A 70,724-nucleotide genomic window follows, 5' to 3' on the forward strand; every position below is an offset into this window, starting at 1 on the left:
TGTAGCATTGGACCGAGTGACCCTGGGCCTTGGGTCACCGTGCCGGACCTCCCGAACTGGGTCGCCAGGCTGTAACGGCAACACATCATCCCATTGTGGGATGCTCCGCCCAGGGGCAGGATCCAAGCAATCCTACCTGGATGTAAACTGAGGCTTGCAACACCAGGAGCACCTTGCCTACTGGATTCCCAGAGGACAAGAGCTCCAGAACCACCACTGGACCTCCAGAGGAAGACCAGACCCTTCTACAGGATCACTGCTAGGACAGAATTACGTTCAACACTCCAACAGGACTGCAGCCAATATTTAATGGGACTGCTGCCACTCCCCTGAGCAACAGGGTGTCAGGTTATATCCTGACTCTTGTCAGTTTAAGGCAGTGTTTCTGTATCATTGCCTTGATCTAAATTTTCTTATTAAATTGTAATTCTGACTTAGACTCTCCCCCAGGTTTGCCTTCAAACCAGAAAAGACAACAATGTGCGCACCCTTTGTTTTCTTCCCAGACCAGGATTTCCCAGTCCCAAGTCTTGATTGGATGGAGGAGGAGGCTGCGAGGGAGAGGAAGGAGCCCTGGGATACCCAGGCAGGTGAGGAGGAAGTCAGTGCCCCTTTCCCCCTCTCTCCTGCTCCATCTCCCACCCCAGCACGTCCCCTGGCTGCAGGACAACCCTGCTGCAACCCCATCCTGCCAGGGATGCACTGGGGGCATCTCCTTCCCCTTCCCTCTGGCACGGAGGCAAATTCCATCCTCTCCTTGTCCTTTCTCCCTCAGAGAAGGAGCTGAGGATGGAGACCAGGGAGGACAAATCCCCAGAGCAGAGCCACGTGGAAGAGGCCATTTTAAATGGCTCCACGGTGCAGAATTCCAACGTGGAGGAAAAGCCCCAGAGATCCCAAAGAAGGAGGGGCTCAAAACCCAGCCCAGGGTGCTCTGAGGAGGAAAGACCCACCCTGAGCCAGGAAGGTGGACAGAGCTTCAGCCAGAGCTCAGAGCTGGTGGTCCATGGGCAGCTTCACAATGGGGAGAAGCCCCACAAGTGCTTGGAGTGTGGGAAGAGCTTCAGGCAGAGCAGCACCCTGATCAGCCACCAGATGATCCACACTGGGGAATGGCCCTACGAGTGTGGGGAGTGTGGGAAGGGCTTCAGCTGCAGCTCTGCCCTCATCATCCACCAATGTATCCACACTGGGGAGAGGCCCTACGAGTGTCCCCAGTGTCAGAAGAGGTTTCCCACCAGCTTCCAGCTCCTCCAACACCAGTGGACTCACTCAGAGGAGAGGGCCTTCCTCTGCCCAGACTGTGGGAAGGGCTTCAAGCACAAACTCCACCCTCATCACCCACCTTCGCATCCACACTGGGGAGAGGCCCTACGAGTGTCCCCAGTGTGGGAAGAGCTTCACCAGCAGCTCTCACTTGAGAAAACACCAATGGAGCCACCAGTAAGGGAAGGCCTGTTATTAAATATTAGACCCCGAGGTTTCTGGGTGTGGGGGGGGCTGGCTTCTTCTGGCCCTCGCTGCTGGACCAAAGGCTGCACCTGTGGTGTTTTCACCCCAGAGATACCTTTGGCCAGCTGGGTGCTGCAGCTGGGCACTCAGAACAAATCCAGGCAAAGCAGGAACTCAGTTTACCTTTGGTGGAAAAGGTTCAAGCAGCAGTGAAGAGAAAAGGAGCAGGTTCTGTCATAGAGTCTTTAATCCAGAGTTTTGTTGCAGCATGGTAGGCCTCTGAATGTGGTAACAGCTCCAGACAGACACCCCGGCCGCATGGTCTCGTGTCCTTTTAAGCCCCGGGGACAGGGGGAGTGGACGGACAGGTGAGGGCCAAACAGGTGGGAGGAGGGGGAGGCTCCCGGGATACAGACACTTGGACAGGCCAATGAGCCCAGACCAGAGGAGCGTCTGCCAACCACACGATGCCCTGCTGGAATGTTAAGATTGATGGACAGCTCTTAGGCAGAAGGGCAAAAGGGGGAGGGGGAAAGGTTGGCGCACCTGAGGGGTTTGGGATAGGTGAGACAGGAAACCACTGCAACAGCCTGCAAATGCCTCGATTGCAGGAACAGCTTCATGCACCATTCCAGTTTCATCCCCCATGGGAGAACCTACACTGGGAAGAGCCCTGAGGATCCATGTTCCCCATGACCCATGCTGGGAAGACACCCGTACCTTTTCCTGCCCCTGCCAATGACCTGATGTTGGATGGAAGAACGTGAGGGTCTGGCCATGGCCCTGTCATCACATTCACTCCCACCTCAGAACATTGCCAGGGGCAGGGAAGGGACTCTCTCTCTCTCTCTCTCCCTGAGGAGAAGGGTGTCCTTTCCAGGCAGAGGAAATTGTGGCCAGGCAGACCCAGTGAGTTGTGTTGTAGTTTTCCCTGTAAACAGTTTTATTTATCCCTTCTGTTATCAATATAGTTTCTGCTCCTGTTTGTTTCCTTATCTCGTTGCTGTTCCCAATAAATTGTTCTTATCCCAGCCCGGGATCTTTGCCTTTTGTGATTTCCATGGGAGGAGGGAGGGCAGCGAGGGCAGCGCGGTTTTAGCGGGAGCAGGAAATTGGGGAATCCCATTGCTGAAGCCCGGCCTGTGGAAACCGAGCATCCCAGCTGGTGGCAGCCCTGGTGGCCATGGCAGCAGCCTTGGGAGCGGGTCCCTGGCTGGGGCTGTGGGAACCTCTTCCCTCTGGTGCCCAGGGACAGGAGTGGAGGGAGCGGCTGCAGCTGAGGCAGGGCAGGCTCAGGTTGGATGTCAGGAAAAGGTTTTTGCCCAGAGGCTGCTGGGGCCCTGGCCAGGCTCCCCAGGGAAGGCTCCCAGCTCCAGGGCTCTCTGAGCTGCAGCAGCGTTTGGCCAGCGCTGCCAGGCCCAGGCTGGCATTGTTGGGGTGTCCTGTGCAGGGCCAGCAGTTGGACTGGAGGATCCTGATGGGTCCCTCCCAGCTCAGCCAATTCTGTGCTTCTGGGATCCCATCAGCCTGGGGATGGGGCTGCCAGTGGTTGCCATGGCAACTGGCTCTGGCTGCAGGCCTGAGCTGGTGTCCATGGCAACCACCCTTGGCATGGGGTCTCCATGGAGCTGCCAAGGGACTGAGCATAGCAACAGGGGGCTGGGGATGGTTGCCATGGAAACTGACCATAGCAACAGGGGGCTGGTGATGGTTGCCATGGAAACTGACCATAGCAACAGTGGGCTGGTGATGGTTACCATGGAAATTGACCATAGCAACAGGGGGCTGGGGATGGTTGCCTGCTAAGGATCAGATTTGTCACAGGCCCTCAGAGGGGTTCCATGGGGACTTTCCAAGAGTCTCCAGGCTGTTCCAGAGCTGGAATGTCACAGGCAGGGACTGGGGCTCCATGGAGACCTCCCAGGCCTTTCTGGGATGGTAAAGAGCCCTGTGGTCAGAGGCAGTCACAGCCATTCCATGGTGACATCCCAGGGCACCTTGGGCTGCAAAGGCACCCATCTGTCACAGGCACTCACGGGGGCTCCACGGTGACATCCCAGGAGTCCCCAGGCTGCCAAAGAGCCGGGATGTCCCAGACACTCACAGGGGTTCCTGTCATGGGCACAATGGGAGCTTCAGGCAAAGTTTTTTACAAAAGTTCCTGTTGGATCACAAGGTACACAAAGAAGCCCCAATTGTCTCCACAGATCCCCAAATAACCCCAAGGACCTCCAGGCTTTCTAAACTCCTTCTAAGAGAGGAGCATTGGAGCAGCTGGTTCCAATCCCAGCCTCAGACTTTTCAAGTGTTTGTGTGTAAAAAATTATCAAGGTGGAATTAAACCTTTATAATATTTGTCCCACAGGATTAAGGATGGCAAACCAGAGATATTTATATAATTATCTACTATGGTAATGATTAGATAAAATTATCTTTATCAGAAATATTTACACCGAGGTATGGGGGTTGTAACATTTATATAACAATGTATTATATTAATTATATTATATTATATTATATTATATTATATTATATTATATTATATTATATTATATTATATTATATTATATGATGTTATATGATGTTATATGATGTTATATGATGTTATATTATATTATATTATATTATATTATATTATATTATACAATACGAAGTGATTTCAAAGCAATTTTCTTAAAGCAAAACCAGTAATTAAGGAGAGATTGATGTCACTCCCGCAGACCAATGACCATGGGCAAATCCCTTTGGCTCAGCCTGAAGCAGCGACCTTGAGGGGTGTCCCCACTACAGGGAGGAATCCCCACAGCCCCCAAGAAGGGAAATGTCAGGGGATGCTGCGGTTAAGATTGGGATGGGGCTTTTCTAGTCTGAGGTGCTGCGCTGTCAGTCAGATGTGCCCAGGCTGGGCCAGCTCAGCAGCTCTGCAGAAGCTCTCAGTGGTGTCACTTGGTTGTTTCTTTCTCTGGGGATTTTTCCAGCTCTGCCTCAGCTTCAGCTCCCTCTGAGGATGTTGAGCTTTGGGATGGAGGAGTCAGGCTGGATTCTGCATTATTCACCCCAAAAGCAGCATGACCCCCACCCCTCTTCATTTCCCACTAGGGGCTTTGCAAACAGGGCCTTGCTGGAGTTGTTGGAGCCCATTGCAGGCAGAGCCTCCTGCTCCAGCAGGAACTGCCTTTCCTGTGCCATCAGCAGGGCAGGTCCTGCTGCAGGAAAAGCCCCAGGCCAGCCCCAGCACAGGGAAGGCCTCGGGCACAAGGGCAGAGTGCCGTGATGGGAGCTGTGCCAGGGAGAGCCTGAGGCACTAAAGGCACCTTGGCAGCAGCAGCTGCTTGCAGGCCATGGCCAGAAGCCTCCCTTGGCAGCCCGGCCTGGTGGCCACCACTGCAGAGCTGCTGCCTCAGGGCTCATTCCTGGCTGGGCTCTGAAAAGCCACTTCTGCTCCAGGAGCCTGACTGGGAAGCCACTGGCCCCAGCACCTTGGGGACAAGATATCAATGACAAAACTCTTCATGCCAGCAGAGCCAAGGCAGGGGCAGAGGAAAGGGCAGAGCCAGGCCCAGGGGACAGGGCTGCCATGGTGATGGCTGTGAGGGCACTGCCCCTGCAGCAGCCTGGCTGCCCTCAGCAGACATTCTGGCCAGAAGCATTGTGAGGGCACCCAGCACATCAGAGAACCCACACTACAGGAATTCTGTCACTGGGGAGGGCAGGGGTTTTACTGTTCAGGCTTCACAAAGCTCCTGCTCTTGTACAGTTCGTGTGATGGGTCATTCATTTCTCTGGAATAAGTCTTGCAGTTTTTTGCCACTCTTATAATTCTAAAATTTTTCCTCTTTCTAACAAATGTAAATCTACCCTCATTCAGTTTGAAGATATTGAGGCTTGTTCTGTAACTGCAATATTTGGGAGAAAATAACTTTGATCGCTATTGTTCCATTTTCACAGACCTTGGAGAGGACCCAAAAATCTCCCAAGATGGGGTTTGGATGTCTCATCACAAAACCAGCAGGGAGGGGCTGAGGGCTCTGGGGTCAGTGGTGTGGAAACTGAGGACAGAATAGGAATAGCCTTGAAGGGATTGAAGGGTGGTTTCATAGAGGCTGTAGCTTTTCTTCCTATTTGGAATGAGCCTGAAGAAGACATAATAGCACCAAGGGCAGCTGGTGAGGCCCAGAGTGGACACCAGGAGAAAGGAATTTCCCTGCCAGGGCAGGGCTGTGGTGCAGCACGTCCCCCAGCAGGAGCCTGGAGCAGCCCAAGGCTTTGTGTGGGCAGGCAGAGGCAGGCAGGAGGCAGAGCTGTCAGCAAAGGAAGGGGCCAGCCAGGTGGGGCAGCCGGGGGATGCCCACAGCCTGCAGGGACAGAGGAGCAGGTTTGCTCAGCACCAGAAACACCTTTGCCTTGCTTGTCCCCACCTGTCATCACTGCCACCAGTGTTCTGCTCTACCTGGAACCTGGGGACATTTTCTCAGTCCTGTCCCTCAGAAGGATCTATTTAAAGTATGAGAAACTTCAGTGTTTCACTCTCTTTTTGAGTCCCTGAGAAGTTCTTTGAGCACTCTGTAAGAGACGGAGTCTGATGCAAAGAGCACCAAAGCCCCAGAGGGTCATTACAGTCCTTGTGCTGTGTCTGTGCTGCTGAGCTGGGCCGGGCTCCTGGCCCAGAGGCAGCTCCTGGCCAAGGCAGCAGAGCTGCAGAGAGACAGCTCTGGCCAGGAGCAGCTCCTGTGCACAGCCCAGCAGGGCTGGGGCACTGCCAGGGCCCCTCAGGGACACCAGCAGGGCACAGACAGAGCTCCCAGGGGCTCAGCACTGGCAGGGGCTGTGGCATGTCCCAGATGGGGCTGTGTCACAGCAGCTCCTCTGTGGCTGTGTCATGGAGGCACAGAGCAGCTGTGATGCCAGCAAGGGGCTGTGTGACAGCACAGAGTGGGCTGTGTGAGGGCACAGATTGGGCTATGACATCACAGTTCATTGTGTGAGGTCATTGAGCAGCTACAGCATCATAAGGGGAACTGTGTGACAAGACAGAGCAGGCTGTGACATCATGGCATGGCTGTATGACATCATAGAGCTGGCTGTGAGGTCAAAGTGTGTGCTGTGACATTACAGAGTGGCAGTATGACATCCCAGAGAGGGTTTTGTGACATCACTGAGGGGCTTGTGACATCACACAGCTGTGAGTGACATCATAGTGTGAAGCCATAGAGCAGATCTTGCCATCATAGAGGGTGGCTGTGTGACATGAGGAAGTGGGTTGTGACATCACCGGGTGGCTGTCTAACATCATAGAGCAGGCTGTGACATCACAGAACAAACTGTGACATTGCAGTGTGACTCGTTGACATCAGAGTCTTCTGTGACATCACAGAGCAGCTGTGTAACATCACAGGGGACTGTGAGACATCACAGGTGACTGTGTGACATCATAGGAGGCAATGTGACATCACAGGGGCTGTGTGACATCACAGGGGCTGTGTGAGGTCACTGGGGAGGTCACTCTGCCCCAGCCCCCCTCACAGTTCCCCCCAGAGCAGTCCAACCCTGCTCATGCACAGCGGGGTCCCCTGTCCCCCCGGGTCCCCCCGCCCCCGGCACCGCAGCCTCCCCCAGAGGATGTTCCACGAGATCGACCCCAGAGCCTGACACGGGGACGGGGGGCCGGGGCCCTGGGGGTGGCACAGGGGAGCAGAGACCCCCCGGCAGCGTCCCTGTGTCCCCCAGGGCCAGAGCCTGGGCCAGGGCTCCTTCACCCTGGTACCAACGAGGCCTTGAGAGTGCTGAAAACATCCCCAGCAAGGGATCAGCAAAAACCACATTTAATATTAAGGGACAGCACCACAAAATCCCTTGGCAAGAGTCACTCTGCTCCTGACAGGACAATTCAGGCACACCAAGGAAAAAAAGCAACAACAAAACCAAACCAAATCCAGGCAATCAAACAAGAAATGAGCTGAGAACTGTCCCTGTGTGTGTTTGTGTGACACAAGGACTGTGAGGGCAAGGATAAAAGGAATATGTCCTAAAGCTTCAAAGAGCTCAAAATTAACAGGACTTAAGTTCAACCTTAACTTTAACTGATACCACCTACTTCACAATTTAGCAAAAGAACAGCACTTAACAATATTTAACCTAACTTATAACCTATGACTTTGCAATTTAACAAATCTAATAATTAAACTGAGTTAATAATTTAAATTAAACTTAACAACTTAGAAAAAGAACAACTCTTAGGAGCATTTTACTTAGTTTAGACCTTGTGACTTAACCTTACTTACTAATGTTTGGATATCTGACTGACTCAGCTGTCCAAGGCTCTCAAACCCCTCAGAGAGCAGAATTTCTGCCACATTTCCCCAGCACGGGCACTCCTGTGTGCACACAGACACAAAGAGTCAGTGCAAGGCACCTGGGAGAAATTCCCCTGAGGGCAGGAAATGCTCCCTGTGGATCCTTTGGCATCTCCCCAGCGGGTGAAGGGTTGAGCCTGGAGGAGTGGGGGGATCGGCCCAGGCTCCGTCGTTGTTGGGGATCCCCGAGTGCAGCAAACGGGAGAGTTCCCGGCTGGGAGAGGCCCCACTCAGAGGGAGTCGCTGGCCCAGGAGAGCTCCAAGGGCTCCTTTTGGAGCGCTGTTTGCAGGGCCCCAAGAGAGGGGCTTCAGTCCCAGCAATGGTTCATCCTGGCCACACTTGGCACCAACAGCTTTCTTTGGCAGGGTGAGAACAGGGATGTTGTGCCACTGAGGGAACAAAACCAGTTCCCAGGGCTGCTGCTACAGAAAGCAGGAGCTGATTGGGCAGCAGCAGTGCCTGGAGCAGACAGTGTTTGTGATGAGCTGCAGAGGAGCTGAGCCCAGGGGCTGTTGGCCAAGGCCGAGGCCCAAGGAGCATTTCTCAGCTGGCATGGTGGCCTGAGAAGGGGAGGGGGGAATGCAGCAGCACAGGGCCCATGGAACCAAGGGAGCATTGTGACACTGTGGGGCCCTGTGAGACCAAGGGACCATTGTGACACTGTGGGGCCCTGTGAGACCAAGGGAGCATTGTGACACTGTGGCACCTCATGGAATCATGGAGAGCACTGTGACATTGCTGGGCCTCATAGAACCAAGGGGACCATTCTGACACTGTGTGGCTCCAAGGAATGGAGGGATCATTGTGACACTGAGAGGCCCCATCAAACCAAGGGTCCATTGAAACACCACGGGGCCTCATGGAACTGTGGAGACCATTGTGACACTTTGAGGTGTCATGGGACCAAGGAGCCATTGTGACACTGCGAGACCCCATGGAGCCAAAGGTCTATTGTGACATTGCAAGGCCTCATGGAATCATGGAGACACCATTAAGACACTTCATGGCCTCATGGAGCCACGGGGCCATTGTGACACTGTGGGGCACCATGGAACCAAGGAGACCATTGTGACACTATGAGGCCCCATGAAATAAGCCAAGCATTGTGACACTCTGAGGCCTCATGGAACCAAGAGGCCTTTTTGTACTATGGGGCACCATGGAATCATGGAGACCATTGTGACACTGAGGTGACCCATGGGATCATGGAGACCATTGTGATGCTATGAGGCCCATGGAATAGGCAAAGCATTGTGACACTGTGAGGCTTCATGGAACCACTGAGACCATGGTGACCCTGGGGGTCCCCACAGAACCAAGAGGACCATTGTGATTGTGTGGGGCCTTATGAAACCAAGAGGCCTTTGTGACACTGCAGGGCTCCATGGAACCAAAACTCCAGGGTGACACAGAGGGGCCTCCTGTCATCACTGGTCCATTGTGACACTGTGGAGCCAATGGAGACCATTACCCCAGGTTCCAAAGGTCCATTGTGACATTGCAGGGCTCATGGAACAGAGGAGTCCCGTGACACTGTGGGGCCTGTGGAACCATGGAGACCATTGTGACACTGCAAGGCCTCATGGAATCTTTGGGACCATTGTGACACTACAGGGCCTTCTGGAACCTAGGGGCCACTGTGACATTGTGGGACCCCATCAAACCAAGGGTCCATTGTCATACTGCAGGACTTTGCCATTGTGACACTGCTGGACCCCATAGAAACAAGTCACCATTATGGCACTGTGGGGCCTCACGGATCCAAGGCACCATTGTGACACTTTGGGGCCCCCAAAACCAAGGGAGCACAGAACAGGTGTGGCTGCTTTGGCCTCCCATGGGCTGCCTGGCTGGTCCAGCTGACCTTGGCATGTTGAGGGTCTCTTCTCATCTGCTGTTGAAGCACTGGGGCTCCATGCTTTCCTTCCTATGGAAAAGAACTGTCCTTCGTCTCCAGGCACCCTGGCCAGATTTGAGATTTCACTTCCAAATTTCCTTATATCCAGGGATTATTCCAATAGGAATATTGTCAGGACAGGTCTGGCTGGCAACGGTTTCACAATGGTCAGCTCTCATCTGTCCCCAAAACACTGGGGAAGGCTCTGTGCTTTCCTTCCTATGGGAAAGAATTGTCCTGCTTCTCCAGGAACCCATGGCTGAGACTGGGTTTCCACCTTCAAAATTCCCTTAATTGAAAGACTGATCCCAGACAAAATCTGCAATTCTTCAGAAGTCTGCCTGGCCATGGCCTACTTTGGCTCTCACCTGCCTTCCAAACACTGGGGCTCTGTGCTTTCCTTCCAATGGAAAAGAACTATCCTTCTTGTCCCAGTGCCCATGGCCAGAATGGAATTCCACCTCCAACACTGCCTTACTCTGAGAGACTGGAGGAGATTGTTGGCCCAAAACATTTCATGTGTGGGGAGGAAGGGGCAGGTCCAGCCTTGCCCTGCCCTGGAACCCCAGCCCTGCCCTGCCCTGGAACCCCAACCCCCCCAGAGCCTCTATCCCAGCCCAGCAGTGGCTGCCAGTCCCTGCCACAGCACAGGCAATGCTCCACAGCCACCTCTGCAGCCCCCAGCCCAGCTCCTGAGGGACCAAATGAGCCCAAGCCCCACCTGGGGGAAGGGCCCAGGGAGACCAAGGGGTATTGAAGCTGACCACAAGGCAAGCACACATCTTGACCCTACCTCCTCTTGGAATTTCCAACTGAACAGTGCTGGAATCCAGGAGTTGGTAGCTGTGTGTGTGCTTCTCTGTACCTTTTTTGTCTTTTATCTCTTTCTGTGTCTTCTGTTTCTGTGCTCCTGCAAATTTTGATTAACATTAAATTGAACAGGCTTAGAGTTTGTGAAGTTGAATGGGCCAAGTCAATGCTTTGAAAAGTGTTTTTTGTTGACTGAGTATCTGTTGTAGTTTGACATTAGAAGAATTTTAAAAAGTAATTCAAAACTTTTTGTGTTACTGACAATCTGTTAAACCACTGAGATACTGAACACGCCTCCGTGAAACACAAATGTTAAAGATGAAAAAACCCAGGAACCTCCTCTTTCTTTACAGTCAACAAAGAAGCAGCGGGCCCTGGCCTTGGCCCCCAGCTCAACCAAACCAAACCAAACCAAACCAAACCAAACCAAACCAAACCAAGCAATCCTGCCATGGGCTGAGCCCCTTCCTCCTTCCCCAGGACACTCCCTCCCCATCGGCCCCACTCTGACCAAACCAAACCCCAACAACTCCCAAACAGGAAAACAAAAGAGGCTACAAAACCCCAACCAGAACAAAGCCAGCCACAGCCATTAAAATCTTACCATCAAGTCCCCTCTCCCAACACAACTAAAACGAAAAACCCCTACAACCCATACAAAATAACCCTACAACTAAAAACCTAAACATAAAAAAAGCCAAAAACAAACCATAAAACCAATCCTAACACAACCCAGCCACAACTTCCACCACAAGTTACTAGCAGGTCAGTTGTTAATCCTTTCAATACTTCAATCCTCCCTCAGGTAAAAGAAAAAAACAAAATATGAACATATAAAAAACAAAATACAAGCATATAAAAAAATAACATAAAACCATCAAAGTCAGTAAAGAAGAAATTAAAGCCCAAAATAAAAAAGAAGAAAAAACCCTAAAATCCTCTTATAAACTACAAAGAGAAAACCCTTTTTTTATAACACATAAAGTATAAAATATTCAAATTAATTTCAAACAAAAACCTGCATGCTAAAAAAACCAAATGTTTAAATAACTAATTTCATAAAAAGTTTAAATGGGGGGGGAAAGTAATCCAGTATCCCCAAGAGAAGATCTCTAGTCCCAGAAATAAAAATAATTTTGAATGTAAATAATAAAAACTTATACCTTTAAATAACTCATCTTTGAAACAAAACCCCATAAGTTGACATGGCCCATCAACAAGCTGTAAAAAAGCTTGTAGCAATAAAAAGAACTTCACAAGAACAAAGTTCCCCAGACACCTGTTATCCATGACAAAATTAAGAACCACAAAAAAACTTTTTCCTCTTGTAAAAAAATCTCCATAACAAGAAAAACTTCTCTCCCTAAGTAAACTAAAAAAAGACTATTCTAGAAACAGCAAACTAACTAGAAATGTTAAATTTACTTTCGTTACAATCTCAGTAAAAAGAAAAAATTGTAAACAAAAAAAGTGTTCTAAAGAGTTTATTTTATTTTTTACTACCCTTTTTCTTTTTCAATTTCTAGTTATTAAAATTTTCTTTATACCCTTTTAAAATTTTAAGCCTACTTTACCATTCTCGTATTCCTATCTCAAAACAAAATAAACACATAAATAATTAACCGACACTAAAACCCGCCACACTTATCAATACATTAATTAAGAAATCTCAAGAGTAGAAAAATCTTAAATTAACAAACCAAAACCACTTCAATGTCCTAATAAATCTTTTGCCAAAGTTTCTCTGATTTTCTAAAGTTGCCAGTAAAGGCTTTTTGGTTGTTTTGAGCTCCTGAGAATCCCTTGCTGGTATTTCTCCAGTGAGTCCAACTCAGAGAACACAAACAATTGTAATTCATTTTAAATGCCTCACTGAGAGAGTTTTTTAGTGGATGGGGGTCAGGGCTTGTGTGTCCTGCTTGGCCCAGCCCAGGCAGGGCTTTCCCAGCCACATTCCACACTCCATTGCCCAGCTGGAGCCGCTGGTGCCTCTGAGTTGTGCTGCCCCAGCCCCAGGGACGCTCTCCTTGTCTGCCCATTCCCCCACGGTCTCTGGGCAGGGATGGCCTCACTGGGGGCTGCTGACATCCTCAGCAACTTGGAGGCTGCTGCTGAATTTCACTGCTCCAGAGGCTTGTTCAGCCTTCAGCTCTTCAGTGCAGGAATTCAGTGTCCCAGGGCTCATGAACATTCAGAACACCTGAACAAGCCAAGCCTCTGGGAATCATTTGATTTCAGTTTTCAAATCTTTTGTGGTTAATTCAACAGATTTTAGAAGTGTATTTAAACTGAATATGTTCTATTTAAAAAGACAGGGAGAAAACATTATTTTAGGTCGTGTTTAGGTTTTTCTTTTCCCTGTTAATAGCAATCTCCAATTGACACTGAATCCAAGCACCTCCTCATGCAGTTTGAATGGATATGCAAATCAAGACCCTTCATGGCTGACAATCAATCAGACTCTGTCCCTACGCCCTCCCCACCATTTCCCCCATCCAAGCCCTGGCACTCAGAGCAGCCTTGTGCAAATCTGAGCTCCCTCCAGCCCAGGCTGCACCTGCAGCTTTCAGCTCCTTGGCTCCAACTCCCACCTGCTTTCCTTGGAGAAGGAGCTGCCTGAGACACAGAGGGATGTTCATTTCTTGTCAGCCAACAAAGCCAAGGGAAGGCACAGCTCCATCAAATGCCAAAGTCATTCCTCTGCTGGATATTAAATCTACTTTGCACAGCAGACTGTCTCAGAGCAATGGAAAACACCTTCTGTGCCCAGCACAGATCCCAAGGTCCCCCCAAACCCTCCCTGCCCTTATTCTGCCCAGATTTGCTCTTTGCACACACGAGTCACAGGCTGAAGTCAGGAGCTCCCTTCATGCCCAGAGGGAGGAAAAGAGAGAAAGGGGATGAAGAGCTCTCCTGTGCAGAGCCAAGGTCCAAGTGCAGCCCCTGCAGAGGGAACCACAACTCATCAGGTTTGTGTCCTTTGGTCTCAGGGCCTGGTGACACTCAGAGGCACAGAAAGGTTTCTTGCCAACAAACACAAGTTGAACATTTGAACAGTTTAATAACCATCACAGTTCTTCCCTCGGCTCTCTGGGATGTCCCAGCCACATCTGACATGTCCACCATCCCCAAGGGATTTCTGTACAGGAACAGTTTTATACGAAGACATAAGAAAACACAATTCTGTGATAAATAAAAACACAATTGAGGTGATGATTAATTATATATTTATTTGAACTTGAGAAATATTGGGCAACTTCTTGCAGCTCAAAGCATGAAACCAGTCAGTTGAGAGGTGCTTGAATGACCAGAAAGGACCTAGAGGAGCAAATCTGGGAGCAGCAGGAAGTAAAAAGATCCACCAGCTTGAAAAGTAGAGATGTCCTTTGACATGGCCATGTAAACAGGAGAGCTGGAAACACCTGGTGGAAAAGGGAGATTAAATAATAAACAAAATAGTGGTGACAAAAGTAGAGGAGATGATCAGTATTTCATCTCCAGGCATCAGCACACGTGCAGAAAATTCCCATTCCTGACGGGAAAACGTTGTCATTTCTTAAAAGTATTCAAATGACCCAGATAATAAAGGTTTGCATGTATATTATGAAACCAAGAGTTATTAACGCCTCTACACCTTTCCAGGCAGACATCAGTTGTGTGCCCATGAACAGGCAGTGTCACTTGTGCCCTGAGGTGCCCAGCTGGGATTGGATCTCTCCGAGAGCACCTGAGGGAGAGCAGAGCACCTTGCAAGCTGCAGGGCCCTGACAGCCCCACAGGGCTCCTGTCCCATCAACATCTGCTCTGCTCCAGTCTGAAACAGGGCCCAGCATGGTGCTGGGATCATCAGAGAGCTGAGGTGTGTGCTGGAATCCAATGGCCTCCCCATCCCGCAGCAGCCCTGCATTTCCCTGCTGCAGCCTTGGTCTCCAGCCCAGCCATGGAGGCTCTTTGGGCTCTGGAGTGTTGCTGCAGCCCCCAAGGGCAGCTGAGCTCTGCCTTTGGCACAGTCAGGCCTGGCCAGGACAGGCCATGCTCAGCAATTGCTTGTGTGTGCCTGGCCTTGCTGTCAGCCCCAGCAGCGGCTGTGTGGCCCCTTTGTGGCCCTGTGCTGGCCCAGCCATGGTGGCCCAGCCCCTGTGCAGGCCCAGCCCAGGCCAGGAGCATTGCAGCTGGGAACGGCCCCTGTGCCGTGGTGCCCACAGCAGCCTTGGGGCTCTGTGCCCCATGGCCTCCCTCCTGGGCAGCCTCTGCCAGCTCCTGCAGAGCCCGTGGCACCTGTGGGGCTGCACAGACAGCCCTGCCCTGGGCTCTGCCGGCCTCTGGGCCAGCAGAGAGGCAGCCAGGGCTGGCCATGGCTGGGAACAGGCCCTGAGCCCTGCAGAAGGATGGAGCTGGGCCACAGCCAAACTCAGCCCAGGCCAAAGCTGGGCTCAGCAGCCAGGGCTGCCAACTCATGGGCACAGAGGCTGGCACTGACAAATGTCCTGGGCCCCCTCCCTGCTCTGTCCGTGCCACCAAGGGCACAGAGCAGCCTCTTCTCTGGGCCACTTGCCTGTTTGCAATGCCTTGCACAGGCGCTGGCCCTGCCCCACAAGGCCTGGCCTGAGTCCTGCCCTGCACGCTCAGCCAGGCTGAGATGGACACTGATGGTTTCTGGGCCAGGCTCTCGGAGCCCAGCCCAGCTCCCTGCAAGCTCTGCCAGCTGCCCTGAGCTCTGGGCAGCACCAAGGGCCTCTCTGAGCCCAGCCCAGCCCAGCCGGCTCTGGCCCCACAGCTCTGCTCAGGCCAGGCTGCTCTGGGCACTGGCGCCACGGCCTCAGCCCCTGCCAAGGCCACAGCAGCAGCTGCAGCTGCCTCAGGACTCAGCCCCAGCCATGGGGAAGGTGCTTGGCCAAGGCCAAAGGAGGCTCCCTGGCTGCCCTGCTCCCCTTGGGCTGAGGTGCTGAGAGCTCTGCAGCCCCTGCTGCCATCCCATCTGCCCAGGGCAGCACAAGAGCCCCGGCCTTGGGGCCCTCAAGAGCTGCTCCTGCTCCAGGCCCAGGGTCCATCCCAGAGCTGGGGCAGCCATAAAGCTGTGCCCATTTCTGTTCATTGCTGCTCTGATGGGCATTGATCCTCAGCCACTCGGAGGCTGCTGATGAATTTTACTCCTCCAGAGGCCTTGTCTTTTTTGAGCTCTTCATTTCAGGAATTCAGTGAGAAAAGCTCATAAATATTTGTTTGAAACACCTGAACAAGAAAAGCCCATGGGAATAATTTAAGTTTTCAATTGTTCTGTATTTAAATAGACATATTTCAGAAGTGTATTCAAAGTGAATATGCTATATTGAAAATAATGCGGAGAGAATTGTTTTGCCTGTTGAAGTTTTCTTTTCCTGTTTATAGATTGATATCAGCAATGTCCAATAGATTTTGGCCCCCAGCACCTCCTCATGCACTCTGAACAGATATGAAAATCAAGACCCTTCATGGCTGACAATCAATCACACTTTGTCCTTATCCCCTCCCCACCATTTCTTTCACCCAACCCCTGGAACTCAGAGCAGCTGAGGAATGGACTCACATCCAGGGGTGTCCCCAGGGCTCAGGACTGGGGACAGACCAATTCAATCTCTTTACTGCTGATCTGGACGAAGCCATCGAGGGCACCCTCAGTCAGTTCCCAGGTGAGCCCAAGCTGGGTGGGAGTGTGGCTGTGCTGGAGGGCAGGAAGCTCTGCAGAGGGATCTGGACAGGCTGGAGCCAAGGGCCCAGGACAATGGGATGAGGTTCACCAAGGCCAAGGGCCGGGTCCTGCCCTGGGCTGAAAACCAGCCCAAATCCCTGGTCATGCCCTGCCTCTGATCCCCACAGCCTGTCCTGCTTCCTTCATCCCTCCTTTGCCAGGGACTTTCTGGGACAAGGGAGCTCTGCTCTGGGGATGGAGGGAGGTCCAAGTGCAGCCACTGGCATGGGAGCCAAAACTCATCAGGTTTGTGTCCTTTGGGGCCAGGAACTGGTGAGACTCAGGGGCACAGAAAGTTTCTCTTCATGGCCAACAGACCACAGTTGAACAGGACACAATTTAATAACAATCACACTCTTCTCTGAGCCATGTGCAACGTCCCAACAGTGTCTGATGAGTCCACCACCCACAAGTGATTTCCATCCTAAAAGTAATTGTAAACACATGTGTCTCTGTGATAGATATAAACACAATTAAGTTCTTGTATCAGGATGCTCACCCTGGAGTGGGGACAAAACAGCTCTAACAATTCCTGATTTGCAAAGCTGTCAGTGGTGGATGGAGAAGGGAGGTCAGGCTGCTCTTGGTGCTGAGGAAATGCTGAAACCAGCCTGACTCATTTCATCTCCTCCTGTCCTGGCTGATCTGCCCTCTTTCCCCTTCCACCCATTGGCTTTTGTCTCCCACCAGGCCCCGGTGAAGAGCCTGGCTCTGTGTTCTCCATCCCCTCCTCGCTGGCACTGCCAGGCTGGGATGAGGAGCCCCTCAGCCTTCCCTGCTCAGGGCTGGACAAGCCCAGATCCCTCAGCCTCTGCTCACAGCCCAGGGGCTCCAGCCCCACCTTGGAGGCCCTTCCCAGACCCTGCTCCAGCTGCCAGACATCTTTCCTGCCCTGGGCAACCCAAACCAGGCCACAGTGACCTGGATAATCCCCGTCCTTGATGTCCTGGTCACACAGTCCTGGCCCCTAGTCCCCATGTCGGGCTCTGGGGTGGATCCTGTGGAACATCCTTTGGTGGAGGCTGTGGCTCCAGGTGGGCCAGGGGGATCCCGAGGGACAGGGACCCCGCTGGGCATGGACAGCATTGGACTTGTTGGGAGAAACTGTGAGGGGGAGCTGGGGCAGAGTGACCAACCCAGTGACCTGACACAGCCCTGCTGGGATGTCACACAGCCCTGCTGGGATGTCACACAGCCCCTCTGGGATGTCACAGCCTGCTCTGTGAGCTCACAGCCCCTTCTCTAATGTCACACAGCTGGTCTCTGATGTCACAGCCGACTCTGTGATGTCATAGACTGCCTCTGTGATGTCAGGCATCTGCCCTGTGATGTCACAGCTGGCTCTGTGATGTCACAGAGGCAGTCTGTGATGTCATAGCTTCTCAATGACCTCACATAACCCACTCTGTGATGTCATAGCCCACTCTCTGACCTCATGTTACCAGATGATCAATTGTCTACACCAGGTAAGCTCACACCTGGAGCTTGTTCTCTGCATCCCCAGGCCTATGGAAATCACACAAGGCCCATTGTGTGAGAAGGGGAACTGGAAGTTCAGCAGCCTCAGGGTCCTGCCAGCTCAGCCAGGCCCACTGGAACATTGGGGTCCACGACCACCAGGGACCACCAGAGAGACCCCCAGGACAGAAGAACACATGGGTAAAGGGGAGGGGAAATATGTTAATGATTTTGGGGAAATGATTATCATATGTATGTTTAGTCCAGGACAATCAATGAAAATGTGTGCAAAACACAGAAAATAAACAGAAACTTTCCTGTACTCAGCATGCACAGCTTTGGGAGGAGCTCTCCCCTGTGCAAGCAGCTGAATAAAGAATGCTGCTTCTTAATGCTACACTGGGGTTAAGGAGTTTTCTGGTTTACCGGATTGTTGGTAACACTCCCACTGCCAAGGAAAGCTCTGTCTGCTGCTGTTCACAGACAGAGAAGGGCTGGGGGCAGAAGTGGGGCTCAGAGGCTGCCTGGGGCACAGTGACCATGAAATAATCAAGTTTTCAATGTTCTGTGAAAGGAGGAGGGGAAGCAACAAAACTTCCGCACTGGAATTAGGAAGGGCAGACTTTGGCCTATTTAGGATGCTGATTTGGGGAGTACCAAATCAGGTCCTGATTTTTTAAGGGAAACAGCCCTTAGAAACAAAGACGGCTGGGAAGGATGGACACATTTAAAGAAAGTAATCTTAAGGTGGGAGGAGCAGCCTGTCCCAGTGTGGCAAAAGATGAGCCAGTGAGGAAAATGACTGGATGCCAATGGAGCTTTGGTGGGAAGTCAAGGGGAAAATGGACTGACAGCTCAGGAAGTGTTTAAGAGTGTCATTAGGTTATGCAGAAAGAAAAGCTGAGAGTTGAAAACTCAATCAGAACATAATGTATCAGCTTCTGTAAAAAAATAAAAATGTTTTTATAAAAAAACTTATAGCAAAAGGAGGGATAAGGAGAACCTCTACTCTTTATTGGATGCAGTGGAGAATACAGTAACTAAAGATAAGGAAAAGGCTGAGCTACTTAACACCTTTTTTTGTCTCAATTTTCAATATTAGGACAGGCTGTCCTAAGAACAAGTGTTCTCCTGAGCTGGTAGATGGGCACAGGGAGCAGAACAGCCCCCTGGAATCCAGGAGGAAGCAGCTGGCGACCTGCTGAGACACTCAGATGCTCACAGGTGTATGGGATCAGATGGAATCCATCCCAGGGGGATGAGGGAGCTGTGGATGAGCTCCCCAAGCTGCTCTCCATCATTTACCATCAGTCCTGGTTCAGCAGGGAGGGCCCAGAGCACTGGAGGTGCCAGTGTGAGCCCATCCCCAGGAAGGGCTGGCAGGAGGAGCTGGGGAACTCCAGGCCTGTCAGCCTGACCTGGGTGCCCGGCAAGGTTATGGAACAGATCACCTTGAGTGCCATCACAGGGCACCCACAGGATGGCCCAGGGATCAGAGCCAGCCAGCGTGGATTTAGGGGTGGCAGGTTCTGCCCAACCAACCTGGTCTCCTTTTATGCCCAGGTGACCCAGCTGTGGATGGGGGAAAGGCTGTGGATGTTGTGTGCCTGGACTCCAGCAGAGCCTTTGACTCTGTCTCTGACAGCATTCCCTGGAAAAGCTGCAGCCCACGGCTTGGGCAGGTTCCCTCCTGGCTGGGAGATTTAAGAGCTGGCTGGAGGCTGGGCCCAGAGAGTGGTGGGGATGGTGCTGCACCCAGCTGGTGTCCAGGCACTGCTGCTGTCCCCAGGGATCTGTGCTGGGCCCAGTCCTGTTTAATATCTTCACTGATGATCTGGGTGAGGGGATCGAGTCCAGCATTCACAAATTGCAGATGGCACCAAGCTGGGTGTGAGTGTGGATCTGCTGGAGGGCAGGACAAGAAGACACAGCCTTAAGCTGCACCAGGGGAGGTTCAGGCTGGACAATAGGAAGGAGTTCTTCACAGAAAGGGTGAGTGGGAACTGGAATGAGCTGGCCAGGGGGGAGGTGGCAGAGTCACTGTCCCTCTCCAGTGGCACTCAGTGGCATGGTCTGGGTGACAAGGCAGTATTAGGGCATTGGTTGGACTTGATGATCCCAAAGGTCTTTTCCAGCCTATTTGATTCTGTCATTCTCTGATGATTGGGAAACTCTGGGGCCATTGTGACACTGCGGAGCCTCATGTAACCAAGGGGTTTCACCATTTTGTCACTGCAAAACCAAGGGGACCATTGGGGGACTGCAGGGCCCAGTGGAACCAAGGAGCCGTTCTGACACTGCGGGACCTCATGGAACCAAGGGGACATTGTGACACTGCAGGATCCTGTGTAACCAAGGGGCCACTGTGACACGATGGGGCCTCAAGGAATCTGGAATAATGCTGTGACACTGTGTGGCCTCGTGGAAACAAGGAGTCCATTGTGACCCTGAGGGGACTTGTGGAACCCCAGAGACCATGGTGACAGTGTGGGACCTCGTGTGACCATGGGGCCATTGTGACACCCTGGGGCCCCATGGAACCAAGGGGACCATTGTCACATTTTGAGGCCCCATGGAACCAAGGAGACCAGTGTGGCAGTGCAGGGCCTGGTGTAACCAAGAGGCCATTGTGACACTGAGGGGCCCCTTGGAACCAAGGACATAGTCGCAAATGTCACCAAGCTGGATGTGAGTGTTGATCTGCTGGAGCATAGGAGGGCTCTGCACAGGGCCCTGGACAGGCTGGATCCAGGGGATGAATCCAACAAGGTGAGGTTTAACAAATCCAAGTGCCAGGCCCTAGTATTTGGCCCCAGTGCTACAGGCTGGGGACAGAGTTCCAGGACAGCAGCCAGGCAGAAAGGGACCTGCGGGGACTGATGGACAGCAGGCTGGACATGAGGCAGCAGTGTGCCCAGGTGGCCAAGAAGGCCAATGGCTCCTGGCCTGGATCAGGAATGGTGTGGCCAGCAGGAGCACAGCTGCTGGGCCAGCACTGATCTGCCCCAGCTCTGCACACAGACATTGCTGCTGCAGCTCCAGAGAAGACAACTAAAGGGCATCTCTGCAGAAAACTCTGCTGGGAGATCCTTTAGTTCCTTTAAAGCCACCGAGAGTGCAGCCCCTCAATGACACAGTCTGTGGCCACAGGGAAGGTGGAGAGAAACAAAATGAGAAATGGCACAAACAATGACATTAATTTGTGGACAAGATTAAAAACCTAAAAAAAAAAGAAAGAACCTTCAAAATGAAACCAAAATGTACTATCAAAGATGACTTTTATTACAAGTGATTTGCAGAAATTGGCCAGCAGCTTAATGTTTCTGAAACCATCCTGTCATCAGTGTCCACACTGCAGCCTTGAGCTCCTGGTTCCTCAGGCTGTAGATGAGGGGGTTCAGGGCTGGAGGCACCACCAAGTACAGAACTGACAGAGCCAGATCCAGGGATGGGGAGGAGATGGAGGGGGGCTTCAGGTAGGTAAATATGCCAGTACTGACAAAGAGAGAGACCACAGCCAGGTGAGGGAGGCAGGTGGAAAAGGCTTTGTGCCGTCCCTGCTCAGAGGGGATCCTCAGCACAGCCCTGAAGATCTGCACATAGGAGAAAACAATGAACACAAAACAGCCCAAACCTAAAGAGACACTGACAGCAATGAGCCCCAGTTCCCTGAGGTTTGAGTGTGAGCAGGAGAGCTTGAGGATCTGGGGGATTTCCCAGAAGAACTGGCCCAGGGCATTGCCATGGCACAGGGGCAGGGAAAATGTATTGGCCGTGTGCATGAGAGCATTGAGAAAGGCACTGGCCCAGGCAGCTGCTGCCATGTGGGCACAAGCTCTGCTGCCCAGGAGGGTCCCGTAGTGCAGGGGTTTGCAGATGGACACGTAGCGGTCGTAGCACATGATGGTCAGAAGGCAAATCTCTGCTGAGATGAAGAAGAAAATCAGGAAGAGCTGAGAAGCACATCCAGTGTAGGAGATGTTGCTGGTGTTCCAGAGGGAATTGTGCATGGCTTTGGGGACAGTGGTGCAGATGGAGCCCAGGTCAGCGAGGGCCAGGTTGAGCAGGAAGAAGAACATGGGCGTGTGCAGGTGGTGGCCGCAGGCTACGGCGCTGATGATGAGGCCGTTGCCCAGGAGGGCAGCCAGGGAGATGCCCAGCAAGAGGCAGAAGTGCAGGAGCTGCAGCTGCCGTGTGTCTGCCAATGCCAGCAGGAGGAAGTGCCTGATGGAGCTGCTGTTGGACATTTGCTGTGCCTTGGCATGGGGATCTGTAAAAAAAGTAATCATGGAATAGTTGGGTTTGGAGAGGACTTGAAATATCCCAGCACAGCCTGGGGGCACTTTCCCCCCACTGCCTGCCCAGGGCTCTGCTGCCTGGAGCTGTCCCTGCCAGCAGCTGCTTCCCTGTGCCCAGGGCTGGGCCCTGCCAGTGCTGCCAGAGCCCAGCCCAGCTCTGGGGGCTCAGCTCTGCCCTGCAGAGCCCTCCCAGCTCAGGCACTGCCCAGGGGCAGCTCTGGCTCTGCAGGCTCTGATGGCAATGTCAGAGCAACGCTGAGGAGGCTGGAAAAGCAACACTGATGCTGCCTGTTATGGGCCCTCTGCTGATTTCTGTCACTGCCAGGTTTAATCAGATCAAAGGGAAACTTTTTTTTATTTTTCACAGGCTGAACTTAGAGATGAATATCTATGTGCAATTTCCAATCGAGGCAACCCAGAACAGTCGTTTAAAAAAGCAGGATTTTCCCTTTTATGCGGCCCCTGCCTTGCTGTGCTCCCTGTATAATCTACTTGGAAATGTTCTGCAGTTAAATGCCATGCTGGGAGCAGTCCTGAACAATGCAGCATCCTCCCCACACAAGGAGAACACTTCCAAGCCTCACCAGCTGTCTCCTCCCAGCCAGATCTTGTCCCCCAATGCTGGGAGCAGCTGCCAGGGCTGGCTGAGAGCTGTCCCTGGCAGGCAGCAGAGTCCCTGCCCCAGCACAGCGCCCTGGGCTGCAGGACCCTGCTCTGCAGGACAGCCCTGGGCACCCCTGGCTGCTCTGCACAAGAGACAAGCAGAGAATGTACTCACAGGCTCTGCAGGCATTGGGATGTTCCAGCTTGAGGAGATGGCTCCAGGAGCTGCAGCTGCACTGTCCTGCAGCCAGAGGTTCCTGTGCCAAGGGCTGGCAGTGATTGTGCCCCAGGCACTTCTCAGCCCCTTCCCAGCCCTGACTGATTGAAGCTCTCTGTGCCTCTGTGCTGTGCCCGGGCTGGCTGCAGGCAGTGCCCCAGCCCTGCTGGGCTGGCAGAAGAGCTGCTCATCCAGAGAAATGTGCTTTTGAAGCTCTTCTTGGTGAGCAGGAGCTGCCTCTGTGCCAGGAGCCCAGCCCAGCTCAGCAGCACAGACACAGCACAAGGACTTTAATGGGCCTCTGGGGCTTTGTGCTCAGGCCCTGAACATCAGTCCCTGAGAGGGAGCTGAAGAAACCTCTCCTGAACTCCAAGGCAGAATCCAACTCCAAAGTTTCTTGGACTTTTAATGGGTCTCACTGAGAAACACGACTGAGAAAGAGTCCCCAGGCCCCAGGCAGAGCAGAGAACTGCAGGCAGTGATGCCAGGTGGGGACAAAGAGAAGCCAAGTCTTGGTGCCCTGGGGCACAGCAGGGTCTGTGCCAGCAAGGGCTGGGAGGAGACACCTTGTCCTGAGGCCCTGGGGCCTCCTGGCACAGCCCCAGCCAGGCTGGGCACTCTCAGCCCCTTGTGCTGCCCTCAGCATCCCCCCCTAGCCCACATCCCAGTGGCCTCAAGGATCTGCTGCAAGGAGTCCCTGGGGAGCCTTGCTCAGCAATGGCCCTGGGGGCTCCTTCATGCTCCCTGCAGGGACTGCAGCTTTTTCAAAGGACTTTGGCTTTGGCTTTTGCCTTGGAGTCTCTGAGAGGTTTGTGCAATCATGGCCTCCAATTATCTGCTGTAATTATTCACTGGAGAGGCTTTGTCAGTAACAACACTCAGTGGGGCTCATTAATACTTCAGGGTACTTCAGTTATTTGAAGGTACTTGGTGTTTCCCTTTTGATGCAGACTCTGTGAGAGGTTTGTGCAATCATGGCCCCAATTATCTGCTTTAATGAGTCCCTGGAGAGCTTTGCACTGACACTCAGTGTGGCTCATTAATGCTTTGAGATACTCAAGGTTTTTTAAGGTACTTTGGATTGTCCTTTCCACACTGAGTCTCTGAGAAATTTTGTGCCATCCTGGCCTCCAATTCTCTCCTCTAAGGAGTCCATGAGCAGCCTGTGTTGGGATGGACCTCAGTGGGACCCATTCATGCTTTGAGACACTTTGGGGTTTTCTTCTGTCTTTCACTCCTGGAAAGATTTCTGCAATCTCCTCTCAGGCCCTGAGGTTCAGGGGCTCAGCTCCAAATGCACCACAGGGCTCATGAGGATCAAGCAAGTCCTGACAAACCATGGCTCTGCCTTGATTTCCCTCTAGTCTTGTTGAGTTCAGCAGGAAGTTTTCCTTTTACAGTTTTGGATGGTATAAATAAGAAGCTTGACTAGGCCAATATTCAAGCAGCAATCAATTTATTAATTAATATGGTCAAGTATGAGCAATACAGCGCTGGGTACAGTGGGGAAAGTTTTCCCTCCAACTGCACACCGATAGTTGAGGCTTACAGGTATTTATAGGGGTACTCATCAGCTTTCTCAGCAGTTTCTATTCCAATTCTTACTCATCAGCAGTTTCTATTCCCAATTTTTACGTCACAATTCTATACACTATTGTGATTTAGTTTTTCTCAGAATGTATCCCAAAAGGAGTATCCCCAGATGGTGGTGGTCCGGTTTCCAAAAGAAGAAAGACGAATCCCATCTGGTGAGGTCCAGCTCTCCAGATGTAGGTCCTCCTTTTAATTGCAAAGACTATAAATCTAACAACAGTGATGTCTAGCTTCCCTTGGTTGAAACCATAAATCCTTGAGGTGGTGTTCATCTTCCTTTCTCAAGCTGTTTTTCTCTGCTTTATTAAGGCCTGAGATAAGCTTGTTTCCTTTATATATATTCCAAAGCTGTAGTTTCAAGGATACAAGCAATGTTCTCAAATTATACTTCAAAAGGTTATTATTGCAGAACTCTTCAAGGATTAACTACAAGCAAGAAGCAACATTCTTAATGCTTTAATGCCAATGCTCCTAAATCAACCAAGGTTAATTGTAAACAAAAGATGGGTTCAAAGGACTTCTTCCATGCTTTACTTTCCTCAGTTATTATTAGAATTCACAACTGTCCCATTGTCGGTCTCCACACATGTCGCAATCACAAATACACACATTGCCTGTGTGTACCTGACAGGACACACAGCTTTGTATTTCACATCCCCCCGTGTCCCCCTGTGTTCCCCCGGGCAGGGAGCTGCTCTGGCCCGGGATGGCCGGGTCCAGCCGCGGGGCCTCGCTGGCAGCGGGCAGGAGCCGGCCCGGGCTGCGGGACACGGCGGGGGGGCCCGGCTGCAAAGCAGCTCTGGCTCCCGCCAGGGAGCTGTGGGCAAGGGGCTGCAGCCGTGCGGGAGGAAAGCCGCTGGGCCAGCCCCTAACGCTGCCCCGCAGAAAGGAAGGGCAGGAGGAAGCTGACAGATGAGCTGTGAGACAAAGCTCTGCCTATAATTTTAACAGTTTTTATTAACCTAATATCTATATACAACAAACTTAATAACCATATACAAGTAAAAAGTCAAGTTTCTTATGACAATTGTCACAGGCATGTCTCGCTTTGGACAAGATGTCCCAGGTCGAGCATTGGGCACTGAGTCCTTTCCAGCTGGCCGGGGGCTGTTGATGTCTGGCGAGGCTGCAGAGGCTGCTCGAGCCCTGGGGCCCATGAGACCTGTCGAGGAGCTGTGCCTGGCCGTGCTCTCCTGAGGCGGCAGGGCCTGGGCGTGAAGGGCAAGGGTGAGCCGCCACAGGTGCTGGCCCCAGCGCACCAGGACTCAAGCTCTTGTCCCACACTGGGCATGGCCATTCTCCCACGTTACTCCAGCTCCAAGTTCAGTTGCCCCATGTGCCAGTCCTCCTGCTCCATTCTGCCCTTTCCTTCTTACTCCAGACGCAGAATACCCACGCCACATTACCCAGCTCTGTACACAGAGCCCTGCTCATCCCCCAGCTGGCACCCTGCAGATAATCAGCCCCTGTCGTCACTGACCCCCTTGCCCTGACAGGGCCATACCTGACGCATCCTGTGTCCTGATCGCCGTACGATGCTGGTCATTACGGCCCCTCGAGATGTGTCCATCACCGTGCAGCAGGGTCACACTGGGCTGAGGAGGAGAGGGCAGCTGGCTGCAATGCAGGGCCCAATCCAGCACACCCCAATAATCCAACTCAGGTCTCTCTGGAGACTGAAGGCACAGATTCCCCCTGGATAGTCAGCAATGCCATCAAGCCTCAGTCACCATTCTGTGTCCCCACCTTCATCACACCTACCTTGTGTACCAGGAGATGCTGCAGCTGTGCACTTGTATGTGGGGAAGCCTTGATGTTCTGCATGGTGGAGCTGCTGCTCTGATGGTCCCCAGAGCTCTGCGGCACACGGGGACACTGGCCCAGACCAGCAGCCTCCTGTAGGATGGGGAACAGGACCCTCAGTGCCCAGCCCTGTGGCATGCAGGGCATCACCCTGCTGTGCCAGGGAGGGCACTGGCAGTGCTGCCTGCAGGGGCATGTCCCTGCCAGCTCCTGTCCACCTGCTACAGGAGCCCCAAGCCCATCCCACCAGGCTGGGTCTGCTGGCTCTGTTCCCATGGCCAGGTGTGCTGGCCATGGCACCAGGCAGGTCCCTGTGCACAGGACACCAACTGGCAGGAGCTGGGCTGTCCCAGCTGCAGGGGTTGGTTTTGGGAACTCCTTTCACAGGAGGCACCCAATCCCCATCTGTAGGATTGACGGGGGTAGCACGGTTGGGACGAACGGAGACGAGAGATCTCTGAAGCCAGGTCGTGGACGGTTTATTGCAAAGGGCATGGGTGCAGGGCCCTGCTTGGAGCTGCCAGCTGCAGCTCAGAGCTGGCCTGAGAGAAGAGAGGGGTAGAGAGGATGAGAGGGTAAGAGAGTAAAAGCATAAGAGATTAAAAGGGGTATGAGGATAAAGGCAAGAGCTAAGAGACAAGAGGTAAGAGTAAGAGCTAAGAGCATAGAAAAGTAAGAGCTAAGTTCCCATTACAATACAATAAATCATCTTCTGTGTTGAATATTCTGATTCTCACTTAACTAATCTAGTTCAACATACAAATCCTATAGCATTTCCATACAGCCTATAAGAATCACTACATTACCATACTGTGCTACATTTTAAACCCTAAAAACTACTCTTTGGACCCCTTCTGCCAATCTGGCAGGGTCTGCTCTGACCCTTGGGCCTGCCTGCAAGCAGAGGGTTCTGTTTCATCAAAAGGGGATTACCTTCAGCCAGCCACACCGTTGTTTTCCCGTTGTTCAGTAACTAAGGGATCTCGAAGCTTGCTTTCATTTCAATCTCGCTTATAGTTTCCATATTCTCAAAATCTTTTGCCAAGCAATCATATTTATAAGGCTTTCCTGTTTCATCTTCCCCAACAGCCCTCCAAGCCTGAGCTCAGACTGCAAACAGACGCAGCTCATCAGATGTGCTTTCAGCAGCCTTGGGACAGAGAGATGGGCCAGACAGGGCAGTGCAAGGCAAGGAATGCAAAAGCCCCCAGCCCTGGGGCAAGCACTGGCCCTCCACAGCTGCCCTCTTCTCCCCTGCCCTGCCCCGTCCCCCCTGGCTGCTCTGCCCCAGCCCAGGTGCAGAGCCCTCCTTGCTGTGTCAGGGCTGCTCTGCACCCCAGGCACTGGGGATGTGTCCTCAGGGCCCTCACCTTTGGCTGGGCGGTGGCTCCTTGCTGGGGGGCATGGGCTGCAAATACGGGAGTGTCTCGGGGTACCTGGGGAGGGCAGGAGTCACAGGTGTGTGACAGGGGACATAGAACCTGTTCCTGTTGGAGGCAGCCCCCCCAAAGCCATGGGATTGTAGCCCATGGCATCCTGCTGCCTGTAGCCCTTGGGAGGAGCCCCACAGCCCCTGCTGATGGGCAGGGCTGCAGAGGGGGCTCCCCACATCAGCCCCTCCCAAGCAGACACTGGCCCCCTGTGCCAGCACAGCGGGTCACTGCTGGCACCCATCTCCCCCCATGCCAGCCCCGCTGCCCCCGAGGCACTGGTGCTGCTCACTGGCCAGGAACCTGCACGCTGAGCATGCGGTCACAGGACAGGCATGAGAAAGGGACTGGCAGCTGCCTAAGGAGGGGGAGGGAAGAGGGCTGGCTGAGCTCCTGGGGCCTCAGCCCTGCAGCACACAGGCAGCAGCTCCCTGCAGCAGCCAGCTGCTGGGCAGCTCACTGCACAGGGTCACGGCCATTGCAGGGTGAACCGTGGGCTCTTGAGCCTGTTTCTCCCCATCCCAAGGTGCTGGCTGATGCCAGGTGAAGGGCACAGGCACCCATGCCACCATCCCAAGCAGCCCCTGCAGCGCTTTCAGCCCCTCTGTGGCACCAAAGCTCCCCCGTGTGCACGGCCAGGAGGGCAGGGCATGACCCAGCTCAGGGGCATGGTGTGTGACAGCCCTGCCTGGCAGGAGCAGTTGCCATCGCTGTCCCCAAAGCCATCAGAATCTCCATTGCCCTCACTTCTTAATCCCAGCAGCGTTTTCACGCAACAGCCTATCCTCAAGTTCCTCCATGTTCCTGTTCCAGGAGTCCTCCAGGTGTTTACGGAAAGCCTTCAGCTCCAGGCGATCCAGCTGTGAACAGGTGCACAGCCTCAGCCAGCTGCTCCAGGATGTGACATGGAGCTCTCCAGGGAAAAGCCTGGAGGGGGATCCTCAAAGGGATGCTGCCTCAGGCTGTCAAGTCCCAAAGGTGCCAGTTCCTCGTGGTGGGGACGAGGTACCCCTCACCGTGTCTTCAATTGCATCGCTGAACTGCTGCTGGGTATTGTTCCAGTGCTGCTCCTGGCCTGAAATCTGGCTCTGCAACTCCTGCATCCTCTCATCCAGCTCCTCCATGTTCTCTTCACACTGGCTGTAATTGACTTTGCTGTCCAAGGCAGCTTTGTCCGCCTTCTAGCAGAGGGGAATGGCAGGAGAGCGGTGGGGAAAGGGATGAGGAACGCCAGGCAGGGCCAGCGTGTGAGGGACAGAGGGAGGAGTGCTTCTGAGACAGAGGAGAAATTCTCCAGAGTAGAAATCCATTTTGATTTAGGTGAAATGTACATCTTTGAGTCTGTGGTTAGAAAACATAGCTATGTAGCCTGACTGCAAAGCCTAGGCTCAGGGAAACTGATTCAGTGAAGGACAGAGATAAGGGGGGGACGGGACAGAGGGTGATAAAGAGAGACAGAGAGACTGCTGTGAAAGCAGGTCAACCTCACCTAAGAATTCTTTCTGATAAAGAAGAACTAGTGGCAAATGCCACGCGAAATTTGTAAAAATGAATATGTATGAACCTATTGTGAAATTGTATGGATATGTATTTGAGAGGAGGATAAAAAGGGACCTGAAGTTCCCAGAGGTACGCATGTCTTTTAAGGAGAGTAATCTCCGCATGCATCCGGCACTGTAATAATAAACATTAATAATACCGGCTTTACAACTTACACAAAGTTTTGGAGTTTTTGGCTATCTCTGCAAAACAGACCCCTTTTGGAAGTTTCCTCCCAAAATTTGCCCTAGGCCAGCACAAACAGTCATCATGAAAATTTCACCAGTGGCATAATTTCCTGCTGGCAAACCTTGTGACAGAAGCTTGACCTTGTTCTCCATGAGACATTCTTGGGAAGAGAGACAGGAGAAGATTCCTGGAAAACTGAAACAGCTTTCCAGAAGTGAAATGAAAATGAAAGAAACAATCCAAGATCTTTTCCTCTATTTATTTCTATGCTCCCCTTTTCCATGTTGCACTACTTCTCCATCCCAGGAATTCCAGATGCACCGCACCTCTAAGATTGGTGACTTAGTGATTTTTAGACACTGTAAAATACCATGAGCCACACAGAGTTTTCCTTCTCCTGTTTTTACTGGAAGGCAACACTGGAGATGTAAGTGCAGTGCTGGGGTCAGGTAGGAATCCTACAGCAAGGGAAGGTGCCCCGACAGTGTTTGACCCTCAGCCAGGACAATGCACAGCAGCAAGCGAGGGGATTGCTGTGCCAGTGTGCAGGAGTCAGGGCTCTGCATCTGGACTCACTGCTGCAAAGTTCCCGTGTTTGGACAGACTCGGGGGGGTGCCCGGGGTGCGCGGGGCTCGAACGTGGGGCTCGTGGGCCGAGCGGGGAACGGACACGGGGACGAACGGCCCCGGTGCTTCAGTTGCAGCGGCGGCAGCGGCGGCAGCAGCAGCGGCAGCAGCAGCAGCGGCAGCAGAAAAACAGATATTTTAGAGCAGTCTTTCCTTCTTTCTCTTTATCTTTTTGTTTCTCTTTATCTCCCCTTCCCGCGGTCGGGCACCCTTCTCTCGGGGTCCCTTGCCCGGCGTTCCTCTACTCTCCCCGCCTCCCTCTCCCCTGCCGGGCCGGGCCATGCCCCCGGCCCGCCCCCGGCCCTGGGCGGGGCTGCCCCGTGCCCGGCCCTGGCCGTCCCGCCACGCTCTCGCCTCCGCCTGGCTCTGGCCGTACTGGCGGTGGCGCTGCTGGGCGGGCATCAGTGCCTGGTGCGAGGGCGGCATCGCCGCCCTTCGGCTCCGCCTGGCCCGATCCCGGCCTCGGCCCCGGCCCCGGCCCCGGCCCCGACGTGAAGTCCCGTCCCGATCCCGGCCTCGGCCCCGGCCCCGTCCCCGTCCCCGTCCCCGGCTCCTCCCGGGGCCCGCGGAGGACACAGGCGGCGCGGCCGCTCCCGCCGCCTCCGCTGCGGCTTCCCCGGCCCGAGCTCCGCCGCTCGGCAGCGCGGCCGCCGGCCCCGAGCCGCCGGGGCCCGGGGCGGGTGGGGATGCCCGGCCCGGGCCGCTCGGGGGGCGCTCGGGGGCCGTTGCTGGCCCCGGGCCGAGCGCTGACAGCCGCCTCTCGCCCGCAGGGAAGGCACAGGAGGCCCTGCAGGAGCGGTACCGAGTGGGTTCGCTGCTGGGGCGCGGCGGCTTCGGCAGTGTCTGCTCGGGGACGCGGCTCTCGGACGGCGCCCCGGTGAGCGGCGGGGCCGGCGGCGGGCCGAGGGGGAGGAGGAGGAGGAGGAGGAGAAGGCGGACAAGGAGGAGAAGGTCGGGGCTGGGCAGGACGGGCGGCGAGCTGAGCCCGCTGCTCTCCCTCGCTCGCAGGTGGCCATCAAACGCGTGCCGCGGGATCGCATCCGGCACTGGGGCGAGCTGGTGAGTGAGCGGGGCCAGCGGCAGCAGCCGGGCCGGGCCGGGCGGCGAGGAGCCGGGGCCCGGCAGGGTGGGAGCCGCCGGGAGCCCTGCGGGGAGAGCGGGCGTGGGCTGAGGGGGCGTGCAGAGCATCCCGGGCTGGCTGAGGGCTCCCAGAGCCCCGGCATGGCCTCAGCCCCACTGACTGCACCACGCTCCTCCCGCAGCCCGACGGCAGCAGCGCGCCGCTGGAGATCGTGCTGCTGGCCAAGGTGTCCCGTGGCTGTGCCGCTGTCATTCAGCTCCTGGAGTGGCTCGAGCTCCCCGACAGCTTCCTGCTGGTGCTGGAGCGTCCGGAGCGGTGCCAGGAGCTCTCGGGTTTCCTGGCGGAGCGGGGGTTCCTGCCCGAGGAGGAGGCGCGGGCACTGTTCCGCCAGGTGCTGGAGGCCGTGCGGCACTGCACTGCCTGCGGGGTCCTGCACAGGGACATCAAGCCCGAGAACATCCTGCTCGACCTGGCCAGCGGGCAGCTGAAACTCATCGACTTTGGCTGTGGCGCCTTCCTCCAAGACACAGCCTACACCCAGTTTGCAGGTGAGCCCTCCAGGGGATGCTCCTGGGCATCTCATGGCCCAGCCTGGGTGCAGCACCAGGGCTTCCCCCTATTGCAGCTGGGATGGGATTGATGCTGCAGCCGAGTTGATTTGAGTGGGGTGTGAGGGGGGCCAGCTGCCGGCCCTGCCGACAGCCTTCAGCACCCACTGTGGCCTGGGCTGGGGCTGGAGCTGGGGCAGCCAGCCCGACACAAACCCCCATGGGGGTAGCAGAGAGGGGGCTCTGACCCCGTGCCCCAGATGGTTTGGTGTGCAGGCGAGGAAGGGCTTGGACTGCTCTGCTCCCCTTGTTTGCCTTGGCTTATTAACATTTTTGGGGGCCATGCAGATGGGGAGGAGAGTGGGTTTTCTCCACCACTGGGTGGGTTTTTCCTTTGTGTGTCATGGTTGGGCCTTCCCAGGGTTTCTGCTGCCCTCTTCCAGCACCTGTGGCTTCTTTTCCAGCCCCGAGTTTGTACACAAGTCCCAGGTGCTGGCGAGAGGGCAGCGCTCACCCCGTGCGGCTCTGGGGCAGCCCCCACAATGCCAGGGATGCTGGGGCCAGGCTCTGGGAGCAGCAGCATCCCCCTGCTGAGCTGTGTCTGTGTTCCACAGGAACCCTGTCCTACAGCCCACCAGAGTGGATCCAGCACCAACGCTACCACGGCGAGGCAGCGACAATCTGGTCCCTGGGCCTCCTGCTGTGCCACCTGGTCATGGGCAAGCACCCATTCAGGAGGGGCCAGGAGATCATTCGGGGGCGGATCTTGTTCCCACGATGGCTCTCTCAAGGTGGATCCTCATCTCTGGGCATGGGGGGAATCCCAGTGCTGGGAGACAGCAGTGGGCTCGTGGGCATCCCGCTCTGGCAGCTGCTGAGGAGGTGGCACAGGTCCTGCTCTCCTGCTCTCCTCCAAACAGAGCATCCATGGGGAAGTTTAGGCCCAGCTCTGGGCACACCCAGCATGGCCTGGGCACGGGAACAGGGGGGCAACTTCTCCAACTGACTGGTGATTTCTGGTTTCTCTCCCCAGAGTGCCAGGATATCATTAAGAGGTGTTTGTCCATGCAACCCTCAGACAGGCCATCCTTAGAAGAGCTTTTCTGCCATCCTTGGGTGCAGGGTGTTCCTCTGCCCTAGAAGATGGGAGAGATCCACGTGCACAGTTGGATCCAGGGGCCTGGCAGGTACCAGCTCCACACATCTCTTGGCACTCAGTGGCAAAGCAAACCAGGCTGGTTTTGTGCTGCCTGTAGCTCTGAGCAGGGGTCAGCAGAAGGGAACACGCAGCACTTGGGCTGGAGCTGAGCTGGAGACAGGGTGTGGCAAGCACTGGTGGCCACCATCCCCCCTTGTTTTGTTTGTCTGGTTCATGGATGGCTGGGGCCCTGGGCAGAGCCCTGACAGCTGATCTGGCCCCAGGGAAGGAGAAGGAGCCCCTGGAGAAGCTGTACCAGGTGGGGCTGCTGCTGGAGACACCAAGGACAAGCTCAAGGGTGACAATCTCTTCCTCGGCCTGGCCAGCTGAAGATGATGGACTTGGATTCTGGCACCTTCTTCAAAGCCAGGCTCCAGGCCCAACTTGCAGGTGAGTCGACAACAGGCAGGGGGATGCTCCCAGATCTGGGCCTGGCACGGTCTGGCCGGGCACCAAAGGTTCCCCCTTTGCTGGGGCAGATGCAATGAATTCTTCAGTCGCTGCCCAGCTGCTTTTTGGCTCTGGGCAGCTGCTGAGGGCTGGATGTGCCGTGGCTGGCTGCAGGCTGGGCACATGTCCTGCCCTCCTGCTCTGCTGCCAAAGGCAGCAGGGATGGGCAGCTCTGGGCACAGCTCTGGGCACAGCCAGCATGGCCTGGGCACCACAGGCCTTGGCACAAGGGCACAGGAGCCCTCAGCTGACGGGCGGTTTCTGCTTTCTCTCCTTGCAGCCAGGCTCTGCGGCTGCTGAGGCTGCTCTGGGCTCTGCCCGGGCTCTGCTGGGCTCAGCCCTGGGCCCAGCTGGGCTGGCTCTGCCCTCACATTGCTCTGACAGCTCTGCATCAGATGAGCCCATTGCGAGCACAGCGCCTGAGCTTTCTGCTTTGGCAGTGAGTGAGACTCTGCTGCAGGCCCAGAGATTGCAGCTGGGGACACACATCCAATTGGCAAGGACCCAAACTCTCCACAGTCCCAGCTGAACGCCTGGATCTCCTCAGGATGTTCTATCTGTCCCATTCTTCCTTCTTGATGGGCTGGAACTGTGCAGTTGCACTTTCTTCCTCCTCTAGCAGTGCCATGAGTAGGCCAAAGCTGGCAAGTGGGCCGTGCTCCTGAGGCAGTGCAGTCTGGAGCTGGTGGATGGAGAATTGCCCTTTTGCACTGTCAAACCAGAGCAAAAAGCTGCAAGTGGGATTTGAGTCTTTATGAACCCCCTGACAGTTTCAACGGGAATGTGCAGCTCATTCACAGGGTGAGAAGGAAGGGCATCTTCTAAAGGATTTGGGGTTTGAAAGTGTTTCCATTCCCAGTCCTGCTTGGAGCTGGCAGGGCACAAAGCACTCTCCCATTGCTTCGCCCACAATTTAACAATGTTAGAAACAACCTCAAAAACTTTTAAAAAAGGGTGCTGAGATCAGCAAGATGGATCCATGGCATCAGCACATGTACAATGTAAATAACTGAGTTCTCTTTTTAAAAAGATCATTTACCTCCTAATGCAAAGAATGTAACTTTGCATTTATGTTTTGATTTTTTCACTAACATTATGTTATGTTTTTTCACTAACACTTGGATTTTATTCTTATCTTTTACAATTTACCTATTTTTTTCCTTTTTCTTTTTTTTCTTTTAAATAGAAAACATGTCCTATCAAAGGAATGTCCTTTGCTCCTGGTTCCTGTGTGGAGCAGCTCCCTTCCTGCTGGCTGAGCTGCTCAGGCAGAGCCCGGCAGCTCCTGGCCCTGCAGGGCTGAGGCTTTTCCCCGTTGCTGGGCACAGACTGATGGAGCAGCACTGCTGAACACGGGCACACAGAGGGACCAGGAGCATCTGCCTTTGCCCTCCTGAGGCTCCAAGGCCCAAACTCTGAGCAGCCAGGGCTGGAAGAGACTGGCAGGATCTGATCCCTGACTCTGGGCCAGGGCTGCACAAATGACCCCGCAGCAGCAGCAGCAGCAGCAGCAGATGGAGCTGACTTTCAGCACAGCCCCTGCCCCTCTTCCCTCCCGTGTGCAGCGGTGTCACAGCAGCCTGAGGCACCTGGGAGCCCCCAGTGCCAGCAGGGACTTGAGATGGCAGCCCTGGGCTCCTGGAGGCTGTGCAAGGAACGGAGCTGGGCACTCCCTGTCCATGGGGAGCTTGCAGATGGAAAAGGCTGCTGTGCCCAGGCAGCTCCAAGGGCACAGAAAGGAGGCTCTGGAGCACTGGATCTGTGCCAGTGCCACAGTCCTGGGCAGCAGCCAGCCAGCCCTGGGGGAACAGAGGGCACAGCACGAGGAACAGAAGCAGGCAAGGGCAGAGACTGGAGAGAGCCAGAGCCAGGAGCAGGAACAGCTGCTCCATTGCACTCTTGGAGAAAGCTCTTGGCTGGTTCCAAGCGCTGAAAGGCGTGAAGGGCAGAGAGGAGCCACAGCAAACAATGCTCCTGTTTGCACAGCCTCCCCTCTCCGTGTCCCAGAAGGAATTGCATGGACTGTGCTCTTCTCTCCGAGTCGTCTCGTTCAGCATGAGCAGCTCAGCACCAGGAGCTGAAGGAGCTGAAGCCTCAGGCCACAGGAGCTGGGCAAGAGGAGACTTTCTGAGCAAATGAATGCTGCTAACATGGACCAAGCTGAATGCAGTGGATAGAATCATGGAATCACAGAATCCTTTCTGTTGGAAAAGCCCTCTGAGCTCACCCAGTGCAGCTGCTCACCCAGCAGTGCCAAGCCCAGAACTAAACCACATCCCTGAAGTGCCAAGGCCTGGACAGCAGCCCTGAGTGAGGCCTGAACAGCAGGCCCTGAGCCCAAGGTGGCCTCTGGATGAACCTTCCAACCAAAGGTTATCTTTGTATCTGCTCCCTGATGAAATATGCATGGTCATTAGCACTGTGATAGATGTAGCCACTCATTAGTGAAACATGTATTGACCTTTGTGTATTTAGAAGCCAGACCAGGCCATGAAATCTGACATCTGGCCTTGTTTGGGGCTGAATGGTCAAAGTCAGCTCCCTTGGTCCCTCCTGGGGCCCGGGCCAGGCTTTGGGAGGGACCCAAGAGGAGGATGAAAGCAGATGTTGGCACACTAGCAGTGCTGTCAGTTTGTTCATTCAGCACTGTCAGAGCTGGGCCCTCTCCCAGCGGGGTTGGAGCCTCACCTGTGGCTGGAGGCACCTGCAGAAATTGCCAGTGCCCAGGAGTGGCTCTGCAGCCCTTGGCTGTGACAGCTTCCCCAGCTGCTGTGTGGGTCTGGGGGATGGTAAAGCCTGAGGGTAACTGGGCCTGGATCTTTCTCAATCACTGCAGGCAATCTTTGGTGGGGATGATTGGGTGCATTGCTGAGCTGCTCCTTTTGTGATTCTTTGCTGCTTTGAGCTACAGGAAATGACACTGATTCCTTTAGTTGGTGTCTGTGTCTTTGGTGCTGACCCTGCCCACTGGTAAAACAAAACTGGCCCAGTCTGGCCAGATCCCAACAAAATGTCACTTGTTCAATGTCAATGTGAGGAATCAGTGCCATCAGAAATTCCCAGATGGGAAGCCCTTCCCTGGAGTTCCCTGGCTCTGGAGTGGGCTGAGGTCAGAGCCCCGTGGGAGCAGTGGGGCAGTTGGGTAAAAGAGGCTGCACCCCTGGATGGCTTCAAATGCATCCAAATTTACATAAGGGAAAAGGAAAAGAACTTGTGGGTTTGGGAAGACGGGGGTGAACTTTGTTAATGACACTTTGGAAACAGCACCAACAGAAGGAAAAATTGTTGTTGTCACTCCCGCACAGAGTGACAGAAGGTTTCAATCTTGAGCTCAGGTTCATTTGTGCTAGTGATATAATTATAATGATAGTAGTAATAATAATAATAATAATAATAATAAATTAATTGTAATAGTTATATATAATATAACACAATAATTTATATTTGTATCTATGTAATTAAAAATTGATACTATTAAATAAGGCTGACAGTACTAATATGTCAGCTTTAGCTGCTCACTGACACTAAATACTCTCCATAAAAGGACTGGCCAAGACCCAAATGTCAGTGGTAAACTTTGTGAACTCTATACAAGGCATAAAGCAGAAGGGGATTAAATTGGCTATTTCTATAGGATTTGCTGATGCTGTGATGCAGAGTGCTTTTTCTATTACTGTGAGAAATGCAGTGATTAAGACTGCCAGGTTTTTCATATCCCAGACAAACCACAAGCTGCAGGATTGGTTGAATGGGTGAAGGGGTTGTTAAAAGAGCAGCTGAAAAAATGAGAAGATGGGAACCTGTCCCCATGGAGAACTTATCTCCCAGATGTGCTCCATGCCCTTAACAATGGCCCACTGGGGAAATGGAAACCCCTGGCTGTGCATGGCTGCACCCAATTTACATTAATGAACTAAATCAATTATTAGAAGAAGTAAGAAGTGATGCTGTGAAAATATCCAACAGCACATCCCAGGAGCTCCAACAAACACAAATGGGGCTCTGCAGAACTGCACGGCCTTGGATTATCTGCTTGCTGGCCAGGGAGGATACTGGGCTATTCCAGGACAGGAATGTTGCAGGAATGTCTATCAGTGCTGGGTTTGAGGTCCAACAATCAGGAATCACCTCAATAGAAAGATCAGTAGAAGAGAGGCAGAAAGAAGAAAATTCCTCATGGTGGGATTGGCTCCCAAATTGGAGGCTGCTGTGAAATGCATTTGTGGCAGTCACTGCCATCATTGCAGTGTGAGCACTTGGTGTGTTATGATTCCATGTTGGAGTTGTTGTGACACCTTGTGCTGGAAATGGAGTATTGGGACTTGTCTAAAGAGACACAGTCTCAAGAAAAGAATGGGCATTTGATAAAGAACAGAGAATAGCAACTAATTAGGCAGGTTTTAAAAGGAATTAAAATTATAGCTCTGAGTAATGCACTTGAGCAGCACTTAATTGAAGAACAAGAGGTGATGCTTTTGTGCCTAATACCTAAATCTAAACTGTGTTTTTGAAATTGTTCTGAAGGTTGCAGTTCATCTGTAGGTCAAAGCACTGAGTGAAGCACTGAGGCCTCACCAGGCCCTGACTGAGGCCTGAACAACAGGCCCTGAGGCAAAGCTGAGCTCCAGATGAACCTTCCAACCAAAGGTTATATTTGTATCCACTCATCAATGAATCATTATTACCAATATGATCTCTGTATGTGTTCATTGGTGAAATATGGATTTACAATCCTGTATTTAGAAAGCAGGCCAGATCTGGCTTTGTTTGAGGCTGTGGGATCAAAGTCACCTCCCTTGGTTCCTCCTTGAGCCCTGGCCAGGCTTTGGGAGAAGCCAATCAGGAGAATGAAACCAGATGTTCCCACACCAGCAGTGGTGTCAGCTTGTTTGTTTAACAGTGTAAAAGCTGGGCCCTCTTACAGTGAGGTTGGAGCCTCATTGTCTGCAAAGGTGGGTGCACCTGCAGGAATTCCCAGTGTCCAGGAGAGGCTCTCCAGTCCTTGGCAGTGAAAGGGTTAAAAGCACTGTGCCCAGGCATAGTTGGGCAAGAATAAGAGACACTGCACCCAATATGGAAGCTTGCAAAAATTCAGCCACAAGCTCAAGACACAGGATGAAAGTTGGCAAGAAACAGGGAACAAAACTGGCAGAAATGAAGGGCAGAGCTTGCTAAAACCAGTGAGGAAATTGCTGAAACAGCCAACAAGAGACTGTGCACGCCTAGAGGAGAAAGGTGCAAAGGGCACGACGATGAAGACGTCCAGCTTTCATCAGGAGACCCCCGAGGAAGACGCGGAGCCTTCCTCAGTGCCAGCACCAGTGTGCGCTGCGCCTGCGCCTGGCGCATGCTAATGATGGTAATGAGTGCTGAGAGATCGTTTGCATAAGCACACCTTTTCTAAGGAAAACCATGAATGTGCATAGAGTATAACCATCCATTGTAATCTCTGTGTGCTGTGTGCTGTCAGGAGGAGATATCCCCGCACACCCGGTGCTGAATAAAGCAAATCCCCCTCCCTGGGCTTTGTCTGGGAAGTGTCTCTGGGCCCCGTTTGAGGCCATCCACGTCCATGGGGTTCTGTCAAGTCCCAGTGGAACCTTGGTGCCACGTTGTTCCCCAGCCTCACAGTGCTCTCCTGCTGCCATGAGGTCCCTCCCTGTGTGACACCCTGCAGCCCTGACTCCATCAGGGTCTCTGGGGTTCCTTGGTGCATGCCTTTCTCCCATCTGAGCCTTGCTCCCATGGGTTCCATGGACTGACAGTGGCCCTCTGCATTCCATAGGCCCAGCTAGATCACAGCAGAGCCTGGCTTTCATCAGGTTCTGATACCTGTTCTGCCAGCTGACAGGGCTGATTTAAAGAGCACAGAAACCAATGGGAAGAATGGTCTTATTTTACTGTGAGTGTTAAGGCAACAGAAGTAAAATTATACATTCAATAAAACTACATGCTTGGCTTTAGCAAGAAGCAAAAAAAAGCAAGGTAATGCACCTAATCATTATTACAGGAGAGAAAGGATAGGGACTGAGAAAGACACATCCCCAATTGCCTAAACACTTTACCATCATCCAGAGTCTGCAGGCACTGGGGAGCCCCATTTCACAGCGAGGACCTGGAGAACTCTTGGAAGCACTTGGGAAAATCCCACGTGCTGCATCCACCCGTAGGTGAGGTCTCCAAATTTGCTCCAAAAGTGGGTCCAGGTTTTTAGGCCTAAATCAGCAAGTCAAAGGAACTGGATTATATTTTTAGCCCATGAACTCCTGGGTCTCCTGGCACTTTTGCTGACCAGGAGGACCCATGGCTTGGCCAGAGCCCAGTCCCTGGCTTGGAGGGTTTCCCCTAAAATATCCTACAAGCCTCTATTCATGTCAGTTGGGAAACTTTCTTAGAATGACACATTTCTTGCAGGTAACTACACAAGATTATGTGAAAGTCTCCAAAGCAGCTGGTTTGGTGTTAAACAGCTGCAGAATCACCTTGGCCATCTATTTTTAGCTAACTAAAACTGATGGTGTTAGTCACATAATGCCCAGGGTTTGTCCTGTAAGCCAGCTCTGGCTGAGGGCTGCCACTCAGGCCTGAGCACATCAGCAGCTGAAGTGACCACGACTGGGAGTGGCAAAAACACCCCCTGGGACAGGCCCAGAGGCCCTGGGACTTCCTGGCATGGATCACCTCAGGAGACAGGATTTCAGGGAGCCCAAAGGACTTTTGGGAGAGCTGCTGTGGACACAGAGGGAACTGCACAGCTGGATCCCTTGCCTGGGCTCCCAGAGGACCCTTCTGCTGTGGGGCTGCTGAGGGTGGAGGAGCAGCAGGTACCCATGGCCACCCCAAAGCAGGGCCCCGTTGGCAACACGGCCCCGACCGGGGCTGCGGGACCCCATCCCTGGGATGAGTCAGGAGCTGCAGAGCTGGGAGTGCTCAGCCAGAGCCGCTGAGCCTTCAGCAGCCCCACACGGCCAGAGCCTGAGCCCAGTGGGGAGTGGGCACTGACAGGGACTGTGGGGCCTGAACCAAGGCCCAGCCCCGCTGAGAGCGGCTGTGCCGGACACGCTGCAGCTCCAGGAGCAGCTGGAGCCCCAGGCAGCCAAGGGGTGCCACCATGGATGTTCCTTTCTTCCCCTCAGAAAGGACACTGGGAAGCTGGGGAAGTGTCAGTGAAAGGAGCAGGGATGGTGGGAGCTGTGGAACAGCACTGACACAAGAAACCCAAACTCTCCTGAGAAAGGAGGGCAGAAATCCCTGGTGTCCAGCATCCTGCCAGAGAAACCCATTCCCAGAATTACCAACATAAAGCCATCCTCCAATTCTCTGGATTGTGCTGCTCCTGACCCACTAACCCCTTCCCCCCAGAGTGAAGCTCTGAAGTGGGATTGATGGAGGAAAGCTGAGCCCTGAGCCAGGCCAGGGTCAGTGCCAGGAGCATCCCCTGGCGCTGTTTGACAGCAGCTCTGCAGGAGCTGGGGATGCAAACAGGACAAACCTGAGCATCTCCCGCCATCAGATACCTCAGAGCTCACACAGCAACACAGCTGTGGCTCTCCCAAACTGGATTTAGGAATGGCACACCTACTGCAGCCATTGGATCCAGATCAGCCCAGAGCCCTTTGGGACTGTTATAAATGAGAAACTTGACAAGGCCAATGTTCAAGCACAAACCAGTGCCAGCAGTGAGCGGGGCCCGTTGTTTCAGGACTGGTTCCTATGGGAAACATCCCGCTTCCCATGGCAGACATCCCGCTCCAGTCAGGCCAGCACCCCTGGGTTAGAATTTGAAGGGTCTCAGTCTCAGTCCTTGGGGAGGGCTTCAAGCTCCATCCTTGACAGCGGTTGTGAGGCATGTTATGAATAAGAAGCTTGACTAGGCCAATATTCAAGCAGCAATCAATTTATTATTTAATATGGTAAAGTATGAGCAATACAGCGCTGGGTACAGTGGGGGAAGTTTTCCCTCCAACTGCACACCGATAATTGAAGGCTTCAGGTACTTATAGGGGTACTCATCAGTTTTTTTTTCAACAGTTTCTATTTCCAATTTTTACTCATCAGCAATTTTTATTCCAAATTATTACATCACAATTCTATACACTATTGTGATTTGAATTTCTCAGGATGTATTTTCAAAGGAGTATCCCCAGATGGTGATGGTCCGGTTTCCGAAAGAAGAAAGACGAATCCCATCTGGTGGAGTCCAGCTCCCAGATGTGTCCACCTTTTAATTGCAGAGACTATAAATCTAACAACAGTGATGTCCAGCTTCCCTTTAGTTGAAACCATAAATCCTTGAGGTGATGTTCATCTTCCTTTCTCAAACTGTTTTTCTCTGCTTTATTAAGGCGTGAGATAAGCATATTTCCTATATATATGTTCTAAAGCTATAGTTTCAAGGATACAAGTAATATTCTAAAATTATACTTCAAAAGGTTATTATTGCAGAGCTTTTTTATGGATTAAATGCAAGCAAAAAGCAACATCCTTAACACCTTAATTCCAATGCTCCTAAATCAACCAGGGTTAATTGCAAACAAAAGATAGGTTCAAAGGTCTTTTTCCATGCGTTATTTTCATCAGTTATTATTAGAATTTGCAACTATCCCATTGTCAATGTCCACACATTTCGCATTCGCAAGTACACACTTCACCTGTTTGCACCTGACATGAAATACAGCTTTGCATCTCACAGGCAGATGAGGGATCTTTGGACCATCTTTTACAGACTGACATCACAAAACATAAAAATATAATTATGCATTTCCTCTTAAAAATAAAATTTACTGAATTAATAAAATTAGAATCATTTGTCTTATTTATAAAAGTTATGCTATATTTGTATTACCAAATTTGAACGTTTTTATTAAAAATCCATACCATTTTAGCAAGCAAAAATTTATTGGTCTTTGGTTCTAAGGAACACAATTCCCTTCATTGATTCATTGACCAGTGTGGCTATTGATTTCTCCTTCTTTATGCTAATTAGTCCCATTTTAAATCCATTTGTCATCTTTTTTAGCATTTTTACAGACAGGGTAAAAGGGGCCACTTTTGGGTCCTTGGAGAACTTTCTGGGGCACATTTGGGGCAGGTCTGGGTCTGCAGAGGGAATTCAGAGAGAACTTGAGGATCTGAGGACACTTAGGGGAGCTGGGTGGGCACTTGGAGGGGCACTCAGGGATTCCGAGGGACAGTTCGGGGTCCGAGGCAGCACTTGGGGGTCCAGGGGGGCCCTTGGAAGTCAGGGAGGGGAATTTGGGGCACTTCGGGGTCCGGGGGCACACTTGGGGGGCTCTGATGGGGCTCTCTGGGGCGCGGGGGGTGATGGGAGCTGTAGGCACGGGTCTAATACAGTTTAACGGGGCCGGGGAGCATCACGGGAGTTCGAGGCGCAGCTGCAATGGCTCCCGGTGGGGCGCGGGGCATGACGGGAGATGAAGTCCCGGCTGGGAGAGCGCTGGACGTGCGCCGTGGAGCATGATGGGAGCTGTAGCCCCGGAAGTGGCTCGAATGCAGCGCTTGGGGGTCTGGAAAGGCACTTGGGGGACATTTCTGCGTCCGAGCCGTTACTTGAGATCCTCATGGTAACGTAAACGGTTCGGGAGAACTTGCGGGGATCTCAGGGAGCTCTACCCAGGGTCTTTAGGGCGTGGGGCACAGCAGGAGTTTTCGGCGCTGGACCGTGTTATGAGGGCTCTGGGGCCGCGGGCGAGGAGAGGAGATAAATTTCAAAGGTGGCTGTACCGGGCATCGTGGGGTTGGGAGCACTCAGGGGGTCCGGGGACGCTTCTGGGGGGTCCCGAATGGGCACTGAGGGATCCTGGAGGGTCTGGGGGACACTTAAGGGACAACAAGGGGGGGATACCGGGGGGGAAAGGGGGGGGGTGGTCTGTGGAGCGCGGGGCATGACGGGCGTTGTAGTCCCGGCTCTAATGCGGCTTAATCGGCCCGCGGGGCATGACGGGAGTTGTAAGCACAATGAAAATAATATGTTGCCCACCGTAGGCACCGTCCCCGAGGTCCCTTTCCAGGCGCTGATTGGCTGCGGGTGGTGATGGGCGGAAGCCTCGGCAAATGGGATGCGGTGAAGACCGGAACAGCCCATTCAACCTCTCCAGTCCCTCCCAGTATAGCCCAGTTCATCCTCAGTACAGACCAACTGATCCCAGGTACAACCCAGTACAATCCCAGTGTCCCTCCAATCCCTCCCAGTACAGCCAAGTCCCTCCCAAGACACCTGAGTTTATTCCCAGTCCCTTCCAGTTCCACCCAGTATCATCCACAGGATGCCCCAGTGTCCCCAATTTGTCTCAGTATCTCCCAGTATCACTCCCAGTATGTCCTGGCATGTCCCAGTCTGTCTCAGTGCACCCCCACAGTCCATCCCAGTCCATAGATTCCCCTTCAGCATTCCTCGTGTCCCCAGTATTTCCCAGTATCCCCCAAGTGTCGCTCCCAGTATGTCCCAGTGTCTCCCACAGCGCTCCCAGTGTTCCCCAGTATGTCCCAGTCCCCCCCAGTGTTTCCAAGGACAGTTTAATTTCTCTCGGTGCCCGTGGCAGCCAAACCCAGCAGTGGGGTCAGTGCAGTGCCCATGACCACAGCCCCTTGCAGTGGCCCAGTGCAGCTTGGGCTGATGATCCACCCTCACAGCCGGCCCAGGGCAGCTCTGCAGTGGCTTTGGTGGCACCTGGGGCTGGCACACACCTGAGCAGTGTGTCTGTTTGCACTGGGGAAACTCAGGAGTTTGAGACTGCTGCAAAAAGCACAAAAAGGGAAAACCCCTCTTAGGCTGGGTGCAGCCAGCTCTCCAAGCACAGCAGCTCCCAGGGCAGTGAGGACAGACAGGATGGGGCTGGGCAATGTGGAGCAAGGTTGTCCACACTGGGTCAGAGCTCCAGGCACAGCTTCTGTGAGCAGGCCAGGGCTACTGAGGAGAGACCCTGGGTCAGTATCAATCACAGAATGCTGCAACCACCTCTGATCTAAAGAGAAATTAAATTAAAGACACCCTTTAAAATAGGAATGTGTATTTCTTACAAGTTCTCTGAAATCTTTTTCCATAACTGGACTAGGAAAACTTTAATGACCCTCTCAGGGCTTTGGTGTTGTTTACATCAGACTCAGTGCCTGAGAGTGTCTTGAAAAAACTTCTCAAGTTTACTCAAATTTAAATTTAGACTCCAAATTTTCTTGAAGTTTTAATGGGTCCCACAGAGGGACACGACTGGGAAAATGTCCCCAGGTTCCACTCCGAGCAGAACACTGGAGGCAGTGATGGCAGCTGGGGACAAACAGGGCAAAGGAGTCTCTGTTGCTGAGCAAACCTGGATGTGGTTCAGGAATGCAAAGGGCCAAGGCCTGAGCCCCAGCCCCTGGCCAGGCAGATCCTGTCCCTCCCTCCTTGCTCAGGGCCGACAGCCTGCAGGGACAGAGGCACAGGGCAGGGACACCGTAGGACAGCCTGGGCTGCACAGGGCACAGGGATGGGCAGCAGCTGCAAGACAGCCCTGACAGAGCCAACTTGGGCAGCACTTTGGCCATGGCTGCTGGCCCTGGGCCTGAGGCCACGAGGGGACAAGTGACCCTTGCAGGCCTGGGGCCTCATTGCCTCCTTGTCCCTGCTCAGCAGCCTGGCAGGGGCCGCCCCATGCTCCTGCCCTTGGCATTGCACATCCCCACATGCCAGTGCCCTCCCGGGAAGAGCCCTGAGCAATGAGGGAGGGACAGGATCTGCCTGGCCAGGGGCTGGGGCTCAGGCCTTGGCCCTTTGCATTCCTGAAACACATCCAGGTTTGCTCAGCACCAGAGATGTTAGCGTTCACAAACACACAATCACATCAGCGATTATATCCGGTGCTTTTTATTCAAGAGCTCTGGGAATCGGGGTAGTTTCCACCCAAATCTGATTCCAACCATACATTCGAGGTGAACGTGTTTTATACTCTATCATTACATAACTTTCATGTTAATTATTAAACTTATATTGTTCTATTGTATACACAGATTTCAGCTAAACACAGCCCCCTTTAAATTTCCAACATAGCTTCTCACAATTCTTCTTATGGTTATATAATAATTACATTTAATTACTAAACAATCACCACATCTAACAATTATATCTTTTATCATACTGCCTACGCAGGTGCAGTGATCTCAGAAAGCACAAAGCCCAATATTTTCAAAGACTATTTTTAACATTTTCCAGGGCTCCACTATCAGAGACACCTTTGCCTTGCTTGTCCCCACCGGTCATCACTGCCTCCCGTGTTCTGCTCTACCTGGAACCTGGGGACATTTTCCCAGTCGAGTCCCTCAGTGGGATCCATTAAAACTTCAAGAAAATTTGGAGTCTAAATTTAAATTTGAGTTCTTGAGAAGTTTTTTCAAGACACTCTCAGGCACTGAGTCTGATGTAAACAACACCAAAGCCCTGAGAGGGTCATTAAAGTTTTCCTAGTCCAGTTATGGAAAGATTTCAAAGAACTTGTAAGAAATACACATTCCTATTTTAAAGGATGTCCTTTATTTCTCTTTAGATCAGAGGTGGTTGCAGCATTCTGTGATTGATACTGACCCAGGGTCTCTCCTCAGCAGCCCTGGCCTGCTCACAGAAGCTGTGCCTGGAGCTCTGACCCAGTGTGGACAACCTTGCTCCACATTGCCCAGCCCCATCCTGTCTGTCCTCACTGCCCTGGGAGCTGCTGTGCTTGGAGAGCTGGCTGCACCCAGCCTAAGAGGGGTTTTCCCTTTTTGTGCTTTTTGCAGCAATCTCAAACTCCTGAGTTTCCCCAGTGCAAACAGACACACTGCTCAGGTGTGTGCCAGCCCCAGGTGCCACCAAAGCCACTGCAGAGCTGCCCTGGGCCAGCTGTGAGGGTGAATCATCAGCCCAAGCTGCACTGGGCCACTGCAAGGGGCTGTGGTCATGGGCATTGCACTGACCCCACTGCTGGGTTTGGCTGCCACGGGCACCGAGAGAAATTAAACTGTCCTTGGAAACACTGGGGAGGACTGGGACATACTGGGGAACACTGGGAGCGCTGTGGGAGACACTGGGACATACTGGGAGCGACACTTGGGGGATACTGGGAAATACTGGGGACACGAGGAATGCTGAAGGGGAATCTATGGACTGGGATGGACTGTGGGGGTGCACTGAGACAGACTGAGACATGCCAGGACATACTGGGAGTGATACTGGGAGATACTGGGACAAACTGGGGACACTGGGGCCATTGCGGAGCAGACTGGGGACACTGGGGCGTCCTGTGGATGATACTGGGTGGAACTGGAAGGGACTGGGAATAAACTCAGGTGTCTTGGGAGGGACTTGGCTGTCCTGGGAGGGATTGGAGGGGCACTGGGATTGTACTGGGTTGTACCTGGGATCAGTTGGTCTGTACTGAGGATGAACTGGGCTATACTGGGAGAGACTGGAGAGGTTGAATGGGCTGTTCCGGTCTCCACCGCATCCCATTTGCCGAGGCTTCCGCCCATCACCACCCGCAGCCAATCAGCGCCTGGAAAGGGACCTCGGGGGCGGTGCCTACGGTGGGCAACATATTATTTTCCTTGTGCTTACAACTCCCGTCATGCCCCGCGGCCCCTTTGAGCCCCATTGGAGCCGGGACTACAACGCCCGTCATGCCCCGCGCTCCACAGACCACCCCCCCCCCCTTCCCCCCCGGTATCTGCCCCGTTTTTGTCCCTTAAGTGTCCCCCCGACCCTCCAAGTCCCTCAGTGCACCCTCAGCGCCCATTCGGGACCCCCCAGAAGCGTCCCCGGACCCCCTGAGTGCTCCCAACCCCACAGATGCCCGGTACAGCCACTTCTGGGAATTCATCTCCTCTCATCCCCCGCGGCCCCAAGACCAGTCATAACACGGTCCAGCGCCGAAAACTCCTGCTGTGCCCCACGCCCTAAAGAGCCTGGGTAGAGCTCCCTGAGATCCCCGCAAGTTCTCCCGAACCGTTTACGTTACCACGAGGATCTCAAGTCGCGGCTCGGACGCAAAAGTGTCCCCCAAGTGTCTTCCCAGACGCCTAAACAAAGCGTTCGAGCCACTTCCGGGACTACGGCTCCCATCATGCTCCGCGGCGCACGTCCAGAACTTTTCCAGCCGGGACTTCATCTCCCGTAATGCCCCGCGCCCCACCGAGAGCCATTGCAGCTGCGCTTTGAACTCCCGTGATGCTCCCCGGCCCCGTTAAACTGTATTAGACCCGCGCCTACAACTCCCATCAACCCCCGCGCCCCAGAGAGCCCCATCAGAGCGCCCCAAGGGCCCACCTGGACCCCGCAGAGCCCCAAATTCTCCTCCCTGACTTCCAAGGGCCCCCCTGGACCCCCAAGTGCTGCCTCGGACCCCGAACTGTCCCTCGGAATCCCTGAGTGCCCCTCCAAGTGCCCACCTCGCTCCCCTAAGTGTCCTCCAGACCCTCAAGTTCTCTCTGAATTCCCTCTGCAGACCAGAACTGCCCCAAATGTGCCCCAGAAAGTTCTCCACGGACCCAAAAGTGGCCCCTTTTATCCTGTCTGTTAAAAATGATAAAAAAAGATGATAGAAGGATTGAAAATAGGACTAATTAGCATAAAGAAGGAGAAATCAATAGCCACACTGGTCAATGAATCAATGAAGGGAATTGTGTTACCTAGGACCAATGACCAATAAATTTTTTGCTTGCTAAAAAGGTATGGATTTTTTAATATAAACATTCAAATTTGGTAATACAAATATAGAATAATTCTTTTATAAATAAGAAAAAAAATTATAATTTTATTAATTCAGTAAATTTTATTTTTAGGGGAAATGCATAATTATGTTTTGGGATGTCAGTCTGTAAGAGACGGTCCAAAGATCCCTCATCTGCCTCACAACCGCTGTCAAGGACAGAGATTGAAGCCCTCCCCGAGGACTGAGACTGAGACCCTTCAAATTCTAACCCAGGGGTGCTGGCCTGACTGGAGCGGGATGTCTGCCATGGGAAGCGGGATGTTTCCCATAGGAGCCAGTCCTGAAACAACGGGCCCCGCTCACTGCTGGCACCGGTTTGTGCTGTTCAGAACTGGGCTGTCTGTACCTGTTCTCAATGCATTTATTCTCCACTGTTCCCTCCATGTGCCGTCCTGCTCCCCTCCCGGCGGTAGATTATAAAAGAGCCCTGAGTTAACCAAAGACTTTGAGACTCTCCCCGATGTGACAAGACAGATCTATTGGCCGGACCACGAGGATTTCATCTCTCTGTTGGCAGCTATTCCCCCCCTCCTTTTCTCTGTCTCTCTATCCTTTATCTGCTTTCTAATCCTTGTGTTGCATCTGCTGTGGGCACTCAATAAAAGGTGCATTTGTTTTGGATAATACTGAAGGTCCCCTGCTGTGTGTCTTTGCGCTCTGAGATCAGTAAAACGAGCCATCGTGACCCCCCTTGTGCCAGGGGATGGTGACACGGCCTGATGGGGTTGCTGCCCACAGCATGTGAGCATGATCTCCTTGGTGGCGACTACACTGGCTCATCTGCTCTTGCTTTCTGGTCTGCCTATCCCAGAATTACCTATGCCACCTGCTTTTCTTATATTGTGGTTCTCTGTGGTTCCTTCAATAGTCAGCCCTTCTTAAGTTCACTCTTGGAATAGGGGATCATCACCTCCCCATCATATCGAGTGCATTGGAATGCACTTGAATGCATTTTGCCTGCATTCAAAATATGGTCCCTGTTTTTGATTAACTGTGGAATCTCTGTTTGTATTTTCTACCTCTGTCGAGGCCGGGACTGAAGGTACTTGAGATGATATTTTGCGTTCAGATTCAGGTGGTTTTTGTTTCTTATCAGTGACACAGCCTCACAACCATGAGTTCTGCAGCCTTTCATCTAAGGCACAAAATGGCTCAGTATCTCTTGTTACAAGGCCTGGATGGTACCAAGGAGACCATGGTGATACTGGGGATCCAAGGAGACCGTGGTGACACCATGGAAACTCATGGAATCTTGGGCATTGTGACACAGCAGGGCTTCATGGAACCAAGGAGTCAATTGGGACTCTACCAAACCTCATGGAACCAAGGGCCCATTGTGACACTGAAGAACTTCAGGGACCCAAGAGTCTCTTGTGACACAGGGGGTACTCATGAAACCATGGAGACCATTTTGAACCTTCAAGGCCTGATGGAACTAAAGGGTCATTCTGGCACTTCTGAGCCCTGGAACCAAAGGGACCACAGTGACACAGTGGGGCTCTGTGGAACCAAGGGGCCATGGGGACATTGTGGAGTGTCATTGAACCAACTGTCCATGGTGACACTGCAGGGCCTGATGGAATCATGGGCACCATTGTGACACTGCAGGGCGTCATGGAAGCAAGGGGCCATTGTCACACGATGGGGCCTCTTGGGATCCAAGGGCAGTTGTGACACCGTGGAAATTATGGCAGCTGTGGCACCATGAAACCAAGGAGACCATTGTGACCCTACAGGACCCCATGGAACTAAGGATTCATGAAACAGTGCAGGACACATGGAACGGAGGGGCCATAGGGAAGCTGTGGAACCAAAAAAGCCCATTGTGACACTGTGGGCCCCCATGGATCCAAAGGTCCATTTTGACATTGCAGGCGCTCATGGAATTAGATGAGATTTATAGTCCTTGCAATTAAAATGTGGACCCACATCTGGAGAGCCGGACCTCACCATCTGGGAGACTTCTTCCTTCTTTCAGAAACCGAACCACCACCATCTGGGGATACTCCTTTTGGGATACATCCTGAGAAAACTCCATCACTATAGTGTATAGAATTGTGACGTAAAAATTGGGAATAGAAACTGCTGCTGAGTAAAAATTGGGAATAGAAACTGCTGAGAAAGATGATGAGTACCCCTATAAATACCTGTAAGCCTCAACTATTGGTGTGCAGTTGGAGGGAAAACTTCCCCCACTGTACCCAGCGCTGTATTGCTCATACTTGACCATATTAATTAATAAATTGATTGTTGCTTGAATATTGGCCTAGTCAAGTTTCTCATTTATAACACAGTGCTCAGTGGATGCTCGAGAGGTCTCTGTACCTCCTACCCTGGGAATGCTTGGGAGGGGCTTGGGAGGGTTGTCCCTGTCCCTGTCACCCCAGGCCATTCCCCAGGGGTGTCCCTGTCCTTGTCACCCCAGGCCATTCCCCGTGGTGTCCCTGTCCCTGTCACCCCAGGCCAGTCCCCAGGAGTCTCCATCATTCTCACCCCAGGGAATGCCTGGGGGGTCTCCCTCCCTCTCTCCCCTGTGCCAGGGGATGCTCAGGGCTCTCTGTCCCCTGGCCCTGGGGGATGCTCGGGGGGTCTCCATCCCTCTGGCCTCAGGCAATGCCTGTGCAGGGCTGGGCACCAGGGGCTCTGTGTCCCTCTCACTGCTGAGGCTGCTCGGGGCTGGGGGGGCTCTGCCACCTTCTCACCCCTGGGGAGGCCGGGGGGGTCTCTGTCCCTCTCAGCCCTGCTGGGACCCCACCCAAACATCATCGGGGTCACAGGGACAGAGACACCCCCAAACCCCCAGAAGGGCTGAACCTGGGATTTGGTTTGGGGCTGAGGATTTAGGAAGGGGCTGGAATTGGGGCTGGGCTTGGAGCTGGGGCTGAGATTTGGATTAGAGCTGGGATTGGGGTTAAGGCTAGACATGGGATTGGCTTTAGGGCTGGGATTGGGATTGGGTCTGGGGTTAGATGAGTCTGGTACTGGGATGTGATTTAATACAGAACTGTGAGTGTGTCTAAACATGGAGTGAGATTGAGACCAGGATCAGGGTCATGTTTGGGACTGAGCTCACCCAGAGCGGGACAGGGGGGATGTCACTGTTGGAAGGTTTGGGGAAAATCGTGGATTGGGAAAGAACAAGTTGTGAATGCCTTCGGTTGGGGATTCCTCTTGCCCAAGTCCATCTCTAGAAGTCACCTGATGTCCAAAAATCAAGAGTGAATAAAAAAATCCACCAGGAGTTTCCCATTTCCAGTCTCATCCCTCTGGGGTTCTGGTGGTCTCCTATCTGAGGGCTGCTGGGGATCCCATGGGTCCTGGGGATCCCCCCTCTCCAGGGTCCTGCTTAGGGATTCTGGGAGGTTTTGTAGGCTCCTGGAGCAGAAGTGGCTTTTCAGAGGCCAGCCAGCAATGAGCCCTGAGGCAGCAGCTCTGCAGTGGTGGCCACCAGGCCGGGCTGCCAAGGGAGGCTTCTGGCCATGGCCTGCAAGCAGCTGCTGCTGCCAAGGTGCCTTTGGTGCCTCAGGCTCTCCCTGGCACAGCTCCCAGAATGGCACTCTGCCCTTGTGCCCGAGGCCTTCCCTGTGCTGGGGCTGGCCTGGGGCTTTTCCTGCAGCGGGACCTGCCCTGCTGATGGCACAGGAAAGGCAGTTCCTGCTGGAGCAGGAGGCTCTGCCTGCAATGGGCTCCAACCACTCCAGCAAGGCCCTGTTTGCAAAGCCCCCAGTGGGAAATGAAGAGGGGTGGGGTCATGCTGCTTTTGGGGTGAATAATGCAGAAACCAGTCTGACTCCTTCATCCCCAAGTTCAACATCCTCAGAGGGAGCTGAAGCTGTGGCAGTGCTGGAAAATCCCCAGAGAAAGGAGCAACCAAGTGACACCACTGAGAGCTTCTGCAGAGCTGCTGACCTGGCTCAGCCTGGGCACATCTGACTGACAGGGCAGCACCTCAGACTAGAAAAACCCCGTCCCAAATTTTAATGGCAGCATCTCCTGACATTTCCCTTCTTGGGGGCTGTGGAGATTCCTCCCTGCAGTGGGGACACCCCTCAAGGTCACTGCTCCAGGCTGAGCCAAAGGGATTTGCCCATGGTCATTGGTCTGGGGGACTGACATCAATCTCTCCTTAAAAAGAGCTTCTTTTTCTTTTACAAAATCGTTTTGAAATCCATATCATATCATATCATATCATATCATATCATATCATATCATATCATATCATATCATATCATATCATACCATATCATACCATATCATATCATATCATATCATATCATATCATATCATATCATATCATACTATATTATATTATATATTATAATGTAATGTAATGCAATGTAAAGTAATGTAATATAATGTAATGTAATATAATATAAGATGTTACAGGTCTTCTACCTTGAAGTAAATATTTTTGATTAAGATAATTTTTTCTAATCAGTACCATAAAAGATTAAATATATTTAGATAAATACTTATGCTTTGTTATCCTTAAACATATGGGACAAATTCTATAAAGGTATGATTCCAAATGTATAATTATTTACACACGAACTCTTGAAATGTCTGGGGCTGAGATTGGAACCAGCTGCTCCAAGGCTCCTCTCAGAAAACAAGTTTAGAAGGCCTGAAGGTCCTTGGGGGTATTTGGGGATCTGTGGGGGCCTACTGGTGGTCTGCTCTGCACCTTATGGCCCAAGAGGAGCTCCTCTAATAAACTGGGCCTGAAGCTCCCAGTGTGCCCATGACAGGAACCCCTGTGAGTGTCTGGGACATCCCGGCTCTTTGGCAGCCTGGGGACTCCTGGGATGTCACCGTGGAGCCCCCGTGAGTGCCTGTGACAGATGGGTGCCTTTGCAGCCCAAGGTGCCCTGGGATGTCACCATGGAATGGCTGTGACTGCCTCTGACCACAGGGCTCTTTACCATCCCAGAAAGCCCTGGGAGGTGTCCATGGAGCCCCTGTCTCTGTGTGTGACATTCCAGCTCTGGAACAGCCTGGAGACTCTTGGAAAGTCCCCATGGAGCCCCTCTGAGGGCCTGTGACAAATCTGATCCTTAGCAGGCAACCATCACCAGGCCCCTGTTGCAATGGCCAGTTTCCATGGCAACCATCACCAGCCCCCTGTTGCCATGGTCAGTTTCCATGGCAACCATCCCCAGACCCATTGCTATGGTCAGTTTCCATGGCAACCATCACCAGCCCCCTGTTGCTATGCTCAGTCCCTTGGCAGCTCCATGGAGACCCCATGCTAAGGGTGGTTGCCATGGACACCAGCTCAGGCCTGCAGCCAGAGCCCGTTGCCATGGCAACCATTGGCAGCCCCATCCCCAGGCTGATGGGATCCCAGAAGCACAGAATTGGCTGAGCTGGGAGGGACCCATCAGGATCCTCCAGTCCAACTGCTGGCCCTGCACAGGACACCCCAACAATGCCAGCCTGGGCCTGGCAGCGCTGGCCAAACGCTGCTGCAGCTCAGAGAGCCCTGGAGCTGGGACCCTTCCCTGGGGAGCCTGGCCAGGGCCCCAGCAGCCTCTGGGCAAAAACCTTTTCCTGACATCCAACCTGAGCCTGCCCCGACTCAGCTGCAGCCGCTCCCTCCACTCCTGTCCCTGGGCACCAGAGGGAAGAGGTTCCCACAGCCCCAGCCAGGGACCCGCTCCCAAGGCTGCTGCCATGGCCACCAGGGCTGCCACCAGCTGGGATGCTCGCTTTCCACGGGCCGGGCTTCAGCAATGGGATTCCCCAATTTCCTGCTCCCGCTAAAACCGCGCTGCCCTCGCTGCCCTCCCGCCTCCCATGGAAAGAACAAAAGGCAAAGATCCTGGGCTGGGATAAGAACAATTTATTGGGAACAGCAACGAGATAAGGAACAAAGGGAACAGAAACAATATTGATAACAGAAGGGATAAGTGAAACTATTTACAGAGAAAACATCAACATCAACAACTAGTTCATCCTGGCAATGTATTTCCTCATGTCTGGAAAGGACACACTTCTCCTCAGGGAGGGAAAGAGAGAGTCCCTTTCCTTCCCCTTGCAATGACCTGAGGTGGGAGTGAATGTAATGACAGGGCCATGGCCAGACCCTCATGTTCTCCCATCCCACATCACGTCATTGGTAGGGGCAACAAAATAGACAGGTGTCTTCCCAGCATGGATCACAGGGAACATGGATCACCAGGGCTCTGACCAGCGTGGGGTCTCCAATGGGGGATGAATTTGGAGCAGTGTACGAAGCTCTTCCTGCACTTAGGGCATTTGCAGGACTTTCCTTACTGGTGGCTCCGTTGGTGTCTGGTCAAGTGAGAGCTCTGGGTGAAGCTCTTCCCACACTGGGGACACTCGTAGGGTCTCTCCCCAGTGTGGATGGGCTGGTGCCTGATGAGGTGGGACTTGCGCTTGAAGCCCTTCCCGCAATCAGGGCAGCGGAAGGGTCCCTCCTCTGAGTGAATCTGCCGGTGCCTGGCGAAATCAGAGCTGGTGTGAAACCTCTTCTGACACTGGGGACACTCGTAGGGCCTCTCCCCAGTGTGGATGCGTTGGTGGATGATGAGGGCAGAGCTGCAGCTGAAGCCCCACCCACACTCCCCACACTCGTAGGGCCATTCCCCAGTGTGGATCATCTGGTGGCTGATCAGGGTGCTGCTCTGCCTGAATCTCTTCCCACACTCCAAGCACTTTGGGGGCTTCTCCCCATCATGAAGCTGCCCATGGACCACCAGCTCTGAGCTCTGGCTGAAGCTCTGTCCACCTTCCTGGCTCAGGGTGGGTCTTTCCTCCTCAGAGCACCCTGGGCTGGCTTTGGAGCCCCTCCTCCTGTGGGATCTCTGGGATTTTCCTCCCTGTTGGATTCCTGTGCCATGGAGCCGCTCAAAACAGCCTCTTCCATGAAGTTCTGCTACAGAGATTTTTCCTCCTTGGTCTCCATCCTCAGCTCCTTCCCTGGAGGAGGAAGGACAAGGAGAGGATGGGATTTGCCTCCATGCCAGAGGGAAGGGGAAGGAGATCTCCCGAGTGCATCCCCGGCAGGACGAGGTTGGCAGCAGGGTTGTCCTGCAGCCAGGGGCTGTGCTGGGCTGGGAGATGGAGCAGGAGAGAGGGGGAAAGGGGCACTGACTTCCTCCTCACCTGCCTGGGGCTCATGGCGCATCTTCCTTGCAGCCTTCTCCTCTATCCAGCCAAGGTTTGGGAATGGGAAGTCCTGGTTTAGGAAAAATTCAATGCATTAGCACATTGGGTTAGGGGGTTCCCCCTGCCCAAGTCCATCTCTAAAAGTCACCAGCCATCTGGGGTCCATAAAAAGCTCCCAAACACCAAGATTCAGCTCTGAAAATGCCTCCCAGCTGTTCCCTGTCTCTGGTCTCTCCCATTTGGCATTTGAGGTTCACCCTGTCCCAGCTCCTGGGGGTCAGATGTATTGGGGGTCCCCTGTCTACCCAGTCCCCACCCTGTCCAGGCTGCTGGGAGTCCCAGCAATCCAAGAAGTTCCCGTTTTCCATCTCCCCACTTAGGGATGCTGGGGGTCTTGCGGTCCCAGTGTCCCTTCTCTGCTTTGGGGTGCAGGGGCTCCAAGGAGTCCCCCCTGCCCCTCTCCAGGCTCTTGAGGGTCCCCCCAATGGCGGCGCTCCCCCCTCTCTGGGCTCCCCACTTTGGGCTCCTGGGGGACACAGGGCTCTGCTCCTCCAGGCTGCCTCTGCCAGCAGCCACCACCGGCACCCCCCAGTGTCCCCCTAAGGGGCATTTTATGCTCAGCTTTGGAGTTCTTCGTTCTCCAAACATCCCCCCAAAAAACCCAACCCAGGGACCCCCCAGGGTATCTGGGCAGAGCTCCCCTGCCCAGGGCACCTGCGGGATGGGGGGTGATGATCCCACAGATGGGGGCTGCGAATTCAGGGAGGGCTCAACCTCTTGGTTCCTTCTTTCCCTAATCCTCCTTTGTCCCTCCTCTTCCTCCTGCTCCTCCTCTTCCATCCCTCCTCCTCCTCCCTAAGCCCACCTCCTTCTCCTACTTCCATCCCTTCTGGCTCTCCTCCTTCATCCCTGCCCTTCCCTCCCTCCTCTTCCTCCCCCAGCAGCAGCCACACCCTCGGTGCCCCGTTCCCGCAGCCCTCGCAGCCCGCGGCAGGAGCGGGGATGGAGCCGGGACAGGTCGGGATGGGCAGCGCGGGGCTCTCAGCTGCTCCCAGCCGCTGCGGGCGGGGGGAACCCGGCCCGGGCCAAAGGAGATGCAAACTGGGCAAACTGGGGGCTGCACATCCAAACTGGGCCTTGCTGGGGACCCTGGCTGGGCACTGCCAGCCCTTGGGGCTCCTCTCGGGAGATCTGGGAGGGGGAACGCAGAGAGGGGTGGGGGATCCCAGAAGTGGCATCTCTGGGAGGGACTGGGCTGTACTGGGATCATACTGGGATCATACTGGGAGTGAGTGGGAGGCTGCAGGGGGCAATTGAGACCATGCTGGGGGCAAATGGGATATACTGGGAGCGAGTGGGATCATTCAGAGGGTGACCAGGAGCAGCTGTGAGCAACTGGCATCATGCTGGAAGGAACTGGGAGGAATTGGGAGTCACTGGGTGCATGCTGGGCATGATTGGAAGCAACTGGGCTTCTACTGGGATGAACTGGGATCATGCTGGAAGTGACTGGGATCATACTGGCAGTGAGTGCAGCTACACTGAGGCTGACTGGGAGTGGCTGGGAGCAAATGGGATCAGGCTGGAAGGAACTGGGACTGACCTGGAATATGCTGGAAGGAACTGGGTGAGAATGGGAGTGACTGGAACAAAAGTGAGGCTGAAAGGGAGCAACTGGAACCATGTGGGGCACAACTGGTTCATACTGGCAGTGACTGGGAGCACACTGGGATCATCTCTGGATCATACTGGGAGGGACTGGACTAATACTGGGAATGTCTGAGAGTGACTGGGAACACACCATGCACATCATCCCTGTACTGGGGGGGACTGGGAGCAACTGGGAGCAAATGGCATCATACTGGGACTGACTGGGTTGATCTAGCTGGAGGCAACTGGGACCATACTGGGAGTGGCTGGAAGTTTCTGGGATTATACTGGGACCATACTGGGAGTGCTGGCATGTGACAAGGATCATACTGGAAGTTACTGGGCTCATATTGGTGTAGAAAGGGAACAATTGGGGTCACACTTTGGGCTACTGGGAGAAACTGAGAGAAACTGGGATCATGCTGCAAGCAAACTGGAGGGACTGGGAATGACTGGATGCGTGCTGGAGGCAACTGGGATATATTGGGCATGACTGAGATCATCCTGGGATAACAAGCACCTTACTGGGACCACTGGGAGTGTCTGGGAATGACCGTGGACATGCTGTGGGCAACTGGGATATACTGGGAGTGTCTGTAACCATACTGGGGATGACTGGGAACACACTGTGAACAACGGGGACCATGCTGGGGAGAACTGGGACCCCATGCTGGGGGTAACTGGGAATGAGTGGAAGTGACTGAGTCTACACTGGGGGCAACTGGGCATGACTGGGACCATGCTGGGAGGGACTGGGATCATCTATGGAGTGACTGGGACTATAGAAGGAACAACAGGCTTCAACTGTTATCACACTGGGAGGAAAAGGGAGCAACTGGAACCATGCTGGCGGCAACTGGGATCATACTGGGTCATACTTGGAGCAACTGGGACTGCACTGAGGGTGACTGGGAGTGGCTGTGAGCAACTGGGATCAGGCTGGAAGCAACTGAGGACAACTGGGACTAACTGGGAACCTGCTGGGAGTAACTGGAATATGCTGGGAGTGATTGAAACCACAGTGGGGGTAAATGGGAACAACTGGAACCACACTGGATGATAATGGGAGCAGCTATGCCCATGCTGGGGTCATATTGGAACTGAGTGGGATCATACTGGGAGTGACTTGAAAAGTATTAGGAGTATCTGAGAATGACTGGGATCCTACTGGAACCAGACTGGGAGTGACTGGAAAGGTGCTGGCTGTGACTGGAACCATGTTGGAGGTGACTGGGAGCAACTGGGCCCACACTGGGAGTGACAAGGAGTCACTCTGGGCATGACTGGAATCATACTGGGAGGATCTGGGAATGACTGGGGTCATACTGGGAGTGACTGGAACCAGACTGCAGGGAGGGGACTGGGTACAACTGGGATCATCCTGGGAGCCACTGGGATTACAGCAGGTGTGAATGGATCCTGACTGGGGGGTACTGGAAGCTACTGGGCCCATATTGGGAGGAAAATGTGGCACATTGGGAGCAACTGGGATCAACTGGAAGGTACTGGAACCATGCTAAGGGGACTAAGGACACAACGGGAGCAATTGGGTTTGAGACTCTGTCCAAAATTTCCCTCATCTGCCTCACGATTGTCATTGGGGACCACTGAAGAAAAGATCCCCTGTCTTAAATCTCTGGCCCTGCAGGAGAAAGTTACATGCTAAGGGCCCCGAGACCTGAGAGCATTGCTAAGCTATTGTTTCACAGGTGTGTTTACTGTATGCTACACTGAGCTTCATGAAAAGAAGAGAAGGACATTCTGCCCTTTTTGCAGCGATAGCTCTGGGATTTTTCCCCCACCTCTGGCTGGACTTCTCTCGAGTTTTGGGTGGTTCTCCAAAGAAGACCCCTCTCGCTCCTTTGCAATCACCGTGACAGACAAACTGAGATGTAAGAAGCCTCTTCCCCAGAGAAAAACCGAGACATGAAATCCCTCTGTGAGAAGGGCCCCTCTCACACTCTCCAAGGACTGGGACTGAGACCCCCAACCTGGGGGAGGTGTGTGGGGGAGGCAAGCTGACCAAAGCGAGATGGATGTTGCAGGTGTGAGCAGTGGACCAAGAAGACAATGGCTCTCGCCCACTGCTGAGAACATGGACTGTGTGTACCCTTCTCTAAATACCATTCTTTCCCCCGAAGATACAACAGACTACCTTTGATTCGGTTTCAAGATCTATTCCCCTTCCCCCATCAAAAGAGAGTGTAACTAGAGTCCAGATGGACTGCACATCTGAGATCTGTCCGGACGTGACCTGGTGAACTCCATTGGCTGGACATCGAAGGACTTGGCCGTTCTACGTTTGGTAGCTCTATACCCATTCATTTCCTCCCTCTTTTCCCTTATTTTTTCCTTTTTGCCCCGCTTCCTCCCCAACGCATTTTTGCTGTGGTTATTTCAAAAGAGGTGCATTTGTTTGGATTGTCACTGCAAACCCCCTTGTACCATGTCGGTTCTTTTGCACACTGAGATCGCGAACCATCACAAAACTCATTTGTAAGGATGGATCGTGACACCAGGTCCCTGTGGCCTGGATTGGGTTGCCCAGGGCTGGAAAGATGTTTGGCAGCTTGAGCAGGGTCTGGGAAGGGCCTCCAAGGTGGGGCTGGAGCCCCTGGGCTGTGAGCAGAGGCTGAGGGAGCTGGGCTTGTCCAGCCCGGAGCAGAGAAGGCTGAGGGGCTCCTCATCCCAGCCTGGCAGTGCCAGCGAGGAGGGGATGGAGAACACAGAGCCAGGCTCTTCACCGGGGGCCTGGTGGGAGACAAAAGCCAATGGGTGGAAGGGGAAAGAGGGGAGATCAGCCAGGACAGGAGGAGATGAAATGAGTCAGGCTGGTTTCAGCATTTCCTCAACACCAAAAGCAGTCTGACCTCCCTTCTCCATCCACCACTGACAGCTTTGCAAATCAGGAATGGTTGGAGCTGTTTTGTCCCCACTCCAGGATGAGCATCCTGATACAAGAACTTAATTGTGTTTATATCTGTCACAGAACCATGTTTTGTCTGAAATTAATTTTAGTATGGAAATGGGTGGGTGGTGGACTCATCAGGCACTGCTGGGACATTTTGCATAGCTCAGGGAAGAGCATGATTGTTATTAAATTGTGTCCTCTTCAACTGTGGTCTCTAGGCCATGAAGAGAAACTTTCTGTGCCCCTGAGTCTTACCTTCCTGACCCGCAAAGGACACAAACCTGATGAGTTGTGGTTCCCATGCCAGTGGCTGCACTTGGACCTCCCTCCATCCCCAGAGCAGAGCTCCCTTGTCCCAGAAAGTCCCTGGCAAAGGAGGGATGAAGGAAACAGGACAGGCTGGGGGGATCAGGGGCAGGGCATGACCAGGGTTTTGGGCTGGTTGTGAGCCCAGGGAACGATCAGGTCCCTGGCCTTGATGAACCTCATCCCATTGTCCTGGGCCCTTGGCTCCAGCCTGTCCAGATCCCTCTGCAGAGCTTCCTGCCCTCCAGCACAGCCACACTCCCACCCAGCCTGGGCTCACGTGGGAAGGACTGAGGGTGCCCTCAATGGCCTCATCCAGATCAGCAATAAAGAGATTGAATTGATCTGTCCCCAATCCTGAGCCCTGGGGACACCCCTGGATGTGAGTCCATTCCTCAGCTTCTCTGAGTGCCAAGGGTTGGGTTTAGGAAATTGTGGGGAGGGTATAGGGACAAAGTGTGATTGATTGTCAGCCATGAAGGGTCTTGATTTTCATATCTGCTCAGAGTGCATGAGGAGGTGCTGGGGCCCAGTATTTATTGGACATTGCTGATATCAATCTATAAAAGGTAAAGAAAACTTCAACAGGCAAAACAATTCTCTCCGCATTATTTTCAATATAGCATATTCACTTTGAATACACTTCTGAAATATGTCTAACTAACCACATAAGAATTGAAAACTTCAATTATTCCCATAGGCTTTTCTTGTTCAGGTGTTTCAAACCAATATTTATGAGCTTTTCTCACTGAATTCCTCAACTGAAGAGCTCAAAAAAGACAAGGCCTCTGGAGGAGTAAAAGTCATCAGCAACCTCCAAGTGGCTAAGGATCCATTCCCATGAGAGCAGAAATGAACAGAAATGGGCACAGCTTTGTGGCTGCTGTCCCAGCTTTGGCATGGGCCCTGGGCCTGGAGCAGGAGCAGCTCTTGAGGGCCCCAAGGCCGGGGCTCTTGTGCTGCCCTGGGCAGATGGGATGGCAGCAGGGGTTGCAGAGCTCTCAGCACCTCAGGCCGAGGGGAGCAGGGCAGCCAGGGAGCCTCCTTTGGCCTTGGCCAAGCACCTTCCCCCATGGCTGGGGCTGAGTCCTGTGGCAGCTGCAGCTGCTGCTGTGGCCTTGGCAGGGGCTGAGGCCGTGGGGCCAGTGCCCAGAGCAGCCTGGGCTGAGCAGAGCTGTGGGGCCAGAGCCGGCTGGGCTGGGCTGGGCTCAGAGAGGCCCTTGGTGCTGCCCAGAGCTCAGGGCAGCTGGCAGAGCTTGCAGGGAGCTGGGCTGGGCTCAGAGAGCCGGCCCAGAAACCATCAGTGTCCATCTCAGCCTGGCTGAGCGTGCAGGGGCAGGACTCAGGCCAGGCCTTGTGGGGCAGGGCCAGCGCCTGTGCAAGGCATTGCAAACAGGCAAGTGGCCCAGAGAGGAGGCTGCTCTGTGCCCTTGGTGGCATGGACAGAGCAGGGAGGGGGCCCAGGACATTTGTCAGTGCCAGCCTCTGTGCCCATGTGTTGGCAGCCCTGTCTACTGAGCCCAGCTTTGGCCTGGGCTGAGTTTGGCTGTGGCCCAGCTCCGTCCTCCTGTGGGGCTCAGGGCCTGTTCCCAGCCATGGCCAGCCCTGGCTGCCTCTCTGCTGGCCCAGAGGCCGGCAGAGCCCAGGGCAGGGCTATCTGTGCAGCCCCACAGGTGCCAGGGGCTCTGCAGGAGCTGGCAGAGGCTGCCCAGCAGGGAGGCCATGGGGCACAGAGCCCCAAGGCTGCTGTGGGCACCACGGCACAGGGGCCGTTCCCAGCCGCAATGCTCCTGGCCTGGGCTGGGCCTGCACAGGGGCTGGGCCACCATGGCTGGGCCTGCCCAGGGCCACAAAGGGGCCACGCAGCCGCTGCCGGGGCTGACAGCAAGGCCAGGCACACACAAGCAATTGCTGAGCATGGCCTGCGCTGGCCAGGCCTGACTGTGCCAAAGGCAGAGCTCAGCTGCCCTTGGGGGCTGCAGCAACACTCCAGAGCCCAAAGAGCCTCCATGGCTGGGCTGGAGACCAAGGCTGCAGCAGGGAAATGCAGGGCTGCTGCGGGATGGGGAGGCCATTGAATTCCAGCACACACCTCAGCTCTCTGATGATCCTGGCACCATGCTGGGCCCTGTTTCAGACTGGAGCAGAGCAGATGTTGATGGGACAGGAGCCCTGTGGCGCTGTCAGGGACCTGCAGCTTGCAAGGTGCTCTGCTCTCCCTCAGGTGCTCTCAGAGAGATCCAATCCCAGCTGGGCAGCTCAGGGCACAAGTGGCACTGCCTGTTCATGGGCACACAATTGATGTCTGCCTGGATAGGGGCACAGGTTTTAATACCTGTTAGTTTCATAATATACCAGCAAATCTTTATTTTCTGGGTACTTTTAAGAAATGGGAAAATTTTCCGACCACGAAAAAGAAGTTCCTGGAAGTGTATTGATGGCAGTAGGAGAAGAAATGCTGGTCTTCCTGTGGACTTGTGTCACCAATATCCACTGTAATACTTCCTCTCCTTCTTCCTTCCGGTGTTTCCAGGTCTCCCGTTTAAATGGCCATGTCTAAGGACACCCCTTCACTAGACCAGCTGGATCTATGTCTACCTTGCTGCTTTCAAATTTCCTCCAGCAGAGGCTCTCTGGGCATACAAGTACCTCTCAACTGACTGGTTTCATGCTTTGAGGTGCAGGGACTTGCCCAATATTTCTGAAGTTCAAATAAATATCACATTACTCAAGATCTTAATTGTGTTTCTATCTATCACTGAATTTTTCTTATGTCTTTGCCTAAAACTATTCTGTACAGAAATCCCTGGGGGATGGTGGACATGTCAGATGCGGCTGGGACATCCCAGACAGCTGAGGGAAGAGCTGTGATGGTTATTAAACTGTTCAAATGTTCAGCTTGTGTTTGCTGGCAAGAAACCTTTCTGTGCCTCTGAGTGTCACCAGGCCCTGAGCCCAAAGGACACAAACCTGATGAGTTGTGGTTCCCACTGCAGGGGCTGCACTTGGAGCTTGGCTCTGCACAGGAGAGCTCTTCATCCCCTTTCTCTCTTTTCCTCCCTCTGGGCATGGAGGGAGCTCCTGACTTCAGCCTGTGACTCGTGTGTGCAAAGAGCAAATCTGGGCAGAATCGGGGCAGGGAGGGTTTGGGGGGACCTTGGGATCTGTGCTGGGCACAGAAGGTGTTTTCCATTGCTCTGAGACTGTCTGCTGTGCAAAGTGGATTTAATATCCAGCAGAGGAATGACTTTTGCATTTGCTGGAGCTGTGCCTTCCCTTGGCTTTGTTGGCTGACAAGAAATGAACATCCCTCTGTGTCTCGGGCAGCTCCTTCTCCAAGGAAAGCAGGTGGGAGTTGGAGCCAAGGAGCTGAAAGCTGCAGGTGCAGCCTGGGCTGGAGAGAGCTCAGATTTGCACAAGGCTGCTCTGAGTGCCAGGGCTTGGATGGGGGAAATGGTGGGGTGGGGGTAGGGACAGAGTCTGATTGATTGTCAGCCATGAAGGGTCTTGATTTTCATATCCGTTCAAACTGCATGAGGAGATAGTTGGATTCAGAGTCAATTGGAGATTGCACATATTGATTTATGAACAGGAAAAATCCTTAACAGGACCTAAAAAATATTTTCTCACTGTCTTTTTAAATATAATGCATTAACTTTGGATACACTACTGAGACCTGTTTAATTAGCCACAAAGGATTTGAAAATTAAAATCAAATGATTCCCAGAGGCTTGGCTTGTTCAGGTGTTCTGAATGTTCATGAGCCCTGGGACACTGAATTCCTGCACTGAAGAGCTGAAGGCTGAACAAGCCTCTGGAGCAGTGAAATTCAGCAGCAGCCTCCAAGTTGCTGAGGATCTCAGCAGTCCCCAGTGAGGCCATCCCTGCCCAGAGAGCATGGGGGAATGGGCAGACAAGGAGAGCGTCCCTGGGGCTGGGGCAGCACAACTCAGAGGCATCAGCGGCTCCAGCTGGGCAATGGAGTGTGGAATGTGGCTGGGAAAGCCCTGCCTGGGCTGGGCCAAGCAGGACACACAAGCCCTGACTCTCATTCCCCAAACAACTCTCTCAATGAGACATTTAAGAGGAATTACAGTTGTTTGTGTCCTCTGAGTTGGATGTGCTGGAGAAATACCAACAAGGGATTGTCAGGAGCTCAAAGCAACAAAACAGACTTTACTGGCAATTTTAGAAAATCAGAGAAACTTTGGCAAAAGGTTTCATACAACATTCAATCAACAAAAAATACTTCTCGAAGCATTAACTTGGCCCATTCAACTTCACAAACTCATAGCTTGTTCAATTTTAAGTTAATCAAAATTTACAAGGGGACAAAAATAGAAGATACAGGAAGAGAGAAAAATGTCATATAGAGAAGCACACACACAGCTACATAGTCCTGGATTCCAGCACTGTTCAGAAGGAAATTCCAAGAGGATGCAGGGTCAAGATGTGTGCTTGCCTTGTGGTCAGCCTTCAATACCCCTTGGTCTCCCTGGGCCCTTCCCCCAGGTGGGGCTTGGGCTCATTTGGTCCCTCAGGAGCTGGGCTGGGGCTGCAGAGGTGGCTGTGGAGCATTGCCTGTGCTGTGCCAGGGACTGGTAGCCACTGCTGGGCTGGGATAGAGGCTCTGGGGGGGATTGGGGTTCCAGGGCAGGGCAGGGCTGGGCTTCCAGGGCAGGGCAAGGCTGGACCTGCCCCTTCCTCCCTCACACACAAAATGTTTTGAGCCAACAATCTCCTCCAGTCTGTCACAACAGGGAATGTTGGAGGTGAAATCCCAAATTTGGCCATGGGTGCCTGGATGAGAAGGACAGTTCTTTTCCATAGGAAGGAAAGCACAGAGCCCCAGTGTTTGGAAGGCAGGTGAGAGCCTCTCTAGTCCAAGGCCAGCCAGACTTGTCAGGAATGGCAGATTTTGTCTGGGAGCAGTCTTTGGATATAGGGAATTTGGCGGTGACTCTTTGTGTCTGTGTTCACACAGGAGTGCCTGTGCTGGGGAAATGTGGCAGAAATGCTGCTCTCTGAGGGGTTTGAGAGCCTTGGATAGCTGAGTCAGTCAGGCCTGGAAGTAAGGTTTCATCATAAGGAATAAGTTAAATGGTGTTAAGAGCTTTTTTTTGCTAAGTAGAGTTTAATATGATATAAGCTAAGTTGAATATTGTTTAATGTTATTCTACCATTAAATCATTTAGTCATAGGTTGTAAGTTAGGTTAAATACTGTTTGTGGGAATCCATAAAATTAGAGGGTTCTAGGAAAGCTGCAAAAGGCAGGCCTCAGATATGCAGAATTGTGAACAGTGCTAAAGCAACAGTCATGAGATCGGTCAGCAGAAAAATTATTTAAACGGTAAAAAAGGCAAGGTCAAATAGAACAATAGCCTATGTATTAATGCTTGTCTGAATAGCTCTCTAAGTTGCAGAAAGTTTATCTAGCAAGATATTAGGAAGGTTAAAGCTTAATAATGGAGCTCTGTGCGTTGTCTCTTACAAACGGGTATTGTATTCAAAATAAGCAAGCATTGTTTTAACCAAAGGTATGTGTGCTTATGGTGATTGGATAGAACTACTGTCAATATGCTTTTGCTTTGTGTGATTGGTCAAGAAGCTTATAAACTATGTTGTAACATTAAGTTTTCTGGCCTGCTGCCTGGATTGTGAGCTGCTAGCATCTTCCCATTATCATAATCATGTAATGAGACTGATGCTGAAAAAATTAACAGCTCGAGATACTTCCCATATTGCAGCCCCGTCTTGTTCGCGTCTGTAAATAAACCCCCGGCCGGCGTCAAAGTTAAGTGCTGTTCTTTTGCTAAATTGTCAAGTTGAAGGCATCAGTTAAGGTTAAAGTGTAAGTTAAGTCCTGTTAAGTTTGAGCTCTGTTCAGCTTTTGGGCCATATTCCTTTTATCCTTGCCCTCACTGTCCTTTGGTCACACAGACGCACAGGGACAGTTCTCGGTTCTTTTTTGGTTTGATTGCCTGGATTTGGTTTGGTTTTGTTGTTGCTTTGTTTCCTTGGTGTGCCTGAAGTGTCCAGTCAGGAGCAGAGTGACTCTTGCCAAGGAACTTTGTGCTGCTGTCCCTTAATATTAAATCTGGTTTTTGCTGCTCCCTTGCTGGGGATTTTTTCAGCGCTCTCAAGGCCTCGTTGGTACCAGGGTGAAGGAGCCCTGGCCCAGGCTCTGGCCATGGGGACACGGGGAGGCTGCCAGGGGGTCCCTGTCCCCCTGTGCCACGCCCAGGGCCCCGGCCCCCCGTCCCCGTGTCAGGCTCTGGGGTCGATCTCGTGGAACATCCTCTTGGGGAGGCTGCAGCGCCGGGGGCGGGGGGACCCGGGGGGACAGGGGACCCCGCTGTGCACGAGCAGGGTTGGACTGCTCTGGGGGGAACTGTGAGGGGGGCCAGGGCAGAGTGACCTCCCCAGTGACCTCACACAGCCCCTGTGATGTCACACAGCCCCTGTGATCTCACACAGCTGCTGTGAAGTCACAGAGCCCCCTGTGATTTCACACTGCCCCCCCTGTGATTTAAAACACCCCCCGTGACAACACACAATCTTCCTATGATGTCACAACCCCTGTGATGTCATACGACATCCAGTGATCTCACACAGTCCCCTAGCATGTCACACAGCCCCCCCCTTTGATGTCACCCTGTGATGTGATACATCTGCTCTGTGATGTCACAGAAGACACTTTGATATTAAAAGTCATCATGTGATGTCACTGTCTGTTCTGTGATGTCACAGACTGCTCTATGAATTTACAGCCAGCCAGTGATGTCACAACTCACTCCCTGATGTCAAAGTTCCATCCTCTATAATAGCAGGATCTGGTCTATGGCCTCACACCCTACTCTATGATGTCACATAGAGCTGTGTGGTGTCACAACCCCCTCAGTGATGTCACAAACCCCTCTCTGTGATGTCATACTTCCACTCTGTAATGTCACAGCACACACTTTGACCTCACAGCCAGCTCTATGATGTCATACAGCCATGCCATGATGTCACAGACTGCTCTGTAATGTCACAGAATCCCCTCTATGATGACATAGCTGCTCAGTGACCTAACAAAAAAACTCTGTGATGTCATAGCCAATCTGTGACCTCACACAGCCCACTCTGTGCTGTCACACAGCCCCTTGCTGACATCACAGCTGCTCTGTGCCTCCATGACACAGCCACAGAGGAGCTGCTGTGACACAGCCCCCTCTGGGACATGCCACAGCCCCTGCCAGTGCTCAGCCCCTGGGAGCTCTGTCTGTGCCCTGCTGGTGTCCCTGAGGGGCCCTGGCAGTGCCCCAGCTCTGCTGGGCTGTGCACAGGAGCTGCTCCTGGCCAGAGCTGTCTCTCTGCAGCTCTGCTGCCCTTGCCAGGAGCTGCCTCTGGGCCAGGAGCCCGGCCCAGCTCAGCAGCACAGACACAAGACAAGGACTGTAATGACCCTCTGGGGCTTTGGTGCCCTTTGCATCAGACTCAGTCCCTCTGAGTGTGCTCAAAGAACTTCTCAAGGACTCAAAGTAAGATTTAAACACTTCAGTTTCTCATACATAAAATTGATCCTTCTGAGGGACAGGACTGAGAAAGTGTCCCCAGGTTCCACACCGAGCAGAACACTGGTGGCAGTGATGACAGGTGGGGACAAGCAAGGCAAAGGTGTCTCTGGTGCTGAGCAAACCTGCGCCTCTGTCCCTGCAGGCTGTCGGCATCCCCTGGCTGCCCCACCTGGCTGGGCCCTTCCTTTGCTGACAGCTCTGCCTCCTGCCTGCCTCTGCCTGCCCACACAAAGCCTTGGGCTGCTCCAGGCTCCTGCTGGGGGACGTGCTGCACCACAGCCCTGCCCTGGCAGGGAAATTCCTTTCTCCTGGTGTCCACTCTGGGCCTCCCCAGCTGCACTTGGAATTAATTCTTTCTTTCTCTGGCTGTTCTCTACTATGTTGAAAGGATCCACCATCTCTGAAACCACCCTTCAATCCCTCCCAGGGCTCTCCTCTGATGTCCTCGTTCTCTACCCCAATGAGCACAGAGCTCCTGTGTCCCTACAGAGTGGTCAAGTGCTTGAGGCCAAGAGCACCTGGACAAGAGGCACAGTTCTTTTCTATAGGAAGGAAACCACAGAACCCCAGGGTTTGAAGGCAGAGGAGAAGCAGTCACCAGAGGCCAAGGCCAGTGAGACCTGTCTGTCCTTGCAGCTTTTGTCTGAAAGCAGCCTTTGGATGTATATGGGGAATTTTGGGTGTGGAATTCCATTTCAGCCATGGGTACCTGGATTGGAATGGCAGTTCTCCATAGGAAGGAAAGGACAGAGCCCCCGTGTTACAAAGGCTGATTAGAGGCAGCCCCAAGGAGGCCAAGGCAGCCAGATCTGTTGTCAGGGAAGAATCCTTGGAGAGACAGAATTTGGGAGGCCAAACCCCACTTTTGTCTATTGGGCTCTGGACGAGAAGGACAGTTCTTTTCCAAAGGAAGGAAAGTGCAGAACCCCAGTGCTTCAAAGGATGATGAGAGCTGGCCCTTAGCAAGGCGAGGGAACCTAGATAGTCCTGAAAGCTTTTGTCTGGAGCTGTCCTTGGATTTAAGGGATTCTGGAGGCGAATTTTCAGTTTTGGCCATGGATGCCTGGACTTGAAAGATGTTTTTTTCCATGAGAAGAAAAGCACAGGCCCCCGGTGTTTTGAAGGCAGATGAGAGGTGGCCCCCAAGAGGCCAAGGCCAGCCAGAGCTGTCTGTCCCTCCAGGTGACATATGGGAATAATCCTTGGATATAATCAGATTTGGAGGAGGAATCCCAATTTCAGCCATGAACCCCTGGAGGAGAAGGACAGTTCTTTCCCACAGGAAGGAAAGCACACAACTCCAGGGTTTCAGGGGCTGATGAGAAGCAACCCTCAATATGCCAAGGTCAGCTGGACCAGTCAGGCAGCCCCCAGGAGGCCCAGCCAGCCAGATCTGTTCCATGTTCTTGGATCCTTGGGGCCCTGCAGCATCACAATGAGCCCTTGGTTCCATGAGGTGCTGTAGGATCACAACAGATCTTTGTTTCCATGAGGCCCAGTGATATAACAATGGTCTCCTTGGCTCCACAGTGGCACAATGGCCCCTTGCTTCCATGAGGCCTTGTAGTGTCACAATGGCCCCCTGGTTCATGAGCCTTTGGTATCACCATGGTCTCCATGATTCCATAAGGCCTTGCAGTGTCACCACAGACCACTGGTTTCACTGAGCCCCACAGTGTCACTGTGGTCCCCTTGGCTCCAAGAGGCTCTGAAGTGCCACAAAGGCCCTTTGGTTCCTCAAGGCCTCCAAGTGTAAAAATGGCCTTATGGTTCCATCGTGCCCCAGACTGTCACAATGGTATCCTTGGCTCCATTGGACCCCTCATCCCATGGAGACCCACAGGGATCACTGGAGTCCCCTTGGTTCCATGAGGTCCTGCCATGCTATAATGGCCCCTTGGTTCCAGTGGGTCCCAAAGTGTCAGAACAGTCTCCATTGTTCCATGAGGCCCCACAAAGGCACTGTCATCCCCTTGGTTCCACAGGGTCTCACAGTAGAGCAATGGACTCCTGGTTCCATGAGGTTCCCCAGTCACAATGGTCTCCTTGGATCCACAGTGTCACAGTGACCCCTTGGCTCCATGTGGCCGCACTGTGTCACAATGGCTCATGGTTCCATGAGGCCACACAGTTTAACAGCGGGCCCTCGGTTCCACGAGGCCTTGCTGTGTCACAATGGACTTCATGGGTTCCATGAGCTTTCACACTGCCCACAGCAGTCTCCTTGGTTCTGCAGGGACACCATGGACCATTTGTTCCATGAGGTTCCATAGTAGAACATGGTCACCTTAGTTCTGTGAGGTTCTGCAGTGTCACAATGGACCCATGGTTCCACCAGGCCTTGCTGTGTCAGAATGGCCCCATGGTTCCCAGAGGTTTCTCAGTGTCACAATGGTCTCCTTGGATCTCCCGTATCCATTGGACTGTTGGTTCAATGTGGCCCCAATGTGCCAAAATAGATTTTGGTTCCATGGGGTTCCATGGTGTCACAATGGACCCTTTGTTCCATGAGTTTGGTTCTGTGAGGCCTTGCCACAATCAAATAGCCGAAATATCAGAATAAGACTCGTTAACACTAAATTGCTGTTTAAGAGGGTATCATTTATTCAGGCCTGAGGTCTAGTGAGGGATAACTCCTAACCCTATGTGGACATGTAATTCTACCAGCGTCAGTAAATGTGTATTACAATTTACCCATTACCATAAAATCCACCCCAAGTTCCCAGTTTCAGTCCTTCTTTTTTCTGCCACTACATTCTTGAGCCAGATATCTTCCTGTCTTCCAGCCATCCTTGCTGGGAAAGCAGCCCCTGCATGCCTTGTTCCTGTGCTAAAAGTTCACAGGCACAGTAAAAATTGAATGAACCCTTTTGGTATCAAGGCCAAGGCTTTGTGTGGGCAGGCAGAGGCAGGCAGGAGGCAGAGCTGTCAGCAAAGGAAGGGCCCAGCCAGGTGGGGCAGCCGGGGGATGCCGACAGCCTGCAGGGACGGAGGCGCAGGGCAGGGACACCGTAGGACAGCCTGGGCTGCACAGGGCACAGGGATGGGCAGCAGCTGCAAGACAGCCCTGACAGAGCCAACTTGGGCAGCACTTTGGCCATGGCAGACACAAAGAGCACCAAAGCCCCAGAGGGTCATTAAAGCCCTTGTGCT

The 70,724-nt window shown here is 53.1% G+C and overlaps 2 protein-coding genes and 1 long non-coding RNA gene across 3 annotated transcripts; 2 read left to right on the forward strand and 1 right to left on the reverse strand.

Annotated features, from left to right (window-relative positions):
* Positions 1 to 21,073: 21,073 nt before the first annotated feature.
* On the reverse strand, positions 21,074 to 21,790 carry LOC118700733 (olfactory receptor 14A16-like; the record flags this gene model as incomplete). Its single annotated transcript, XM_036405325.1, has 1 exon — positions 21,074 to 21,790. A coding segment is annotated over one exon (717 nt), but the record flags the coding sequence as incomplete, so codon positions are not given.
* Positions 21,791 to 30,260: 8,470 nt separating this feature from the next.
* On the forward strand, positions 30,261 to 32,905 carry LOC118700708 (serine/threonine-protein kinase pim-1-like; the record flags this gene model as incomplete). The annotated part of the gene is made up of 5 exons (XM_036405304.2): positions 30,261 to 30,875; positions 31,007 to 31,057; positions 31,261 to 31,627; positions 32,242 to 32,418; positions 32,661 to 32,905. Coding segments are annotated over 5 exons (1,317 nt in total), but the record flags the coding sequence as incomplete, so codon positions are not given.
* Positions 32,906 to 47,031: 14,126 nt separating this feature from the next.
* On the forward strand, positions 47,032 to 50,272 carry LOC118700737 (uncharacterized). Its single transcript, XR_004982333.2, has 2 exons — positions 47,032 to 47,970; positions 48,084 to 50,272. It is a non-coding gene; the product is annotated as an uncharacterized LOC118700737 (long non-coding RNA).
* Positions 50,273 to 70,724: the final 20,452 nt, after the last annotated feature.

The sequence above is a fragment of the Molothrus ater genome, chromosome 35 (genome assembly GCF_012460135.2).
Source record: "Molothrus ater isolate BHLD 08-10-18 breed brown headed cowbird chromosome 35, BPBGC_Mater_1.1, whole genome shotgun sequence".
Lineage (NCBI taxonomy): Eukaryota > Metazoa > Chordata > Aves > Passeriformes > Icteridae > Molothrus > Molothrus ater.